The 72,089-nt window shown below is 42.3% G+C and overlaps 5 protein-coding genes across 6 annotated transcripts in view; 4 read left to right on the plus strand and 1 right to left on the minus strand.

The window, feature by feature from the left end:
- Nucleotides 1-9,835: 9,835 nt before the first annotated feature.
- LOC144521387 (uncharacterized) lies at nucleotides 9,836-19,318 on the minus strand. Its single transcript, XM_078255947.1, has 3 exons — nucleotides 19,147-19,318; nucleotides 13,229-13,507; nucleotides 9,836-12,765 (listed from the first exon to the last, which is right to left on the minus strand). The coding sequence occupies exons 1-3, from the start codon at nucleotides 19,193-19,195 to the stop codon at nucleotides 11,588-11,590; spliced, it is 1,506 nt and encodes a 501-aa protein (XP_078112073.1). The 5' UTR covers nucleotides 19,196-19,318; the 3' UTR covers nucleotides 9,836-11,587.
- A 3,710-nt stretch (nucleotides 19,319-23,028) lies between these two features.
- Nucleotides 23,029-32,312, plus strand: LOC144521392 (uncharacterized). The gene is made up of 3 exons (XM_078255951.1): nucleotides 23,029-23,200; nucleotides 31,100-31,378; nucleotides 31,802-32,312. Exons 1-3 carry the CDS (start codon nucleotides 23,152-23,154, stop codon nucleotides 32,224-32,226), a joined length of 753 nt encoding a protein of 250 aa, XP_078112077.1. The 5' UTR covers nucleotides 23,029-23,151; the 3' UTR covers nucleotides 32,227-32,312.
- A 3,823-nt stretch (nucleotides 32,313-36,135) lies between these two features.
- LOC144521385 (uncharacterized) lies at nucleotides 36,136-43,547 on the plus strand. The gene is made up of 2 exons (XM_078255945.1): nucleotides 36,136-36,401; nucleotides 40,725-43,547. Exons 1-2 carry the CDS (start codon nucleotides 36,209-36,211, stop codon nucleotides 42,137-42,139), a joined length of 1,608 nt encoding a protein of 535 aa, XP_078112071.1. The 5' UTR covers nucleotides 36,136-36,208; the 3' UTR covers nucleotides 42,140-43,547.
- A 2,243-nt stretch (nucleotides 43,548-45,790) lies between these two features.
- Nucleotides 45,791-59,345, plus strand: LOC144521389 (uncharacterized). The gene is made up of 2 exons (XM_078255949.1): nucleotides 45,791-46,049; nucleotides 55,815-59,345. Exons 1-2 carry the CDS (start codon nucleotides 45,857-45,859, stop codon nucleotides 57,029-57,031), a joined length of 1,410 nt encoding a protein of 469 aa, XP_078112075.1. The 5' UTR covers nucleotides 45,791-45,856; the 3' UTR covers nucleotides 57,032-59,345.
- Nucleotides 59,346-69,707: 10,362 nt separating this feature from the next.
- LOC144521384 (uncharacterized) overlaps nucleotides 69,708-72,089 on the plus strand; it is a 15,441-nt gene continuing 13,059 nt past the window's right edge. For both annotated transcript variants that reach the window (XM_078255942.1, XM_078255944.1), the window contains exon 1: nucleotides 69,708-69,961. In XM_078255942.1, coding sequence (XP_078112068.1) covers nucleotides 69,769-69,961 — 193 coding nt within the window. In that variant the 5' untranslated portion in view covers nucleotides 69,708-69,768. The remainder of the gene's footprint in view (nucleotides 69,962-72,089) is intronic.

Here is a 72,089-nt window from a genome sequence, read left to right on the forward strand (position 1 = left end):
GCGGATTCTGATGGTTTGGGTTTTTCCAATACCGGTGCTAAAGCGATACTTTTAAAATGGTGCCGGTGCCTAAAAGGCCGAGCATAACGCGCGTGTTCATCGCATTAATCGCATGCCGCCATTTATTAATTTATTTTCACTTCACTCATCTTCGCGTCGTGCCTAACAGGCTACTATTTTGACCCTTTGCCGCACTCTGCCATACTGTCTTGCAACACATCCTGCTGCTGCAGGAATAGCAATGCGGATTTCGGTGCCTCATTCTGGTGCCACTGATATGCCTGCGCTTCTCTCTGAAACAGACGTTACAGGCAACAGAAACATTGCTGCATGTGATGCTAGTGAACACTATACTCAACAGCAGCAAACGTTAGCCTACCGCTAGCTAGTTAACACTATACTCGACAGCAGCTAACGTTAGCCTACCGCTAGCTAGGAGCTGGATTAAACACGGTTAAAATGCTGACAGCTAACACTAAACAGTGTAAAGTGTGACTGTGTTTTACTGTAGAGGATTCAACACCGGGATGTAACAATCTGCAGCTGCCGTCGTCAGATAAACACAGACAGTGCGTTCAATGAAACTGGTAAACTACAGCCTCGTGGTGCATTCAAAGTTAGTATTAAATTCCTTTTTCCCATCTGGTGGTTGTTTTCGTCGTTATGACATTATTATTAAAATCATTTAATTTTGACCATATGGCCTAGCAATAAACAAGCTGTTATTTAATGTCGCCAACTGTTGTTTAGTACCCTTCTTTTTTTTTTTTTTATCGGTTCAGGTACCGTTTTAAAAGTACCACTTTAGCACCGGTATCCAAACCAAACAATACCCAACCCTAATATTTACTCTAAATTTAAATGTGTGACTAGATTCACACATTTTTCTTTTGTTTACAGTAAATAAATAATAACCAAATACAAATCTTAAAATAAAGTTCATAAAGTAACTTTCTTTGCATTCATTTGATTCCCAATCAAGATACACTGGTAAGAATTGCTTTCCATTGTTAATATGTACTTAAACTGTTCTGAAATGCTAAATAATTTTAATCATGTGATAAAACATGCGATTGAGCACAATTAACTATGGAAATTCAGCGATTAAAAAAATTAATCATTTTACAGCCCTAATAATAATGTAATAACTATAACTTATAACAATAACTTATTTCACTAGTAAATTGCTGTTGAATGACAAAAACAACCACCAACCAAACTTTGAATGCACCATGAGGCTACCAGTTTCAAGTGAACGCACCATCTGTTGTTTTTCCGACAACGGCAGCTGCCTGCAGACTGTTACATCCCGCTGTTGGAATCCTCTACAGTGAAATACAGTCACACTACACCGTTTAACCTTAGCTATCAGCATTTAACCGTGTTTAATTCAGCTACTAGCTAGCAGTAGGCTAACATTACCTGCTGTCGAGTGTAGTGTTAACTAGTGTCACGTGCAGCGATGCTTCTGTCGTCCGTTTCGGAGCATCAGAGAGAAACACAGGCATATCAGTGGCACCGAAATGAGGGAGCGAAATCCCCGTTGCTATTCGGTCCGGAAGATACCGGTCGTTAAGGCACCGGTGCCATATTAGCACCGGGTCTTGGTACCCAACCCTATTCACAAGGCTACCATTCTGAGAAAAAGTTTTCCCACATTGTTCACACCAGTACGGCTTCTCTCCAGCGTGAACACGTCGGTGTTTTTCAAGGTGACTACTCAGAGAAAAAGTTTTCCCACATTGTTCACAGCTGTACGGTTTCTCTCCAGTGTGAATGCGTCGATGGATCTTTAGGATACTCTGTAGTGTGAAAGCTGCCCCACATTGATCACAGGTGTGTAGATTCTGTCCAGTGTGAACTCTCTGATGAATCTTTAAATATCCAGATGTTGTGAAGGATTTGTCACAGTGTTGACAGTGGTGACGTTTGGGTCCCTCTCCTCCTCTCCGTTTTTATAGCAACAGACAAACAGAGAGAGAGAGTTAGAGCCATTGTTGTGCGCCTAGTCCCAAAACCCTTAAAATACGTACATTTTCACCAGAATTGATGCGACCGCCAACTTTGGTGAGTTTTTGAATATGTTAAGCCCCTCAAAAAGGCAATTAATTTGCCGAATAAAGAATAATAATCCCTTCAGTTCCAATAGGGCCTTCGCCGCTGTCAGTGCTCGGGCCCTAATAAATCATCTAAAAAGATGTATTGGTCTCCGACCAGTCTGCCATTGTTAGAACCATTACAGAAACACGTGTATAAGACTTTATATATTACCCTTCATCACTAACTTCATTATAGAAACACGTGTATAAGACTTTATATATTACCCTTCATCACTGACTTCATTATAGAAACACGTGTATAAGACTTTATATATTACCCTTCATCACTAACTTCATTATAGAAACACGTGTATAGGACTTTATATATTACCCTTCATCACTGACTTCATTTAAAACACATTTAAAACTTCATCAGCCTTTTCTAATTATCTAATTAACTGTTATACTATATTCACCAAACTTATAACAACAATATGAGCAGCAGTTTATTAGTCTTCATAAAGGCAATATAAAAGCAACGATGACACATAAATATTTTATATTCTATATCCCATACTACACCCTAGTGGTCAGAATGCACAGTATATTACAGACATTTATTGAACAAAAATAATAACTCACTTGGCTCCTACAACTTCCTTTCTCCACATTTGATCTCTATCAACAGAATGAACGGATGATCCACAGAGCCTCGACTCTCTTCCTGGTTTCTTTAGAGAGGTTGTTGTGTCCTGAACACTGACCTGAACATGGCTGCTATCAGAGTCCCAGTCTGCTGCTTGTCTTCTGGGGACCTGGTTGCTCCGCTGCTCCGGGTTCTGGTTGTCCTCCTCCATTCTTTTCCTGAAATCCAGCAGATCTCCACTGGGGCTGCTGGACTCACTCTGGATTCTGTTCAGTACAAATCAAAGCAGCAGAGATATTCAGGAGCTGCTGTCTGCTCTCCTTTTCCTCACATCCACACACAACTAAAACAGTCTGAAACTCAAAGCAGCGGCTGTAAAACCATTCCATTTCCTTCCTAACTACAAAATGAACTCAGAGTAGTTTGGAGAAAACAGCATTATATTAAACCGTGAATAAATCTAAAAGGTAAAAACAAACACTACCATAACGCTGGCTTTTCGGTGTCTGCCCTTCACAATAAAAGCCCAGCTTAAATTCACTCAGCATTTCACTAACAGGAAACTCAATAAAAAGTTATTTTGCCAACACTAGATATCAAACAAAAGCTACACACTATATCTTGTCAAACTGCTGCGAGCTGTAAGTTCACCACTTCTACAGAAGGCAAAAGATAACGTCATCTCGGAGACAGCTGTCTTCCTGTCTCACCCAGACTCGGTTGTTTAGGTGTGCTAACTTACAATAATAACTTTACTGTTGTCAAAATACCTCCGCTATAAATAGTCAGGTTTGTTTGGAATGGTGTGAAAGCTCATCTGAACTCAGGTGCAGACAGGCGCGGATTAATGCACAGGCTTGCATAGGCTGCAGCCTACGGGCTCCACGTGTGCAGGAGCCCCGGATTGGTCCGACTGTTTTTTATTATTTTAAATGTACTATAGCGCGAACAAAATTAAAGACCCTAATTGGCCCATAAGAAACAAACACAAAATAAGCAGGTGATTGGGTAGATGTGACTTTGGGTCACATCTACCCAATCAGCTGCTGCTGGTCAAATCATGTCAATCATTTTCATTTACGTCACTGCTATTGCTAGACGGCATAGTGGCAGAATGACTGAAAGAAAGTATGAAAGTGGAGCACAAAAACGCAAAATACAAAGGTTAAAAGAACAACGTGATCAGGATATCCTGAAAAAAAATCCTTAAATTGACTGGATACTTCAAGGCTGCTGAATCTTCATCCAGTCGAAGACGAGATCCACAGCAGGAGGACTGCCAGCTAGCACCGGCTAACATCGGAGCTGGGGTTGAAACACCTGCAGCGGGATCCTTAGCTGTTACAGCAGACAGCTCATCATGTCATTGGTAATATTTCAGGGAATTTGGGGGAGTTATTCCACAATGACACGCATATTACACAGGTCGGTTTTTAAGGCTGGTTCTATTTTTTTTCATGTTATCACTGATAGATGTAAAGACACTAGTCAAGATGACCTCCGCGACCAGGCCGCAGCCACACAACCATCTCACTCCGTTAGGAGGGATTCTGAGACAGAGGGACCGGGTCAGAGACTTCAGCCACCCGAAGCGCCATGCTGCAGACACAGGTCACCTGCTCGTGGGTCAGCCACGCCCCCCGGCAGAGATGAAGGGAATCCCCACCCCCCTCCACCTGTTGCTGCGGAGGAGACAACACAAAAAGAGGCCGCAAATCCTGCTACCTATAGCTCAGATCCTGCATGCTGGGATAAAACTGATGAAGACATGAGGGCAGAGTGGATTAAAATGGGAGCTGAAAGTTGCCAGAACAAAGACGCAGATGTTGCTGCCTCAGAAAGACAACATAAACACCAAAATAGGTACTTTTTCCAAAACCCTGTTTAAAAGGAAACTGGCAAATGGTGAAACTCAGCCAAGAGAATGGCTGCTTTATTCCCCCTCAACAGGCACCATGTTTTGTTTCGCATGCAAATTATTTGGGGACATTGATATTCAGTCTGCATTGAGAGCAGGCTATAGTGACTGGGAAAAATGCAGCTGTGCGCCTAGCTGAACATGAAGGATCAGAGAGCCACAGAAAGGCAATGCTCGTGTATGTTACGCGCTGTGCAGATGGTGGGCGGACTGATTCAGAACTAAAAAAACTATTTGACAATGAATGTGAATATTGGACCGAGGTTTATATTAAATATGGCAATGCTGGAAAGGGAACGCCATCATACCTATCATCAACCACATGGCTAGACTTTAATGAACAGATGGGGGAAACAGGTCCTCGCAGAGATAATCAGTCAAATTAAAATGGCAAAGTACTTTTCGATCAGTGTTGATTCCACTCCTGACACCAACCAGCTCACATTTATCATGCGATGTTTGGCACGTGATGGCTGCATCACAGAGCATTTTATCAAGTTTCTGCCTATCCAAAGTCATACAAGAGAGTCGCTTTGCTAGTCTGTGATTGGTGACATGGGCATTGATATCAGTAACTGCAGAGGCCAATGTTATGACAATGCAGCCAACATGTCTGTTGTTTACAGTGGCCTACAAGTGCGTGGGTACCGTGCTAAATTTAGTGGGTGTTAATAGTGTTAAAGGTCCCATGACAGGGTGCTCTTTGGATGCTTTTATATAGGCCTTAGTGGTCCCCTAATACTGTATCTGAAGTCTCTTTTATATAGACCTCAGTGGTCCCCTAATACTGTATCTGAAGTCTCTTTTATATAGGCCTTAGTGGTCCCCTAATACTGTATCTGAAGTCTCTTTTATATAGGCCTTAGTGGTTCCCTAATACTGTATCTGAAGTCTCTTTTATATAGACCTTAGTGGTCTCCTAATACTGTATCTGAAGTCTCTTTTATATAGGCCTCAGTGGTCCCCTAATACTGTATCTGAAGTCTCTTTTATATAGACCTCAGTGGTCCCCTAATACTGTATCTGAAGTCTCTTTTATATAGGCCTCAGTGGTCCCCTAATACTGTATCTGAAGTCTCTTTTATATAGACCTCAGTGGTCTCCTAATACTGTATCTGAAGTCTCTTTTATATAGACCTTAGTGGTCCCCTAATACTGTATCTGAAGTCTCTTTCCTTTAATTCAGCCTTGGTCCAGAATTACAGCCACTAGAGCCAGTCCCACAATGAGCTTTCTTTAGGATGTGCCATTTCTGTGTCTGTAGCTATTGAGGAGGAGAGAGGAGGGGGGGGGGCAAGGTGGAGGGTGGGGGTGTGGCCTTGACCAACTGCCACTTTGCTAGTTTGAAAGCCATGATGTCTCTCTTTCTCATGGGCGGAAAAAATATGCAGGTGATCTAGAGGAGGATTTTGTGGATGAAATTGGACAATTCAGACAATTTGTCAAAGAAAATGAGGACACCTCAGGAAGGTCACTACTGCAATTTATAAGAGCAAGGAAACTACAATCAGTGTTTCCAAATGTTGATATAGCACTTCGGCTATTTATGACTTTGCCTATAACCAACGCCAAAACCGACTCAATCACCTGTCTCTGATGTCCACTGAAAATTACGTTCTGCGCAAATTGGATTTTTTGGGGGATTTTACCGGCCTCATTAAGGACTTCTCTGCCAGAAAATCAAGAAAGAAAAAATTCAAAAGGTAGATTATGCAATATGTACATATTTATTATTGTGCTGCTGTTTCATTATTGCTGTTATAATAACAGTGTTATTATGTGCAGATGTGCTGCTGTTTTTATGGCTTTGTTTTATATACAGTTTAGTGTATTGCGTGGTTTGTTTCTCTATAATGATCAGTGGAGGAATGTAACTAAGTACATTTACTCCAGTACTGTACTAATGTTGAGGTACTTGTACTTTACTTGAGTCTTTTCTTGTCATGCCTCTTTCTATTATCGGCCGCGATAATTTCCATTTGCAAGCTTGTTTGTTTTCCTCGTCTCTCTCTCTCTCTCCCTCTCTCCCTCTCTCTGTCTCTCTCTTCTCTCTCTGTCTCTCTCTCTCCGTCTCTCTCTCTCCCTCTCTCTCTCTCTCTCTCTCTCTCTCTCTCTCTCTCTCTACCAAAGAGACTGGATGACCACTCTGGTGCATCGGTGACTGCTCTCGGTTCCTTAGCGTAACGAGGAGTGAACCCTTGTGTCAGTCACTCGTCAGCAGCATGGTCTCTGTGTTGGGAGGCGGGACTCCTGGCGTAGCCCACCACAGAGTGCAGCAAAAGCTAGCTGAGAGTTGGAGGCAGGGATGGACTGGGGCTAAAACACAGCCCTGGACTTTCTCCCAAATAAGAAAGAAAAAGATGGTGAAGAACCACTTAACCTGAGTCTCTCTCTCTCTCTACAAAAGGTCCTAACTGGCAGTTTTGCCTGTTAAGGAATGTGAAATTTTGTTTACATCCATTTTATTTATTGTTTTTGGTTGTTTTTCTCATTTATTGTGGATATTTAAAATGTCTTCCAGTTCCAGTGTTAAATATTCTTTAGAAATAAAAGTGTATTGATCTTTGAAAAGGTGTACCTGCATTATTATTGATTGGTCAACTGGTCCTGTGTGTTGATAGTGGGTGTTTCAAGGACTGTGATTGGTCAACTGGTCCTGTGTGTTGATAGTCGGTGTTTCAAGGACTGTGATTGGTCAACTGGTCCTGTGTGTTGATAGTCGGTGTTTCAAGGACTGTGATTGGTCAACTGGTCCTGTGTGTTGATAGTCGGTGTTTCAAGGACTGTGATTGGTCAACTGGTCCTGTGTGTTGATAGTCGGGTGTTTCAAGGACTGTGATTGGTCAACTGGTCCTGTGTGTTGATAGTGGGTGTTTCGAAGGACTGTGATTGGTCAACTGGTCCTGTGTGTTGATAGTGGGTGTTTCGAAGGACTGTGATTGGTCAACTGGTCCTGTGTGTTGATAGTGGGTGTTTTCAAGGACTGTGATTGGTCAACTGGTCCTGTGTGTTGATAGTGGGTGTTTTCAAGGACTGTGATTGGTCAACTGGTCCTGTGTGTTGATAGTGGGTGTTTTCGAAGGACTGTGATTGGTCAACTGGTCCTGTGTGTTGATAGTGGGTGTTTTCGAAGGACTGTGATTGGTCAACTGGTCCTGTGTGTTGATAGTGGGTGTTTTCGAAGGACTGTGATTGGTCAACTGGTCCTGTGTGTTGATAGTCGGTGTTTCAAGGACTGTGATTGGTCAACTGGTCCTGTGTGTTGATAGTGGGTGTTTCAAGGACTGTGATTGGTCAACTGGTCCTGTGTGTTGATAGTGGGTGTTTCAAGGACTGTGATTGGTCAACTGGTCCTGTGTGTTGATAGTGGGTGTTTCCAGCAGCCTACTGTGGGGAGTAGCAACATGCTAGTTCACTGACATCAGCTTTGCAAATGAACTCAGACATATTTTGGTTACAATGACGTGGGTTATCTGTTTGTAAAGTGTCTATATGTCAGTAACGTTTGGAAATTAGCACTTCGCTAGCAAGCAGTACTTTGTGGGCAGTTATGTTAGCAAGCAAACTTTAGCACAACATAAACTGGCTGGCAGACACCTCGCAAAAGCCACACACCCCCTAGCTTTATGGCGGTGAAATGGACAGTGATGCAAAGCAACCCGACGCAGAACTCCAAAAGGGTCGCGACTACGTAGGACAGACGGCGTGGAGTTGACGCAGAAGCATCAAACAGCCATTACTGAGATGAACGTGAGACGCTAGATGCAAAACATGTCCGTCAAGCTTAAATTGTTCACTTTCTTGTTTGAAAAACTGCAACATATTGAACAGTAAATGTTCACAGTAAAAGACAAGCGTTTTTGGTCTTCCGAGACAAACACAGACACATGCACGCACACACACACAGACAAAGACACACACAGACAAAGACACACACAGACACACACACAGAGACACAAGCACGCACACAGACAGACACACACACACGCACAAAGAGACATGCACACAGAGACAGACACACACACACACACACCCCTCTAAGCCTCAATGGTTACAATACTGCGCTGTTGTGTTCCACGGTGAACATCACTACTATGTAACCATCACCTATACAGTCCTAAGGGAATACCTATTAAATAAGAACCTTTGTTTATCTAAAAAACAGCCCCGAAATCACCATCACCAAACCCACCAGACTCCATGTAAATAATCAGGACTTTTAGCGTGTATAGAGCCAGCATATTTCCGCATGTAAATGTGTGAATTAAGAGTTTATTTCAACCAAACCAGAGTGGTGATTGTTGGAACAGTGGAAAGATGAACCAAGACGGCTTTTGGTAGTTTTATTGTGTTTCTGTCCACTTTGAATGCAGTGTGTTTTACGATGATAAAAGTACTGATTATTTACATGGAGTCTGGTGGGTTTGGCGAAGGCCTTCTAAAGAGCTTAGATTCAAATAGAGCTTATGAACAACTGCTTATTTACATACGTCCTATCGTCGTATCGTTGCTGAGAGAACAGATGACAGGAAGGAGAGAAAGATCAACTGAAGGTTTAATGAACAAACCTGCTCTGTGGAACCGAAGCTGAGGGTTGAAAACAGCGTCCAGCAGCTCCCGTTGTCGCTCGTTCTCCTCTTTTGAACGACAAAGTTCCTCCTCGTACTCTGCTATCGTTCTTTCAAACAGCCCAAATATCTCTTCAGCAGCCGCAGTTAGTCGCTGCTCCACCAACGCTCTCAGCATCTGGACTTTACACATTTTACCTCTTTCTCAACACAACAGAGAGACTCTGCTGACACACCTTTCTGCTAGACGTTTTCTTGTTCAAAGTGTGAAGTTAGTAAAGACTATAGCTTCCGGTGCAGATTAGTTGCTGAGCTTCAAAATAAAAGTCCGGAAGTGTTTTAGGCTAATTTGAAGAAGAAAAAAACAGGAAGATATGATTAAAATACACGTTTCAAGATAGACAAATATTTAAATGCATTTTCAGAGCTCTGAGAAAATAAAGAACCAAATTAAAGTTGATGGTAGTTTGTTTCCCTTTTTCTTTTAAAGTGTCAAACAGAAGACAGAAGGTTTAATCTTGGAGTGTAAATGTAAGATGTCATCTGTTTTTGTTGTTTGTCTACAGGTGAAGTTAATGTTTATGTTTATATTTGACCGATTATTATCATAAAAATCAGACCACTTTTCTATCTATCTATCTCACAAACATACAAAACACACATCTTCTCTCTCAAGTTATTCATTTATTCATTTGATTTGCGTCATGTGCACAAAAACACAAAGAAGCAGTCGCTGACAGTTCAAAACTCAGGCTCGCTCCAACATTATTAAATGTGTAGAAAACAAATCATAGTAAAAATGAGAATCTCTGAAATAGTGCATAAGTTGAAATAAAACATACATAACATTAAATTAAATATATTAGTGGTAGTGAAAGTGACTTCTGTGAATACACAAACAAAACAGAGGTTTTCTTTCCAGGTGTGGTCCTTCGCACCCCGGGGCTGAGTCAGCTAATAGAACTAGCTAATGTCGGCTAACCACAGCTGATATCAATAAAATCCAGAGAAATTGATCTTTCAATATTTGAATTTTCAACATGGACGTAGAAGTAAAAAGTGCTTTAAAACAAACTTTTGGGGGACCAGTTCTTAATGTAAACATGAACTTGGTGAAATATAAAACATATCTGAGAGTGCAATAACAGAAAGCCCAGTGTCGCTGTCAGCTGGTGGAGTCTCCAGAGGCTGGTTTTAGAACGTAAGAGACGTCTCCTGTTTCAACAGCCAATAGAGAAGACAGCTGGTAAAGTCAGCTACAAACTATTAAAAAAAAGATCCAGAATCCATTTTGTTTCTATGTTACAAACTGTCAGCTGGTGGAAATGACCGAGTATGTACAGGGCGCCATCAGGGACATTATTCCCAATTACCTTACACACGCACAAGTGAAATGCTCTCACACACACTACTGAGCTGCTCACTTATCTATCCTGTGCAAACAGAAAAGAAAAGCAAACTAGGTCGTTTATATAAATAAGAGGGCCTATGATTGACCCCAGTGGGACCCCACACAAAATGTTTGCTTTGTGAAAAGAGAACTTTTGATTGTGTTTACGATTACTTAAGTACTCACGTAACCATTGAATAACTGAACCTTGAAAGCCACAGGAAGTTAGTTAAGTGAGTTCATGATTAACTTTATCAATGCTGATTTAATCCTATCAATAAGTTGTAAAATAGACCCAAAAATAATATTGTTGCCAATATAACATGTTGTTTTCTCTGTTTAGTTCAACTGCTGACTGAAACTCCTTCCAATCAGCACTGTCATCAGTCTCAGGATCAGAAGAGTCTCCAGTCTGGTCTTCAGTTTTTGGTTGTAAAAGTGGATGTGAGTTCCTGACTGGTTCTGGTCCTCCACAGTCCTCTCCATCTGCTTCTGTTTCCATGTGTTCAGTTTGTACTAATACACCACATTAATTGTCCTTAGACTAAATTCAAATAACATTTAAGTAGAGATCAGTGTCCACAGTTTACAGATTACAGCGTTCAGAGCATAGACTAAAATGGATAGAAAGGCCATTGACCGTGGTCCCGTGGTCATTTGATTGGCACACAACAAAATGGCAATTGTTGTAAGTTGTCATGGTGACAATACGCGTCAGTGAGGCCGTAAACTGTGTTGCAGCTCGCTTGGAGGAGAGCCGCCCAACGCAGCTCGGGAGATGTTCTGAGTTGCAGAGATGAGGAGGGACAGTAAGACCCAGTGACAACGGGTCACAGTTCCTCCTGTTCCTCTTTAATGTGTGGGGGAGGCTCTGGCTCCTCCTGGTTCCTGGCTGGTTCTGGTCCTCCACAGTCCTCTCCATCAGCTTCTGTTTCCATGTGTTGAGTTTGTCTTTGATCAAGCGGTGAGGATTGATGACCTATACACTGATGGGTTTTGAGTCTGGGGCACTAGTTGAATATTTTGTCACAAACACTGCACTATGTGTTCTCCATCAGCGTCTGTTTCCATCTGACCAACACATTTATGTGTTTTCACATCAGAACGCCTGGCAAATCTTTTGTTACAAACACTGCAGCTGAATCTTTTCTCTCTTGTGTGGACTGCCATGTGTGACCGTAAATCTCCACTCTGTATAAAAGATTTCTTACAGACTGAGCAGCTGAAAGGTTTTTCTCCTGTGTGAGTTATCATGTGTCTCTTCAGGCTTCCACTATCAGAGAAAGCTTTACCACACTCAGAGCAGCTAAAAGGCTTCTCTCCTGTGTGGATTCTCATGTGTTTTTGTAAATTTCCATTCTGTGTAAAATATTTCTTACAGACTGAGCAGCAGAATAGTTTTTCTCCAGAATGAGTCATCATGTGGGTCTTCAGGGTTCCACGTTTAGTGAATGCTCTACCACACTCAGAGCAGCTAAAAGGTTTTTCTCCTGTGTGGATTCTCATGTGTCTCTGTAAACTTCCTCTCTGCGTAAAAGATTTATTACAAACACTGCAGCTGAAAGGTTTTTCTCCTGTGTGAGTTATCATGTGATCTACCAGATCTGACTTGCGGCCAAATCTTTTCTGACACTCAGAGCAGCTGAAAGGTTTTTCTCCTGTGTGGATTATCATGTGTTTCTTCAGATGTGACTTGAAGGCACATCTTTTTCCACACTCCGAGCAGCTGAATGTTTTCTTACTTCTTGAATCATGTTTCAGAGAGTTAAAAGCTGACTGAGGTTCTCTGGTCTCCTTCCAATCAGCACTGTCATCAGTCTCAGGTTCAGAAGAGTCTCCAGTCTGGTCTTCAGTCTCTGGTTGTAAAAGAGGATGTGGATGTGAGTTCCTGGCTGGTTCTGGTCCTCCACAGTCCTCTCCATCAGCTTCTGTTTCCATGTGTTTAGTTTGTCTTTGATGAAGCTGTGAGGACTGAGCTTCCTCTTCATCATCTTCACTCTTCACAGGGACAGGAGTGAATGGGAACTTGGTGATATCAGCCTCCTCCAGCCTTTGAAACTGCTCTCCCTCCTGACTGCTCCACAGTTCCTCCGGTTCCTCTTTAATATGTGGGGGGGGCTTTGGATCCTGCTGGTCCACACTGGAGCTACACTCCTGCTGCTCAGGGGGAATCTCTTCTTTAATCACTGACAGCTGCTGCACATCTGCAGGAAACAGGAAACACACAGAGAGAGACGTTAACACAGAGAGACAGAATCAACAGTACAGAGTGTCTTTTCAAATCTCTTTATGTGGTGAAGAAAACTGGTATTTCATGTTTCTGCATTCTAATTTTCAGCCCGAGTGCTGTAAAGACTGACAATTATACCTGAGGCTTATCTTATTCTTATTTAAATTTTCTGGTCTGGTTTGAATCCTACTTAAAGAACAGGGACTACTTTGTGTCTATAGATAAACATCTGAGCGGGACTAATATGAAATGCGGAGTCCCCAAGGCTCCATTCTCGGGCCTCTTCTGTTTAACATCTACATGCTTCCACTGGCTCAGATAACAGAAGGCAGTTGCACAGATTATTTGTCTCTAAGCGTGATCACATCAACACACAGTCACATGACTTCTCAAACCTGACGGAGGTTCTCCTCTCTCCTTCACAACGTCACAATTACCTTCTGTTTCCATGTGGTGAGTTTGTCTCTGAAGAAACTGTGAGGACTGAGCTTCCTCTTCATCATCTTCACTCTTCACAGTGACAGGAGTGAATGGGAACTTGGTGATCTCAGCCTCCTCCAGCCCTTGAAGCTGCTCTCCCTCCTGACTGCTCCACAGTTCCTCCTGTTCCTCTTGAATGTGTGGGGGGGGCTCTGGCTCTTGCTGGTCCACACTGGATCTACACCCCTGCTGCTCCTCTTCACCAACAATCACTTCCAGAACGTCTGGAGGTAAAGCTGAAACACAGACAGACAGGACGGCGCCCCATAATGAAATCATCCGATTTATATTTATTTATATATATATATATATATATTAGGGCTGTCAGCGTTAATGCGATTAAGGGCCGACGCGATGCGATTAATTTTTTTGCCGGCATTTATTAATTTATTTTACACTGCACTCGGCTTTGCGTCGTGCCTAACAGGCTACTATTTTGACCCTTTGCAGCACCGTTACTTATCATCAAGCTGCCACTTCCTCGTAACACATCCTGCTGCTGCAGGCTGCAGGCATGATGGAGAAAGACAGCAGCAATGAAATCCTGAATGGCGCTTTTTATTTTCAAAAAACTCCCAGACGGCTCGTAGACAGGTTGAAAGCCATATGCACGTTGTGTAAAGCTGAATTAATATATCACCGAAGCACGTCAAGCTTGAGCTACCACCTACGGAGCTAAGCATAGTAGTACAGTTAACGTAATGCTACCTGCTAGCATGCTACCCATTTTGGAGAGTACTGCTTGCTGACCTGTGGATGAAACCAAATCCCCAAAAATGACTACAGCTCTTGCGAAACGGGTGGCAACTAACTGCAGACCTGTCAGCATTGTAGAGGACTCGGGTCTTAAAGATGTACTACGGTTGGCATGTTCTGACCCGTCTCGTTGCCGTCGAGGGGGACAGTAGTTTTCACGGATACACAGCCTGTACAACACGGAGAAAGCAGCCACACTGGAACAGCTGCAAAGTGCTGCAAACGCTGTCTCATTAACCGCTGATCACTGGACGTCAGTGAGGAATCAACATTATTTAGGAGTTACTAAACACTAGATTGACTCTGGTAAGGATAGGGATCTTTAGTTTTTAGTTAGGTACTTGGAGGAATTGTGCAATAATGACAGATTCACACATTTTTCTTTTGTTTACAGTAAATAAATAATTACAAATCTTAAAGTCAAGTTCATAAAGTAACTTTCTTTGCATTCATTTGATTCCCAATCAAGATACACTGGTAACAATTGCTTTTGATTGTTAATATGTACTTAAAAACTGTTTAATTAAAAAGAATTAATCGTTTGACAGCCCCGCGATTATATATATATATATATATATATATATATATATATATATATATATATTAGTGACTAAACAGCCGAGGGTGTTGTATCAGCAACTTGGTCTTAGTTCTGATAAACATGACTACAGCACTAGGCATGCTACAGAGGGCAAATTCACATTACCTAAAATAAGAACAAATGGAAAAACACCGTAATATATAGAGCCATGATTAATTGGAATGCAATGCCTAGACATGTCATTCAAGAAAAAAGAAAACTTCAATTCAAAGTATTACTTAAAGAACATCTCCTAGCTGAGCAGAACTCTGTATTGGATGATATTTAATGAATGCTGTTAGTATCATTGAAGGTTCTCTGTGTGCATTTGCTTGGTCATATTATTAGTGAACAATGTTATAATCTCATCTCTACGATCTGTGAATAATTTAAACTAGGTCCTGTGTTGTCCTGTGTTGTGTTAAATGTTGTTATGTCTTGTTATTATTTTCGTTGTTTTTCTTTCAGTGATGTATTGAATGTTGTTTTTTGGTGGTTGTTTTTAATGTAATGATGCACGGCAATGTATAGCTGCACAAGTTGTGGGTGGACTCCAGGAAGAATAGCTGTGGCTACGGCCCCAGCAAATGGAGATCCCAATAAATCAAATCAAATCCCAGGTCCCCAAAGATCATCATACAAAACTGAGCTTCCAAAACCCTAAAAAGAACCTCATACCTCGACCGGCTCCGGCTGTAAAAGCTGTGCCTGTCTGTCTGAGAAAATCTCCGAACTGGAAGGTACGATAACGTTGCTGCACCGGATCAGACAGCAGGGCTGCAACCAAATGCTTGCATTATGCAACCAACAGCTGTCACACAACACACTACAGAGGTCTGTGGGTTAGATCGCCTTGAAAGTGAACAATCATAGGAGGGCCAGTGCCTCCTTGGTTTCCGCCGCCCAAATGTCAAAAGTCAGTTTCATTCACACACGCAGAAATCAACTTGGTGAGCAGAGTTTACCTGCGAGAACATGTATGCCTTCCAGTGCTCGCAAAGCGGACACTCTGTGGCGCATGGTGGCAGCTCTGTACACGTGCTGCTTAGTTTTATAAATGCGGGGGCCTTTCTTTCCTTCTCCCTATGTTTTGTTTTAAACGCTCGCAGCTGCCTGTTCAACTCTCGATCGTTGAATCGGTGCATGAAGGATAACATCTGACCGGGTGAAATGATAGAATTTGCTCATGAGCATATTTTGAGATATGACATAATCGTGACTCCATAGAAAACCTCCTTTTGTATGAAAACATGCAACTGATTAAGACACAGACGTTAAAAGAGTAGCTTCTTATTGAGTAAGTGGTGCAGGGGTGCACGGAGCAAATGTCTGTATTGCTTCTGCGCATGCTCTCTACTTATTTTACAATCCTCTTGTCAGAATGTTTTTCTGCCACAAACACAAACGTTCCTTCGGTTGAACTCGCCATATAACGCCGCAGCTTGCTGGTCTGATGTACGGGATTAGGTGACTGCCGGGGCGGAGGGATTATGCTCCAGATGTGGGCTGCGCAATGGATCACAGGTGTCCTCCTGTGTCAGGAGGTGGCACAATGGCCTGGGGGGGTTAAAGAACACAATAGGACGTCACACAGATGGGACAATTAATGACACTCCCTCTGACGCACAACCCTGCTGAGAATCACACAATCACTTTTTTCGTGTGAATGCACACTTTTTTTTTCAAAGATTATTTTTTGTGGCATTTTTAGGCCTTTAGTGTATTGACAGGACAGCTGAAGACATGAAAGAGGAGAGAGAGGGGGAATGACATGCAGCAAAGGGCCGCAGGTCGGAGTCAAACCCAAGCCCGCTGCGTCGAGGAGTAAACCTCTATAAATAGGCGCCCGCTCCACCAACTGAGCTAACCGGGCGCCCGTGTGAATGCACACTTAAGCAGCTATGAGACGCAGTTACTCAGGTGTTTAGGGGTGCGTTATCAGACAGTTAACTCTGTAATATTAAACGTGTAGCATAGCCTGTTATCAGACAGTTAACTCTGTAATATTAAACATGTAGCATAGCCTGTTATCAGACAGTAAACTCTGTAATATTAAACATGTAGCATAGCCTGTTATCAGACAGTTAACTCTGTAATATTAAACATGTAGCATAGCCTGTTATCAGACAGTTAACTCTGTAATATTAAACATGTAGCATAGCCTGTTATCAGACAGTTAACTCTGTAATATTAAACATGTAGCATAGCCTGTTATCAGACAGTTAACTCTGTAATATTAAACATGTAGCATAGCCTATTATCAGACAGTTAACAATGTAATATTAAACATGTAGCATAGCCTGTTATCAGACAGTAAACTCTGTAATATTAAACATGTAGCATAGCCTATTATCAGACAGTTAACTCTGTAATATTAAACGTGTAGCATAGCCTGTTATCAGACCTATAACTCTGTAATATTAAACATGTAGCATAGCCTGTTATCAGACAGTTAACTCTGTAATATTAAACATGTAGCATAGCCTGTTATCAGACAGTTAACTCTGTAATATTAAACATGTAGCATAGCCTGTTATCAGACAGTTAACTCTGTAATATTAAACATGTAGCATAGCCTGTTATCAGACAGTTAACTCTGTAATATTAAACATGTAGCATAGCCTGTTATCAGACAGTTAACTCTGTAATATTAAACATGTAGCATAGCCTGTTATCAGACAGTTAACTCTGTAATATTAAACATGTAGCATAGCCTGTTATCAGACAGTTAACTCTGTAATATTAAACATGTAGCATAGCCTGTTATCAGACAGTTAACTCTGTAATATTAAACATGTAGCATAGTCTGTTATCAGACAGTTAACTCGGTAATATTAAACATGTAGCATAGTCTGTTATCAGACAGTTAACTCTGTAATATTAACCATGTAGCATAGCCTGTTATCAGACAGTTAACTCTGTAATATTAACCATGTAGCATAGCCTGTTATCAAACAGTTAACGCTGTAATATTAAACATGTAGCATAGCCTATTATCAGACAGTTAACAATGTAATATTAAACATGTAGCATAGCCTGTTATCAGACAGTAAACTCTGTAATATTAAACATGTAGCATAGCCTATTATCAGACAGTTAACAATGTAATATTAAACATGTAGCATAGCCTGTTATCAGACCTATAACTCTGTAATATTAAACATGTAGCATAGCCTATTATCAGACAGTTAACAATGTAATATTAAACGTGTAGCATAGCCTGTTATCAGACCTATAACTCTGTAATATTGACCGCATGACGCATGTTAAAATCCAGCGCTAATACGGCACTGGTGCCAAACCGACCACTATCTACCGGACGGAATAGCTTAAATGCTCTCTGATGCTCCGAAAACAGACGTTAGAGGAAACAGAAGCATCGCTGCATGTGACGCTAGTTAACACTAATAACACGTAACACTTGGCAGCAGGTAACGTGTATGTTAGACTACCGTTAGCTAGCAGATGGATTAAACACGCTTTAAATGCTGACAGCTAAACGGTGTAAAAGTGTGACTGTATTTCACTGTAGAGGATTCCAACAGCAGGACGTACAACAGTCTGCTGCTAAAGCTATGAGCTAAAAGACACAAACTAGCTCTATGGTCACTGCTGTTGTTAGAAAAACAACACACACACACACACACACACACACACATACACACATACACATACACACACACACACATACACACACACACACACACACACACACACACACACACACACACACACACACACACACACACACACACACACACAATTCTCCAATTTCCTGTTCCCAAAAGTTACAGATCAACGTTTTGGGATAACTGATGGACTGATTTATATTTATTAATAAATGATATGTATGGATATATTTTAGATTATTAGAACATGTGACACCCTCCCCCCTTTGAAGTTGATTCATTTCTTCTTCCAGCTTTGACAGCATCACAGATTAAGCCTTCAACTTTTCAGAAATATATATTTCAGCTGGTAGCTTCTTATGTAGCCTGGCATAGTCAGACTCAGTCTGGAACCTCCCAGTCAACAACTTCCTTAGAAAACTGGCTGTTACTGGATGTACTGGCCCTTTAAAAAGGTATTTCAACAGGTAGAAAGTTCAGCGTGGGCTATAATCTGTCAGCTAAAAGCCTCAGGAATAAAATCTAGTCATTTTGAGGCACAAACAACCTTTTTAAACACAAGACAGAAGCTGCAATCACTTTTTGGCCAGTGGAAAAAAGACTGGATGGTTATAATGTAGGCAGCGCTGGAATGTAACTAAGTACATTTACTCCAGTACTTGTACAATGTTGAGGTACTTGTACTTTATTTGAGTCTTTTCTTTTCATGCCACTGATATTAGTACTTTAACTGCAGTAAAGGGTCTGAATACTTCTTCCAGAACTGAATCTAGGACAGCGGATGTTGTTCTTGCAGCTGAAGGACTGTGAGGATATAAAAACACGTTAGCTTCAGGAGCTAGCTGCATGCGGCTAACAGGCTAACGTTAGCTTAGCGTGATTATGAGAGCAGTTAGATTGTCAGACTAACCTTCTCCCCGCAGCTTGGTCTCCTCCGTGTGTTCCCGGTGTCGCTCCATCTCTGATCAACAAACTAAGAAACGCTGTTTGGGATTCCCTGATCTGGATTCAGCTAACGGCTTCTCTCCTCACTGCTCCCGCTGCTCAGCACGGGGAAACAACAACAAACACCACTTCCGGGGGGACCGCTGTCAAAATAAAAGCCCCGTTATTCTATTTTCACTTTTTTTGTTTTGATTTCTTTCATGAGGATGTATTTTGTTATATTTATGAACCCTGTTTTACTGGTTTACATATCTGTTTTTCTTATAATATATTCTGCTAATACACTGCAAACATCTGCATTATTCTTACTACTATTATAATGTTACTGCTACATTGCACATATCTGTACATGTTCATACATTGTTCATATTACATAGCCATATGTATTCTGCTCTTATAAGGTAACTGCTAATACACTGTACATATTTATATTTAATTTATATTACTCTAAACCCCCTTCTGTACTGTTGTAACTTTTTAAACAGTAAAGATGATTAGAAAAACTGATGGATTGATTCATATTTATTTAGATATGTTTATAGCCTTTAGTTTGATAACCTACATTTGATGTATTACTTGAGCTGAATATATTTTGCAACAATATCCAGATAGAAGACAAGATGGTTTTCATGTTACTGTGTGTCTCAAAAGCTAGACAGCGGATTAAGCCGGGATTTCCCATTTATCCTGGATGACTTAAGTCTTGACTCGGGTTCAGGAAAGTAGAGGAGCCTACGTGACCATGGAGATGTATTCTGCTCCTGACCAGGCTAACAGCCTTTTCTCTTCACTCAGCAGAGGTTTACCTTATTGTTGTTATTGTCATTAGCCTGCATTAAAACACAACAGGTACACATTTTATCTGCCAATCTTAGCACACAATGTGTGTTCTGTCCAGTGGTGCAATGTAACTAAGTACATTTACTCCAGTACTGTACTTCAGTCCAAATGTTGAGGTACTTGTACTTTACTTGAGTCTTTTCTTTTCATGCCACTTCCTACTTCTACTCCGCTACATTTCAGAGAGAAATGTTGTACTTTTTACTCCACTACATTCATCTGTTACAGCTTTAGTTACTAGTTACTTTAGTTACTCCACTACATTCATCTGTTACAGCTTTAGTTACTAGTTACTTTAGTTACTCCACTACATTCATCTGTTACAGCTTTAGTTACTAGTTACTTTAGTTACTCCACTACATTCATCTGTTACAGCTTTAGTTACTAGTTACTTTACACATTAAGATTCCTGCTCATTAAACACATGTAGTTTATAAATCTGATGTTTTATTCTAAAGTAAACTAGCCAACAATATAACGACTACAAGTCAGCTGAGATGATCAGACCATTAAACACACAACTGGTTGATCCTTTACTCTTTCTACAAGGTTTTAATACTTTAACTACATTTTCCTGATGATACTTACACACTTTAACTGAAGTAACGTTTTCACTGCAGGACTTTAACTTGTAACAGAGTATTTTGTTACAGTGTGGTATTAGTACTTTTACTGCTAGCAGCTAGGCGAGCATTATAACGTGTTCCAAAGTGACCACGTTTGTCTCTGAAGTAAAGGCTGGACTACAATAGAGCTGTTTGGAGCAGTTTGGTGAACAGTGTTTTCTGTTGGAGATGGTAAGTCCCTTTGGGGGGGACTTTGGGCTTTTTCACTTTGTAAACCTATAACATGCACAAAAAAATATATATAACACAATAAAGGAAAGGGAAAAAGCCAAAAAAAAAGCATAATATGAGCACTTTAAATGAAGATCTGTTGCTTTTGTTTGTCTTGAATGACTGTAGACTAAGTAAGGGATAATGTAGAGTGAGACGGTCATTATTTTTTGAATATTTGCTTTTATATTCTATCCTATTTATTTATTATGTCATGTATATTCTGCACGTGTGCTGTGTTTCTGATATTTTGCTGCTGTAGGACTGAAATTTCCCATTTTGGGATTAATACAAGTCCATCCATCCATCCATCATGCAACAACTACCGCCCACTAACACACAAACTACTACACACACACACACACACACACACACACACATTGTACTAGAGCTGGAACAGTTCAAAATGTTTCTGTACAGTTACTTGTCTTTGATATAATTGTGATTAACAATACAATTTGAAAACATTTATTTATTTAAACAAATTGAAGTTTGAGTGAGTTCCAGTAGAAGTCTTTTGGTTCTTTTGACCCAGATGATGTCATCACACAGGTACACAGCCTATGAAGTAAACAACGCCTCTTTATAATCATAAAAGATTTGATCTAACTGTATCTAATCTTTGTCATTTGTGTTGCTATGAACGTGTTTACAACAACCAGCAGAGCTTTAGTCCAACAATCACTTATCTAATTACAATCTGGCACATGTGACCAAAACCCACCATTCCCATCAGCAGTCCTACCCCTCAGGACCTCGGCTAATGTCTTTCTGGAGAGATGTGCAGAGCTCCAGACCAGCCAACAGAGACACCAGCTCTGACAGCCAGCACCACCAAGCTTGGTGTCTTTGTTGAAGATAAGAAGGTAGATTTTGTTCTCAACTATTTGGTACTATTAGGAAAACTTTTTACATGATATGACATAACAATAAGCTGACACTTTTATCCAAAGGGACCTCTAATTAAGTACTTTCAACCTTGAACCTAAGTACCAGTCCATTAGCTTCAAATAAGCCAAACTACAAAGAGTCAAATGAAAGTGAAGCTGTGTATATATATATATATATTTTTATTTTTATCATCATCAAGGTGCAGTCAGAAGACGTGTTTTTAGCCTGCGGAGGAAGATGTGTAGGCATTTGGCCGTCCTGATGTCAATAGGGATTTTTAGGGATTCATTTATGTCATTTATTTAACCTGTGCTGTATTAACGCCTCCCTCATCAGTGATGTAGCCTATTTCATCTTTTTATTACTGCTTGTTACTGTTCTTCATGGTTGAACGGTTCAAGAAGATGGCTCAGGTCTGTGTTGCTTGGCTGTGTTGTGATGCTTGCATGGCTTCTTATACTGTTGATGTGTAACTGCACTAATGTCCTGCTGCTTCCTGTAGCTCTGCATGGCTGTTGCTCTAGCTGTCTGTATGGTGTCTTGTTGACTTCTGTCTGTATATATAACCTGTACTAAATGAGTGTCTTGCTGTTTCCTGTAGCTCTGGTCTAAAATCATCTGGCCAAAGGACTACAGTTGAAAATGAACCAGCTGGCTAACACTGGCACATATACAGAAATGTTAGTTAATGTGTTTTGTCCTTTATAAAATAAAGAATAAGAATAAGAATGTAATGCTATACATAACTGTACATATTTTAAGACTGAACCCTCCCTGATCCATTGGAAGAATTCAATCTCTCATGTAAGTCATTGAAACAGGTTATAGACATGAAAGACAAAAAACCCGAAAATACAAATAAAAAAATCATTAAAGTCATGAACTTAAGTGTCATTATGAAACCAATCAACCAAACACAATGACTGGCGTTAACATCAGCAACATCCAATCACTCCTTCTCGTAGCTGCCTGCACTTAGCATCAATTTCAAAACTCTGCACCAAAATGATTATTTTTATTCAGGAACTCGACTGTCTGTCATGTAAACCCGAAAATAGAAATAAAAAAACATTCACTTCTCGTGGCTGCCTGCACGTGCACGTTCCCTGGCCTCATGGCTGCAACTTGCGCTCTCTTCATCTACTCTATAACATAAAAAGGGACAAAAAGGTTGTATTTATTTTATTTATTTATTGAGTGTAAAACTATGCTTCGGGCCTGTGTCTTCATGAAATAAATAAAAATGAAGAATAACGGGGCTTTTATTTTGACAGCGGTCCCCCCGGAAGTGGTGTTTGTTGTTGTTTCCCCGTGCTGAGCAGCGGGAGCAGTGAGGAGAGAAGCCGTTAGCTGAATCCAGATCAGGGAATCCCAAACAGCGTTTCTTAGTTTGTTGATCAGAGATGGAGCGACACCGGGAACACACGGAGGAGACCAAGCTGCGGGGAGAAGGTTAGTCTGACAATCTAACTGCTCTCATAATCACGCTAAGCTAACGTTAGCCTGTTAGCCGCATGCAGCTAGCTCCTGAAGCTAACGTGTTTCCATCCGAAGACTCATTAGGCTCGTTGGAGATGAACTGCGCCTCGTCTGTAAAGTGGACGAGAGCAGGCGGCAGCAGCCGGGGGCGGTGACAAGTTCGCGGTCAAGTCGGACAGGTTCCAGCTGATTCCAGCAGCCTTCAGGCTGAACAGGAAGTCACAGAAACACTGTGGTCCGATTCCGATTTAATAAAATGTTATCAGACCTATATATCAGCTCCTACACAGTCTCCAGTTTTAATTATGACAGAGTAGCTGTTAAAATGCTCTACATGCGATCTGTTGCTGATTTTAATAAACAACACACTTTAGATGATCCGTAATCTGAGCAGATTTAGTCTCTCTGACTTCTAAACTAAAGAATAAGCCTTTACATCAGACAAATAGCAGTTAAAATCCCTCCAATTCAAAAATAAAAGAAAGTTTATATAAAACTTCATCATGTTGAGTCAATTCTGAACCAATCAGCTGTTAGATCAGCTGAGAGGCCAGCATTTCCCAGCATGCCCTGGGTCCGCCTGGGTCTTGCAGTCTGTGAAAAGCAACTGTGCTGCCTGCGTCTCAAACCTGCGGCCGCCTTGATCTGGTGAGGTTATCGTTGCCCACGTGTGCGTGACGTCAGAGCAAGTTGGAATCAAGTCGGACACAAGTCTAACCAGCATGCATTGGGCGGCGATCGCCGGTGGTAGATTCTGCGCAGACCTGGCTCATCTCCAACGAGCCTATTGAGTCATTTCTGTCGTTGAGATTATTCCTGAAAGCAGCTGTGAACGGTTTCCGGGTTCAACCCTCCTGTTGTCCTCGGGTCAACAAGTTTCCATATCAGAAGTTATTGTTTCTTTTAACCAAATTGTCAGAAAAAGTAACGTGGATGGTTCCATACAGCGCTCTTCTCAAGTTAAATAAATGGTCGGTTCACTACTTTTACTGAATTTGGGTGTTTTATTCAACTTTATAGCATTTTTATAGCAACGTTGAAAAAGCAACAACTTGCAAAAAAAGTTACAAAAAACGTTGGGAAAAGTGACAAAAACAAGGTGATAAGCCACAAAAGTTTCGAAACAAACCAACGTTGGAAAAAAAAAAGTTTGGATTTAAAAAAATTTGACCCAGAAAAAGAAAAAGTTGCATGGTCAACGGGAAGACAACAGAAGGGTTTAAAACAGAATACGTTTCCCTGGCAACGTGTGCTCAGCAGCTTCTACACACCTATATTACTCTTGTTGTTGGAGGATCTCGGCTAGTATGTAGTATTACTGCCCTCCACACGTCAAAGTTTAACCCTTGTGTTGTCCTCCCGGGTCAAAATAAACACTCTTTTAGACACTGTTTTTCTCACGTTTTGCTTGCTTCTTTCAACGTTTTTTGGCTGTTTTTTCAACTTCTTTTTGGCACTTATTTCAACCTTTTTGACACTTTATTCCCCCCATTACAACCAGTATATTCACCACTATAACACACTTATTAACACTAGTTTTAAACTTATTTTTGAATTCATGGTCAATAAACCTCATTTATATGAAATTATCTAATTTTTGTGTTAGAAAAAAGCAGAAACTATGAATGATTTGGACTAACAGTTAAGATCAGAGGAATGAAGGCAATGGATAGTCACAGATATGTCAAAGTTTAGTCAGGATAATGCTATAAAACTAAATAAAACACCCAACATTCAATGAGAAGAGATGTCATCCTTAATTTCACTTGTGAGGAGCGTTTCATGGAACCATCCATGTTATTTTGGGCAAATTTGGGTGAAAGAAACCCAAATGTTTCATCTAGAAACTTTGAAAAAACGTTGATAAATTTGAATTGAAGTGAATTGAAAACTGGTCAAATTTGACACCAGCACAACAGGAGGATTAAACTAGAGTCTTCCATACAGTCCTGCAGATGTTTCTGACTGTGTCCAAACAAAGATAAAACAGAAAAGACCTCAACTCCAAGCCTGTCAGTCTAACAAACAGTACTTTTCTTTTACACTATACTCTTTACAGTCTCTACAATCTAACCCCCAGGGCCCCAACCTCAATCTACACCATTTAACTGATGAGTCCTTACGGGACAGAGATGTACAGAAACATGTTGCAGGTTGTATAGAAAAGTCCCATATAAATCAAAAGAAGAATAATGAATGAATGATGACGTGTGTGACTTGAACATCTCACATTTACCAACAAAACGTACAGCGAAAGACCAGCCAACCTGTACACATTTTAACATCAATGTATGCTGTAACGTTTTTTCACTCTAAAACTGCTGCTTAATACATCCATATTATCCATCATACAGTTTATGATGGAATATTTCATCATAAACTGTAAGCCTTTTTATTCACCCCGTGAGTTCCACTCATTCATTCTGGTCAGTGTTTACATCTCACCGCAGGCCAACATGCAGGATGCACAGCGCATGCTCGCCGACCAGATACTGTGTGTGGAGCGGACCAACCCGGACTCCCTAGTTATTGTCCTTGGAGACTTTAATAAAGGGAAGCTCACTCATGAACTCCCTAAATATAGACAGCATATTAAATGCCCGACCAGAGAGGAGAACATTCTGGATCACTGTTAAACCACAGTCAGGGATGCTTATCACGCAGTCCCCCGTGCTGCACTGGGTTTCTCTGACCACGTCATGGTTCACCTGATCCCCGCCTACAGGCAGAAACTAAAGCTCTGCAAACCTGTAGTGAGGACATCAAGGAAGTGGACCAGTAAGGCTGTGGAGGATCTCCAGTCGTGTTTGGATTCTACTAACTGGGATGTGTTCACAGAGGCTGTGACGTCATACATCAGCTTCTGTGAGGACTGCTGTGTTCCATCAAGCACCAGGGTGAGTTACAACAATGACAAACCCTGGTTCACAGCCAAACTCAGAAGGTTAAGGCTGACTAAGGAAGAGGCGTTCAGGAGTGGGGACAAAGACAGATTTAAAGAGTCGAAGTACAAGTTTAGCAAGGCAGTGAAGGAGGCTAAACCACGGTACTCTGAGAAGCTCCAACGCCAGTTCTCAGCAAACGACTCTGCGACTGTCTGGAAAGGACTTAGGCAGATCACCACCTATAAGCCTAAAACCCCCCACTCCTTCAATGACCGACACCTAGCCAACGACCTGATCCTCATCCCAGCCGCTTCACACTCTGCTGCGAACCGATCCAGTGAGTGCTGAAGGTCACAGGCCGATGATGCCATCAGGACCACATCATTTGCAAAAAGCAGCGATGAGATCCCCAGCCCACCGAACTGCAACCCCTCTCCACCCTGACTACGCCTTGATATCCTGTCCATAAATACTACAAACAGGATTGGTGACAAAGCGCAGTCCTGGCGGAGGCCAACTCTCACCTGAAACGAGTCCGACTTACTGCAGAGAACCCGGACACAGCTCTCGCTTTGGTCGTACAGAGATTGGATGGCCCTGAGAAGGGACCCCCTCACCACGTACTCCCGCAGCATCTCCCACAGTATCTCCCGGGGCACCCGGTTATACGCCTTCTCCAGATCCACAAAACACATGTAGACCGGTTGTGCATACTCCCAGGCTCCCTCCAGGATCCTTGCGAGAGTAAAGATCTGGTCCGTTGTTCCACGACCAGGACGGAATCGGCATTGTTCCTCTTCAACCTGAGGTTCGACTATCGACCAAACCCTCCTTTCCAGCACCTTGGAGTAGACTTTACCGGGGAGGCTGAGAAGTGTGATACCCCCTGTAATTGGCACACACCCTCTGGTCCCCCTTTTTAAAAAGGGGAACCACCACCCCGGTCTGCCACTCCTTAGGCACCGTCCCAGACTTCCACGCAATGTTGAAGAGGCGTGTCAACCAAGACAACCCCTTCACACCCAGAGCTTTAAGCATTTCTGGACGGATCTCATCAATTCCTGGGGCTTTGCCACTGTGGAGTTGTTTAACTACCTCAGCAACCTCCACCAGGGAAATTGACGACAATCCCCCATCATCCTCCAGCTCTGCCTCTACCATAGAGGGCGTATTAGTCGGATTTAGGAGTTCCTCAAAGTGCTCCTTTCACCGCCCTATTACCTCCTCAGTTGAGGTCAACAGCGTCCTATCCTTACTGTACACAGCTTGGATGGTTCTCCGCTTCCCCCTCCTGAGGTGGCGAACGGTTTTCTAGAAGCACCTTGGTGCCAACCGAAAGTCCTTCTCCATGTCTTCTCCGAACTTGTCCCACACCCACTGCTTTGCCTCTTTCACAGCAGAGGCTGCAGCCCTTCGGGCCCTTCGGTACCTTGCAACTGCCTCCGTAGTCCTCTGGGATAACATATCCCGGAAAGACTCCTTCTTCAGTCGGACGGCTTCCCTGACCACCGGTGTCCACCACGGTGTTCGTGGGTTACCGCCCCTTGAGGCACCTAAGACCACAGCTCCTCACCGCAGCTTCAGCAATGGAAACTTTGAACATTGTCCACTCGGGTTCAATGCCCCCAGCCTCCACAGGGATGCACGAAAAGCTCCGCTGGAGGTGTGAGTTGAAAGTCTGTCGGACAGGGGCCTCCTCTACCCGCACTACCCGTTTGGGCTTACCAGGTCTGTCCAGAGTCTTCCCCCACCCCCTGACCCAACTCACCACCAGATGGTGATCGGTTGACAGCTCCGCCTCTCTCTTCACCCGAGTGTCCAAAACATACGGCCTCAGATCAGATGAAATGATTATAAAATCGATCATTGACCTTTGGCCTAGGGTGCTCTGGTACCAAGTACACTTATGAGCATCCCTATGTCCGAACATGGTGTTCGTTATAGACAATCCATGACTAGCACAGAAGTCCAACAACAAACAACCACTCTGGTTTAGATCAGGGAGGCCGTTCCTCCCAATCACGCCTCTCCATGTGTCTCCATCATTGCCCACGTGCGTGTTGAAGTCCCCCAGCAGAACTATGGAGTCCCCCACTGGAGCCCCATGCAGGACTCCACTCAAGGTCTCCAAGAAGGCCGAATACTCCGAACTCTTGTTTGGTGCATATGCACAAACAACAGTCAGAGTTTTCCCCCCCGCAACCCGCAGGCGTAGGGAGGCGATCCTCTTGTCCACCGGGTTAAACTCCAACATAGCAGCGCTCAGCCGGGGGCTTGTGAGTATCCCCACACCCGCCCGGCGCCTCACACCCTGGGCAACTCCGGAGAAGAAAAGAGTCCAACCCCTATCCAGGAGTATGGTTCCAGAACCGAGACTGTGCGTAGAGGTAAGCCCCACCAGATCTAACCGGTAGCGCTCCACCTCCCGCACAAGTTCCGGCTCCTTCCCCCACAGAGAGGTGACATTCCACGTCCCCAGAGCCAGCGTCTGCTGCCCGGGTCTGGTCCGTCGAGGCCCCTGACCTTCACTGCCACCCATGTAGCAGCACCCCCGACCCCAGCGGTTCCTCCCACAGGTGGTGGGCCCATGGGATGGAGAGATGTCTGCCACGTAGCTTTTTCGGGCTGTGCCCGGCCGGGCTCTGTGGCAAACCTGGCCACCAGACGCTCGCTGACGAGCTCTCCATCTGGGCCTGGCTCCAGACGGGGGCCCCAGGCCTCCTCCGGGCAGGGTCACTCCATCTCTTCCTCGATTTCTCATAGGGTTTTTGAATCCTCCCCACCAATGCCCTCCATAAAGGTCCCTCCCTCCACCCCCCCACCCACCTCAGTGACAACTCTCTCCATCCATGAGAGGGACGTCAACAGACTCTTTAGGAGACAGAACCCCAGGAAAGCTGCTGGACCAGATGCTGTCTCCCCATCCAGCTTGAAGCACTGCGTTGATCAGCTGTCTCCAGTGTTCACAGACATTTTTAACACCTCACTGGAGACATGCCACGTGCCAGCCTGCTTCAAGACCTCAACCATAATCCCTGTCCCCAAGAAGCCAAGGACCACAGGACTTAATGACTTCAGACCCATCGCCCTGACCTCTGTGGTTATGAAGTCCTTTGAGCGCCTTGTGCTTTCACACCTCAAAGCCATCACTGACCCCCTCCTGGACCCCCTGCAGTTTGCCTACAGAGCCAATAGGTCTGTAGACAATGCTGTCAACCTGGCCCTCCACTACATCCTCCAGCACCTGGACTCTGCAGGAACCTACGCCAGGATCCTGTTTGTGGACTTCAGCAGCTGCCTTTAACACCATCATCCCAGCTCTGCTCCAGGAAAAACTCTTCCAGCTAAGCGTGCCATGCTCCACCTACAGGTGGATCAATTACTTCCTGTCTGATAGGAAGCAACATGTGAAGCTGGGGAAACACGTCTCCGACTCACAGTCTATCAGCACCGGATCGCCCCAGGGATGTGTTCTTTCCCCCCTGCTCTTCTCCCTGTACACCAGCTGCACCTCTAGTCACCAGTCTGTCAAGCTTCTGAAGTTTGCGGACGACACCTCCCTCATTGGACTCATCTCTGATGGCGACGAGTCCGCCTACAGGTTGGAGGCTGACGACCTGGTGCAAGCAAAACAATCTAGAGCTCAACGCTCTAAAGACAGTGGAGATGGTTGTGGACTTCAGGAAAAACCCAGCCCCACCTGCCCCCATCATCCTCTGTGGCTCCACAATTGACACTGTGGAGTCTTTCCGCTTCCTGGGAACTACCATCTCCCAGGACCTCAAGTGGGAGCTGAACATCAGCTCCCTCGTGAAGAAAGCACAACAGAGGATGTACTTTCTGCGGCAGCTGAAGAAATTCAACCTGCCAAAGACAATGATGGTGCACTTCTACACAGCCATCATTGAGTCCATCCTCACATCCTCCATCACCATCTGGTACGCTGCTAGCACAGCCAAGGACAAGGGCAGACTGCAGCGTGTCATTCGGTCAGCAGAGAAGGTGATTGGTTGCAATTTGCCGCCGCTCCAGGACCTTTACGCCACCAGGACTCTGAAGCGTGCTGGAAAGATTGTGGCCGACCCCTCCCGCCCCGGACACAAACTCTTTGAGACACTCCCCTCTGGCAGGAGGCTGAGGTCCATCAGGACCAAAACCTCACGTCACATGAACAGCTTTTTCCCCTCCGCCACTAGCCTTATTAACAAGGCCCGGAAACTACCCTGACTATCCACCTTCATGCCACTGTTCTCTCTCTGCTGTAATGCTCTTTGCTCTTTATTTTTTATTTATATCTTTATTCTTTATTTTTAACTTAATACGTACTGGGTAAATATACTTATACTTATATTGTTTATACCTATACTTACATTGTTTAATATTCCATCTAAAGAATGTGTGACGTGCACCAACAACACCAAAACAAATTCCTTGTATGTGTTAAAAAACGTACTTGGCAATAAAACCCATTCTGATTCTGATTTCAATCCTGTCGGCTCTCTGCAGTGGGCAGGGCTGCTGCTCAGTTCCCCCCTTGACTAATTCGCGCACACACACAAACACACACGGTGGATGCAGGAAAAACCGGCGATGAGGCGTACACAATGAGCTAAATTGAGGACAGCTACGCTCGTTATTGTAAGTGCAATGATAAGTTAAAGTCCAATAAGTGCTTTATCAAACAGTATGAATTTGTCCCAGGCCAGGATAGGAACTTAACTAACAACGTTAAAGATCAACAAACCACTGACACATATGTTCAAATTTGATTCATTCAATAAATTATTATTTTCTGTCTTAAGTCCACCAGCCATTTTCATATTATACCAACATTTGCAGCATCCTGAGCCTTTTTGGTTTCTGGGAAAACTTACAAAAACCCAGATATATTTATAAAAGTGTTGCTGAATAATTTTCAGTGTTTTGCCACGTTTAATGGAATTTTAGATGTTAAATTGTACAAATATTCACATTGTCTGTGTTTCAGTTTTACCTCAAGATGTTCTGGAAGTGATTGTTGGTGAAGAGGAGCAGCAGGAGTGTAGCTCCAGTGTGGACCAGCAGGAGCCAGAGCCCCCCCCACATATTAAAGAGGAACAGGAGGAACTGTGGAGCAGTCAGGAGGGAGAGCAGCTTCCAGGGCTGGAGGAGGATGATATCACCAAGTTCCCATTCACTCCTGTCCCTGTGAAGAGTGAAGATGATGAAGAAGAAGTTCAGTCATCACAGTTTCATCAGAGACAAACTCAACACATGGAAACAGAAGGTAATTGTGACGTTTTGAAGGAGAGTGGAGAACCTCCGTCAGGTTTGAGAAGCCATGTGACTGTGTGTTGATGTGATCACACAGCAAACGTTAATGCTTATAGACAAATAATTAGTGCAACTCCTTCTGTTATCTGAGCCAGTGGAAGCATGTAGATCAGATGTTTATCTATAGACACAAAGTAGTCCTTGTTCTTTAAGTAGGATTCAAACCAGACCAGAAAATGAAATAAGAATAAGATAAGCCTCAGGTATAATTGTCAGTCTTTACAGCACTCAGGCTGAAAATTAGAATGCAGAAACATGAAATACCAGGGGTTTTTTTTACCACGTAAAGAGATTTGAATAGAGACTCTGTACTGTTGATGCTGTCTCTCTGTGTCTGTGTTAACATCTCTCTCTCTGTGTTTCCTGTTTCCTGCAGATGTGCAGCAGCTGTTGGTGATTAAAGAAGAAGTTCCCCCTGAGCAGCAGGAGTGTAGCTCCACTGTGGACCAGGAGGAGCCAGAGCCCCCCCCACACATTAAAGAGGAACTGTGGAGCAGTCAGGAGGGAGAGCAGCTTCCAGGGCTGGAGGAGGATGATATCACCAAGTTCCCATTCACTCCCATCATTGTGAAGAGTGAAGATGATGAAGAGGAAGCTCAGTCCTCACAGCTTCATCAAAGACTCAACACATGGAAACAGAAGCTGATGGAGAGGACTGTGGAGGACCAGAACCAGCCAGGAACTCACATCCACATCCTCTTTTACAACCAGAGACTGAAGACCAGACTGGAGACTCTTCTGAACCTGAGACTGATGACAGTGCTGATTGGAAGGAGACCAGAGAACCTCAGTCAGCTTTAAACTCTCTGAAACATGATTCAAGACGTAAGAAAACATTCAGCTGCTCTGAGTGTGGGAGAAGATTTGATCGCAAGTCAAATCTGAATAGACACATGAGAACTCACACAGGAGAGAAAACTTTCAGCTGTTTAGTTTGTAAGAAAACGTTTTTAATGTCTAGAAATGTACGGTTACACATGAGAATCCACACAGGAGAAAAGCCTTTCAGCTGCAGTGTTTGTAATACATCTTTTACACAGAGAGGAAGTTTACAGAAACACATTAGAATCCATACAGGAGAGAAGCCTTTTAGCTGCTCTGAGTGTGGTAAAGCTTTCACTTATAGTCAACACCTAAAGAAACACGTGATAACTCATACAGGAGAGAAGCCTTTTAGCTGCTCAGTTTGTAATAAATCGTTTACACAGAGTGAAAATTTACAGAAACACATGAGAATCCACACAGGAGAAAAATCTTTCAGCTGCTCAATTTGTCATAAAAGATTTGGCTACAAGTCAGATCTGAAGACACACATGAGAACTCACACAGGTGAAAAACCTTTCAGCTGCTCAGTCTGTAAGAAATCTTTTACACAGAGTGGAGATTTACGGTCACACATGAGAACTCACACAGGTGAAAAACCTTTCAGCTGCTCAGTCTGTAAGAAATCTTTTACACAGAGAGGAAGTTTACGGCCACACATGGCAGTCCACACTGGAGAGAAAAGATTCAGCTGCAGTGTTTGTAAGAAAAGATTTGCCTGGCGTTCTGATGTCAAAACACATAAATGTGTTGGTCAGATGGAAACAGAAGCTGATGGAGAGGACTGTGGAGGACCAGAACCAGCCAGGAACTCACATCCACTTTTACAACCAGAGACTGAAGACCAGACTGGAGACTCTTCTGAACCTGTTTGTTGTGCCTTTTTAAGTCCAAGCAAAACTTCTCAAGTATCAAACTAAAATCTGTATGTATCAACATCTAGATAGAAGACATTATATTGTGTGGTATGAAAAAGTACACTCTTATTTTAAATATGTTATTAGATATTGTTTTGTCTTGTAATGTCTGTCATATAATCAAATGTAACCACACAATATTTTATAGGTATGGTCCGGCCACAGTTTTATAATGAACCAAAAATATTTTTACATCTCTTGTGTGTTCTGTGCTAATGCTTCCTACGCCACCCCAAATAAACACCAACAAAGAAACCCAGACCCCGCTGTACGAGCACACGCTCACACACAGACATGCTAGGAGACATGTACTATAGAGTATAGTATAATAATGTTAGCTAAGTTAACGTAATTTACGTGTTAGCTAACACTGTTGCTGCTGACAGTCTCCTCTCTAGCTTGTCATGACAACATCAGCTTACGTTAAAGGGGAGCTATGCCGTTTTTCCACCAGTGTTTGTGTCTTTGCAGTGTGGGGTGAACGGTGTTTGGCTCCCCCCCCCCCCAAACGTTAACTAACTTACATGACAAACTACATAACGTTAATCTTCTTATCGAAAAATATGAGTACTGACAGTGTGCCCCAAATGCACCTTGCGCCTTAACAGGCTGCAGGGTCTCCATCAATGGGTCGAGACTAGAGGGCATTAGAGCTGTTCTCAAAGCCCAGGAACATCAAATGTCCAAAATCAGGGTGCAAAGTTTGTCAAAAGGGAGGTAGGGAGAGTTAGAAAATAATATAGTATATTATTGTCCACCATGACAAGTTGTCTGTTTAACTTCAGACAGTGAGCTGGATTACCTTTACTCTTTTGCCCAGGTTAAGTATATTTGTAATTTATTTTCACCATATGAACTGTCAGGTATAATCCAGTAGAAACTATTTTAATTCAATAGCTGTTCATTTATTTGATCTGCTGCACTTTGGATCAATAGACTGAGATTAAAAATGATGTCTAATGGATGTTTGTTAGGTTTAAGTGATGCTGTTGACTTAAGCTGCAGATCATCTTGTCTTTGCTGTCTCACAGAACGGTCTCATAACCTGAGAATGAAATGCTTTCCTTTGGAATGAGATTTTCATCCTTAGACACCTGTTGTGTACTTTTCAACGAACGAGTGCTTACGGTTCTTGTTTCACAAAATTAATATTAAATTTACAGATTATAAGCTCGATGATCGCTAAATCGCTTACAAGAACACAGATTCTACATAGATCTAACCTCTTAAAATGTACAACATTTTCTTCTGGAGGAGCATACCCCCAGACCCCCTAGATGGTCAGGGGTCCGCCGTATCCTTCTCACCTTTCATACCCATGACCTGTTTGCATGCCTGAGTGGCTCAGCGGACCGCTAACGTTAGACCCAGCCCGCTGTTCAGCTCATTCTCTGTAACTGATGCAGCATAAAAGCACGGCAGGACCAGCCAACCAGCCGGTGTTGTTGGCTAACATTAGCTTGCTAACTCTGCCTTAACGTTACCCCCTCGACACATCGTTCACAGAAAACAAGCCGAATGAAGCTGTCACTCAGGGCGATAGCAAAGTGCTTTCTATGGATGAAGCATGAAGTTAATTTGACTCATTCAGCAGGTGGCTCTCTGCTAGTAACGTTACGATTCCACGGCTCTTTTGTCCGTTGCTACAAAACCTCAGCTCCACGACTCGCCGGAAGTCGGCTTATTATCGGAAGTTTATACATTTCCATGGCAATGGTACACATATAAATGGCTGCTGCTCTGACCCTTCTGCTGTGTTGATTTGAATGGAAATGGCCTTTCTAATCATTTCGTCTGACAATTTCTTCTGTACCTAGGCCGCTGTGTCAGCAAATAAAGAACTTTACTTCTAATTTTATATATAGGCCCTAGTAGTTTAAATAACTTGTAAAGAGTGAAATGGCAACAAGAAAAAACCACCATAATTGACAGTGTCTACATTGTACAACTTAACCAATACCCTAGCTTTGTGTATCAGATCACCACAACAATTTATAGTTAGCTGGATCATCATTTTCCATAATGGACCATATACTGACCTACCTGGGACAGCATCGTAGCTCTGTTCGGGTCCTGCAGGTTACACAATATGTACAGTAACGTACAGTAGGCTAACGTTACCTGGCTTGGCTAGCGATTGTTAAAGACATGTTCAAAATCAGCATTCTGTCTCTAAGGCAGTCAGTTGAGAAAATAACTAAGAATAAACAAAACAAGACTAAAGATGGACAACAAGGCCACATCAACAATAACTGTAACAGTGTACAGCACAAATACAAGATTAATCCATGAAGAATTCATGAAGGGAACACATTACACATTATTTACTAGTTGTCAGGGAGCTCAGAGGACTCAAAAGCGCGACTCAGTGGCAAAGGTAAAGAGGTAATGAAGTTTATTGTACAAAGTACAATCTCAGGCGAAGGTATCAAAAACAGGAGGGAAAAGACGTGGTCGTAAAACAGGCTATAGGTCTAGAAAACACTGGGATGTGGACCCCGGTAGTACCGGCCTAATCTGGTTGGTACCCTAAAAAGTACAGAGTTTCGGTACCCAACCCCACCCTAAACCCAACAAGGGTTGAAGGCGTTTCAGAAGTACTGCAGTGACTCTGGGAGGGTTTTATCTCCTGGTATTGGCTGGACAAACCCTGTGAGGAATTACAAATTGTGAAATCTTGAGTCCCTCTTTGTTTTTGTAATGTCATGTGTAAGGCTTAGATAACATAATAAAACGTACATTTATTATATTCAAACTTTTTTCAGAGCTCTGAAAATGTAATAAAGTATTTGTCTTTCTTCCAAAGTGTATTTTAATCATTAATCTTCTTTGTGTGTATTCTGAGGAAGTCTTGAACACTTCAAGACTTTTATTTTGAAGCTCAGCAACGGAAACACTTCCGGACCTTTATTTTGAAGCTCAGCAACTAATTTGCACCGGAAGCTATAGTATTCACTGCTGCTGACTTCACACTTTGAACAAGATGGCGTCTAGCAGAAAGGTGTGTTAGCAGAGTCTCTCTGTTGTGTTGAGAAAGAGGTAAAATGTGTAAAGTCCAGATGCTGAGAGCGTTGGTGGAGCAGCGACTAACTGCGGCTGCTGAAGAGATATTTGGGCTGTTTGAAAGAACGATAGCAGAGTACGAGGAGGAACTTTGTCGTTCAAAAGAGGAGAACGAGCGACAACGGGAGCTACTGGACGCTGTTTTCAACCCTCAGCTTCGGTTCCACAGAGCAGGTTTGGTCCCTTTACTTCTATAAAGTCAGGATGTTTGTATTTGAATTTATTGGTTCGTTGATTAAACATAGTAAAGAACTGACAGGTGGATTTTGTATTATTAATATTAATGTGTGTCCTCCAGTCTGTTGGTTACCATCATGACTAATTTCAAAACCTGAAGTTGATCTCTGCATGCTGAACATCTTTTTATTACTGCTTGTTACTGTTCTTCATGGTTGAACGGTTCAAGAAGATGGCTCAGGTCTGTGTTGCTTGGCTGTGTTGTGATGCTTGCATGGCTTCTTATACTGTTGATGTGTAACTGCACTAATGTCCTGCTGCTTCCTGTAGCTCTGCATGGCTGTTGCTCTAGCTGTCTGTATGGTGTCTTGTTGACTTCTGTCTGTATATATAACCTGTACTAATGTCCTGCTGCTTCCTGTAGCTCTGCATGGCTGTTGCTCTAGCTGTCTGTATGGTGTCTTGTTGACTTCTGTCTGTATATATAACCTGTACTAATGTCCTGCTGCTTCCTGTAGCTCTGCATGGCTGTTGCTCTAGCTGTCTGTATGGTGTCTTGTTGACTTCTGTCTGTATATATAACCTGTACTAAATGAGTGTCTTGCTGTTTCCTGTAGCTCTGGTCTAAAATCATCTGGCCAAAGGACTACAGTTGAAAATGAACCAGCTGGCTAACACTGGCACATACAGAAATGTTGATTAAAGGAGAATTGTGGTCGATTTCAACACGTAGCTCTGTTGTGTGTAAATGTGGAGTGCTGTCAGTAGCAAAAAAAATGAAACCAATCAGTGCTGCCTACACCGTGTTATTCACCTGCTAGAGTTAGCACCCAAAAGGCTTAAACAGGGCACGTTTTAAACATGCCTCTAAACATGTTTGAAATGTACAAACAATTACAAGTGCCTACCCATGTGCAGTTCCTTCCTTCCGAGGGAACACAGTGAATCTGACTGCAGTAGCTGTGACATTCCAACAAGTTCATCTGCTGAAAAGAACAGTAGTGTGATCCATTGCCCTATGCAACGTGTGTGTGTGTGTGTGTGTGTGTGTGTGTGTGTGCGCAAGTTCATGTGCTGAAAAGCACAATAGTGTGATCTTTTGCAGGTCTCAGCTACTGTGTGTGTGTGTGTGTGTGTACTGTGTGAATGCATGTGCACGCACACACACACGTGTGCATGTTTGTTGTGCGTGTGTTTGGCTGCATTTCCATGTGCTTGAAAGCACAATAATGTGATCCATTACATGACGTAGTTCTCAGCTGCTGTTTGTATGAATGTCTGTGTTTGTGGGGGGGGGGGGGGGGGGTGTATGTGTGTCTTGGCATGTGCATTCATGTGTGTGTGTTCATCTGCTGTAAAGCGCAATAGTGCCCCATTGCACCACCGGGTCAAAATTGATCCGGGGAGACCACAAATGCTATAAAATTAAATAAAACACCCAAAATTCAATTAAAGTAGTGATCATTAATTTTACTTGAGAAGAACGTCATTGGGAACCACCCATTTTATTTTTGGTTAATTTAGATGAAATAAACCCATATTTCTGATGATGAAACTTTGAAAACGGTTCAAATTTGACCCGAAGACAAGAAGACTTAAATCAGTGTAAATGACTTCATATCAGACACAGACTGCTGCTGTAGATTAGTGTTACGTTTCCAGCATCGCAGCTCCGAACCGTAACGTTAGTTAGGACGGGCGCCTTGTTTCTTTAGGCTAACTATGTTAGCTTTAGCCTGGCTGGTAGCAGCTTTCTGCGGTGAAAAATGGCCGGGAGATGTCGTGATTACGTTGCATTAATCAGGTGATTTAGTTTGTCTTTGCAGCGAACATGGAAACACTGACTACTGGAGCTTCACTACCCATGGAAAAGCACGTTCATCACTGTGTCACTTACGGTACTTTTCTACACACGGAGAGCCTCATTTCCCATAACAAACCCAGTCTGAGTAACGTTACGTCGCATACGCACGCTGCCCACATGACCACCTGTCTTAAAGGGGAAGGCTCGGCCCCTAACAATCATGTAAAAGGAGAAGGGTCAAAGTTTACTTTTCTATCAAGCAGCAAAAATGCTTTAGCATCAACATCGCAACGTCCTGCGATGTGACTATCGCGCATGCGCACATCGCTGATGGTGAGGCATTATAACACTTCTCCAGTAAAGTGTTCTTCAGGACAAAAAGTGGTTGGATGGGGGTTTGTCCACACTGTCTCTGAAGTCTTTGTGTGACGCATGATGTGGTGTATTTGGGAATGGTTGACCTACATACAGTTAACTCTGTATTGCTGTTCTGCCTTGTGGTGTCTGAAGTTAATCTGACTCAGACGTTTAGGCTCAAGGTTCTTGTAGTATTTGTGGAGGAATAATAACACAGACACGGAGCCAAGGTGAGTGCCGTTTACTTCGTAGTTCAGTTCTGCTACAGATAAGCTCAAGGCGAGAGTGGCACATACCATTACCGTATTTACTCTAATACACTCTCAATACCATTACCGTATACTCTAGTACTGATACTATCATTACCGTACTGTATAAACTACTACACTCCTCCCCCCTAGATTTTAACCTATGACAAGAAGACTAAATAACTGTACTGTTATCACTATTCTTGTAAACATAATATGCAGTGCTAAAATTATACCACATATACAAACTTCATTAACATAACAGTAAGCACTCTGAACATGAATAATGTATCCACAACTCATCTCTACATGAACACTGAGAGATTCAGTCTAGTTGGTGCTGTCCGCTGCCTTTCTGGATAGCGGCACTATCTTCCTGGGATGGACCAGCAGCAACATTTTCTGGCTCTGTGCTTTCTGCTGGATCCTCACAGCCTGCTGAGTACCCCAAGAAATCATCATCATCCCTTCTGCTTGGTGAATATGAAGCTTTAGATGCACGCAGGTGATCCACATGCACCTTGACTTGACGATGACCAACTTTTACCTCATAGGTCAGAGGTCCTCTTCATTGCAGAATCGTCCCTGGAATCCACAGCTTCTTTGGCTGTCTGAAATCCCGAACTAACACCCACTCTCCCAGTTTAAATGTCCGCAGTGGCTTTGCTCGCTTGTCGTGAGCCTTTTTCTACTGTAGCTAATGCTTGAGCACTACTTCCGACATGTCCGGCTTCAAAAATGACAGGCGAGTGCGTGGTTGTCTCTTTAGAAACATTTCAGCCGGGGTGCCCTCGGTGACTGTGTGAGAAGTGTTTCTGTATGTGAACAGGAACCGAGCAAGCCATTGCTGGGGTGACACAGCCTGTGCTTCCTGTCGAGTCCAGGCTTTCTTGAATGTCTGCCAAGCTCGCTCAAATGCAGCACACTGACCTACAAAGTTCTCTATCTCCTGATCTAGTCCAGGCCACCACAGGAAACCTCGGGCTAATGCCTTCATTCGTGTTATTCCAGGATGTCCATCATGTACGTCAGACAACAGTCTCCGTCTGAACTTTGGTGGTATAACTAGCCTTGACCCCCAGAGAATACATCCCTGGTCTTTAGACAACTGGTCCTTTCTCATATAGAATGGTTTAAGATCTGGATTTGGCACAAACTTTGGCCATCATGACAATGTCAGATCAAGAACTTTGGAAAGGATTGGATCATGTCTTGTCTCTTCTGCAATGTCTTTTGCTGAAACAGGCAGCTCATCAACATGTGAGACAGAGTATGCCACCTTCATCTGTAACGTCATCAGTGTCGTGCTCGCATGGGAGACGTGACAATGCATCTGCAAATTAATCATTAGATTAATCAATGACAAAAATAATTGTCATGGACAGCCCTAAATGGTTCCATTTTGTAGCTGGTTTTAGGACCAGAACCTGTCAGGAACTCACATCCACTTTTACAACCAGAGACTGAAGACCAGATTGAAGACTCTTCTGAAATTGAGACTGATGACAGTGCTGATTGGAAGGAGACCAGAGAACCTCAGTCAGCTTTAAACTCACTGACACATGATTCAACATGTACTGAATAATGGCTAGCAGTTGAAATAGTTAGCTAAAAGTACTGACTAAACAGTTAAAATACTTAGTTACTGACTAAACAGTTGTCTGTACTTCATTCTGTTTCATGTGTTTCCACTTTGCTTTTCTATGAAGCAGAAAAAAGGTTGTTGCATGACGTGTTTGAGCTAATTTGCCTGACTAACAACGCACATCCTGAGATGTTGCTTTTGCACATATGCACATCGCAATGTCGATGCTGAAGCAATTTATCAGCCCTAGAACACACACACACTGTCACACCCCTAGTTAGCATGAAGTCCCATTTTTTTCTCAATGTGTTTCCTGTTTCCTGCAGATGTTCAACAGCTGCCAGTGGTTAAAGAAGAGGTTCCCCCTGAGCAGCAGGAGTGTAGCTCCAGCGTATACCAGCAGGAGCCAGAGGCCCCCCCACACATTAAAGAGGAACAGAAGGAACTGTGGAGCAGTCAGGAGGGAGAGCAGCTTCAAGGGCTGGAGGAGGCTGATATCACCAAGTTCCCATTCACTCCTGTCTCTGTGAGGAGTCAAGATGATGAAGAGGAAGCTCAGTCCTCACAGCTTCATCAGAGACAAACTCAACACATGGAAACAGAAGCTGATGGAGAGGACTGTGGAAGACCAGAACCAGCCAGGAACTCACATCCACATCCACTTTTACAACCAGAGACTGAAGACCAGAATGGAGACTCTTCTGATCCTGAGACTGATGACAGTGCTGATTGGAAGGAGACCAGAGAACCTCAGTCAGCTTTAAACTCACTGAAACATGATTTAAGACATAAGAAAATATTCAGCTGCTCAGAGTGTGGTAGAAGATTTGGCACCAGGGGGCATCTGTATGATCACATGAGAATCCACCCAGAAGAGAAAAAATACAGCTGCAGTGTTTGTAACAAGAGATTTATCTGGCGTCAACAGGTCAGAACACATAAATGCGTCAACCTTCAGTCGTCACAGCTTCATCAGAGTCAAACGGAGGAGAACAGAGAGGCAGAGCCTCCAGCCAGCAGAGAAACTCAACACATGGAAACAGAAGCTGATGGAGAGGACTGTGGAGGACCAGAACCAGCCAGGAACTCACATCCACATCCACTTTTACAACCAGAGACTGAAGACCAGACTGGAGACTCTTCTGAACCTGAGACTGGTGACAGTGCTGATTGGAAGGAGACCAGAGAACCTCAGTCAGCTTTAAACTCTCTGAAACATGATTTAAGACGTAAGAAAACTTACTTAAAATTCAGTTGCTCAGAGTGTGGGAGAAGATTTAACCGTGAGTCACATCTGAAGAGACACATGAGAACTCACACAGGAGAAAAACCTTTCAGCTGCTCTGAGTGTGGAAAAAGATTTCGCTTCAAGTCAGATCTCAAGAAACATATGAGAACTCATACAGGAGAAAAACCTTTTAGCTGCTCAGTCTGTAAGAAATCTTTTAAACAAGGTGGACATTTAAAAAAACACATGAGAATCCACACAGAAGAAAAATCTTTTACACAGAGTGAAAATGTACGGTCACACATGAGAACTCACACAGGGGAGAAGCCTTTTATCTGCTCTGAGAGTGATGAAGCTTTTACTGAAGGGGGACACCCGAAGAGACACATGAGAACTCGCTCAATGGTGTTTTTTGCCTCCAACGTCGCCTTCCAGGCAGTTAACCCTAACCCTAAACATAGCCATTGCCGTGCTGCCTGGAAGCCACACTGGAGAGAAGCCGTACTGGTGTGAAGAATGTGGGAAAATGTTTTCTGAGGGGGGTAGCCTTAAATCTCACCACCAGCGCATTCACACTGCCTCGTAGTGAAGATGTTTGAGAGCCGAGCTGTTTCCTCCTGCCTCCTCCTCATGCCCCGATAGCTGTGTTGTTATATTCTGATCTTCTCTCCACATTGAAGGCTGACCAGCAGTAACTTCATCTTCTGAACAGCATGGATGTTATCCTGGATCAGCTGGACAGTTTTCTGTCTTTCCTCAGAACACTCGACTTTACACTTTTTTCGACGTTCATTTGACGCTTTTTTGACATTTATTTTTACGTATTTTTCTATGCTAGTGTTGAAGCTGTTTTACCCCAATGTACCCACAGTGTGAGGGGGAAGGCCCAAAGGCGACCATTTAGTATTTCTCTGATGAAAGATGACATAGGCTGCTCTGCCTAAACGTTAAGAGGTTTAAAGATGTTGCACGTTTGAAATTTGGTAAAAACTTTGTTCTCGTCTTTAGTAACATATTACATTTTTTTTTTTATATATATATATATAGGAAGTCAGTCTAATTTTCATTTTAGGAATACATGTTTAAGGACTTTAGGATGCACAGAAACTCTCAAAATGTTCAAGCAATGTTCAAAATAGTAATTTCTCCGGGCTGCTTTCACATCTGGGCCTAGACGTGTCATGGCTGCTCTATAGGGCCCTCTTATTTGCAGAGACATTTTTGACGCCCTTATATACTCCAAAACTCCCAAAAGTTGGCCAAAAACCATAACGAGACTATACAGCGATTTGGTCCATGCCAGTTTAATAAGCACACCCTAATGCATGGAAGGCCATGCAAACATTCCTCTCATCATTACCAACATACTGGAAGTTGGCCATTTTTAATTGTATGCTCTCCAGTTATTGTTGTTTTGTAGTTTACCATCATATTATCTTCCTTTGTGGACTTTCATTTAATAATCTTTGTCTGACATTTCATATTCACTGTTTGTATTTCCTGTGACTGAATGTGGTTTTAAATCTGTTGAGGTCTGTTCAGACTGAAAGTAAAGACACTGATGATGTCATACAAAGTCAGACAATAGAAAGCTAACAGCTGATTTATTTATCTGACTTGTAGAATAACATCAATGATTCAATTGTTTTAAATGTTTTGGAATGTGGAACAATTAAATGCAAATAAATGAAATAAAACAAGGCCACATGCTGATTATTAGTGACTTGATTTGATGGATGTATTCTTCCTGTTGTGTCTGTGTTTAAACTCCTAATTAAAAGGTAAAGTTTCCATCCACTAAAAGTTCTGTTGTTGCCGCTGACAGACTCAGATTATTATTCTAAGAGTCTGACAACATTACCTACAGAGATAGAGCTTTTAGTTAAAGAGTGAGATCCTTTTAGTTTAACATGAAATCACCATCACCAAACCCACCAGACTCCATGTCAATAATCACTACTTTTAACGTGTATAGAGCCAGCATATTTCCACATTTGCCGGGGCTTCAGCCCCGATTGTTTTGAGTGTAGCCCTGAATGTATTTTGAAAAGTTGACTGACAAATATGAAACTGGACAATAGCCTATGTAGACCCCCCGAAATATATCCACTGTCGCTGTAAAAAGCTGTGCAGCTTCAGGTTTATAACGGACGCGCTCTGCTGTCCACATGCTGCAGCAGATGTGTCCCGTTTGAGCTCCGTGTATTTCTGCCGTAGTTTCAGTTTTCCACCTCCGATGTAGAGCAGCTTTCAGCCACTTCCCTAAACGTTGTCTCATTCAGAGACCAGAGACCCAAACGGGGCTCTGAGTCTGTCAGAAGGTCTGAGATCTACCGTATCAGCACAGCAATCACGTACTGCACAGCAGGCTATGGTGCAGGTAGATTATTTTCTGAAATATAGTGACTTTATTCTTGTAATGATCACTTTATTTTTCTCAAAATAGGCCTATCACGACTCCTCCAAATCTCAGAGAACACAGATTGGATGAGTTCTATTTTGAATGTGCACAGTTTTGGACATGAGCAGAAATCTTGCTCAAACATCTGAAATATTACAGTCCAGGGGTTTATTAATTAATTAAAATGAATTAATGTATCATTGAGGTGAATAATTGTCATATGCACATTTAAGGAGGTTACTTCCCCAACAAAAGATGAAAAAGAGGAGGGAAGAGTAAATGATGCCTATAGGCCACATTATGCTGACTCAGATATAATTAGGAAAGTCGATCCAAAGGAGAATAAATAGATGAAAGTAATACAGAATGCCTGAGAGTCTTGCTGCAATATATTCCATTATGTTTTTATATTTGGATTGTAATCTGTTTCCCTTTACATGAAGATATTTCCAGCATATTCATTCAGAAAAAGGTAGAAATAGGGGCATAGAAGTTCACCAGAATGCATGAAATGAAGTGTTTAATGCTCAAAATGTTTGGGGGGGGTGGACCCCCCCAGACCTCCCACATCATAAGTCACCCCACAGACCTGGAAACAAAACCCGGTCCTTTGGGTTACCAGACCAGTTCTGATTAGGCCAAATGTTGGTGGTTATTGAACCTAATCAAACACAGACGGGATGTTGGGGAAGGGGGGGGCTCGGCTGTCCTTACCTACTCTAAGGGGAGGCTCACATTCACCCACTTTGAAAACCCCTGCACTAAAGTATACTACTTTTTTACTTGGGATATTATGTTAGATAATATTGAAATAGAAAGAGTATATGAAAAGAGATTTGCTATGAAATATGAGATATGCTGGAAACCACATGTGAATCATATTAAAACTGAAATTCCCCTGAGGAAGGTCTGTGTGACCGAAACGTTGTGAAATGAAGTATTTGCGAGGCGTAATGGACAGTGTGTGGGACTTCTTTAACAAATATTGCTGGTAACCTTTGCCTTTTCCGACGCACCTGCCCCAGAAAAGAGGTGGCCAATCGAACATAATCATTTTTAAACTAAAATATCAAAGTCCATATCAATTCTGAACAAAACCAAAGATATTCTTAATACAAAGTAATTACATGTATTATATCAAGCTCTCATACTGCCATATGTAACTTATGGTGTGGAAGTTTGGGGGAAAACGTATAAAACAAAACCACGAATCCAATTTTCTTACTTCAAAAGAGAGCAATCAGAATCATAAATGGGGCAAATTATCATGAACCGACAAATCAGTTATTTATAAACTTACAGGTACTTCCATTTAGTGAACTTGTAGACCTTACAATAGCATCACTAATGTACAAAGTATATCATAGCGTGTTGCCAGACTGTATCCACAGGCCGTTTCAAATAAGAGAATGTCAATATGAACTGAGGGGAAGCTGTGTTTTCACTACACCAAATAGCAGAACAAATATAAAACAAAGATGTGTTTCTGTGTATGGAGTTAAACTGTGGAATGAATGACAAATTGTATCTTCTGTTTGACACATTAAAAGGAAAGAGAAACAAACTACAATTATCTTTAATTTGGTTTATTGTTTTCTCAGAGCTCTGAAAATGTAATAAAGTGTTTGTCTTTCTTTAATAATTTATATTCCTGCGTGTTTTTCAGAGGAAATCTGAAACACTTCCGGACCTTTATTTTGAAGCTTAGTAACTGCTCTACACCGGAAGCTATAGTATTTACTGCGGCTAACTTCACACTCTGAACAAGATGGCGTCTAGCAGAAAGGTGTGTTAGCAGAGTCTCTCTGTTGTGTTGAGAAAGAGGTAAAATGTGTAAAGTCCAGATGCTGAGAGCGTTGGTGGAGCAGCGACTAACTGCGGCTGCTGAAGAGATATTTGGGCTGTTTGAAAGAACGATAGCAGAGTACGAGGAGGAACTTTGTCGTTCAAAAGAGGAGAACGAGCGACAACGGGAGCTGCTGGACGCTGTTTTCAACCCTCAGCTTCGGTTCCACAGAGCAGGTTTGTTCATTAAACCTTCAGTTGATCTTTCTCTCCTTCCTGTCATCTGTTCTCTCAGCAACGATACGACGATAGGACGTACATAAGCTCTATTTGAATCTAAGCTCTTTAAAAGGCAGTCGCCAAACCCACCAGACTCCATGTAAATAATCAGTACTTTTATCACCGTAAAACACATTGCATTCAAAGTGGACAGAAACACAATCAAACTATCAAAAGCCGTCTTGGTTCATCTTTCCACTGTTCCAACAATCACCACTCTGGTTTGCTTGAAATAAACCCTTAATTCACACATTTATATGTGGAAATATGCTGGCTCTATACACGCTAAAAGTGCTGATTATTTGCATGGAGTCTGGTGGGTTTGGTGATGGTGATTTCGGGGATGTTATCTACATAAACAAACGAACGTCAACAGAAACTTTGTTTTTAGCAACAGTTTGCTGTATTTGCAAGCGGTTATCAAAAGCATCATATGTCTTCCATTACAAGCCAGGATCTACTGTTAGTGTCTCTTCTCTGTCCTCTCTCACAGAAAGAGTCTTTGGATCAGAATAGCGGTGAGACGGCAGTAAGACGAGTGCTTAGGGACCGTCTACAAACTACAACACCTTAGGGACCGTCTACAAACTACAACACCAAAAAGAGATTCAACAAAAATATTTATTAATTTAATGATTAAATAAAGTAGTGTCTCCAAACTTACCTCAATTATAACTTGTCTCCTGCTAGTTGTATTACAGCACTTGTTTAAAAAAAATAAAAAGCATAATCATAATTTCTGGGAATATTTTTGCCAAAAACATTTAATGTATGTCATAATTACAGAGAGTCATGTCTCCAAAACTACTCCACACATAGAAGCCCCCCCTCCCCCCCGCTGGTTGTACTACAACACAGTTTTCAAAAAAAATTGTATGCATCATTTTAGGGAATATTTTTTGCTAAAAACATTTAATACTTTAATAATTACAAAGATAAGATACAATATAACTTTATTGTCTGTTACACAAAGGTTACAGAAACATTTCTTTGACAAGGCTCCAGTCACAAAGAGACATTGACACAGACATATAAAAACAAGACCTGGGGTGTTGAGGTATCAGCTGACTGTGGTGTTCATGTTGTTCTGTTCAGTATGGCTATTGCAGAGGGGATGAAGGGTTTCTTGTAGATGTGTTTGCGGGCCAGTGGTACCTTAAAACGCCTGCCTGATGGTAGTAGCTGAAAGGAGTGATGGAGGGGGTGAGAGGGGTCCTCTGGGATCAGGTTGGCTTTCCTGATCACTGAGCGGCTGTACAGCTCAGATAGGGGGGAGCCAGTTATTTTGGCAGCGTGATTCACTATACATTGGTTGTACCAGGAAGAGATATTGAAAGTGAGAACTGTTATCAATGTTCACGGTGTTAAAAGCTGAGGAAAAGTTCATGAATAAAATCCTGGTGTGTGGGTGTGCTGAGTCCAGCTTTTTGGTGACAGTGTCTAAAGTGTGAGGCTCACATCCTCCACACCACGTCCTGCCCTGTAGTCAAACTGGAATGGGTCCAGCTTGTCTGACACCATGCCTGATAGGAGGTTATAGCCCCCCCGCCTCTCCATACATTTGCACAGCACAGATGTTAGTGCCACTGGTCTGTAGTCCTTAGGTCCTTAGCAGGTGCCTTTTTGGGGATTGGAATGATGGTGGTCAGGGACACAGCCAGAGTCCAGGAGGTGTTGGAACAGCCTGGTGAGAAGTGTTTCCATACTTACCTCACTATAACTGCTCACCTAATGGTTGAACCATAACGGTTACTTTTCAAAAACAAACGTGCATCATTTTTGGGTATATTTATCTCAAGAAATATGTTACAATTACATATATATAACAACACGTTTTCTAGCTTTCGTTTACTTTTTCCCTTATATGCAGGTTGTGTACAATTACCATCATGGCAGTAGTTGAAATTTTCTATCCTTTAGTTATCCAGACCTAAACCCCAAACTCACCTACAGCCTCTAGGGCTGTTCCACAACACACAATCCCAGGGGGGATTTTGGTTTGTTATTGGTGCTGCTGTCATTCCAAGGCACTGCGTGTGAAGCCATCTTTTGCAAGTTCCACACTGAATCCACACACGGATAAAAAATAAGAAAATGTAAAGATTAGAAGACCAGTGATGTATACAATTAGACATTATTTTATTACTTAAATGTTATCTCAGGAATTTTATCCAGTATTCAGATTACTTATTGATGTTTTATATCAAATAAACATTAAGTCTCACCCAAACATCATCTACAGCAGGTTTGGGCAGGTCCTTATTTCCACAGAAGGAACAGAACTCATCCTTTGAAACTAATAAAGAATAATAAGAATACAAGTATATAAAGTATATTACTGTTACATTTGTAGGACATGTTTAACATATTAAATATTCTGAAAGATACCTGATGCTCTGAGAATGTCTTCTGCCATGAGTCTTCTTCTTCTGTGGCATCTTTGGAAATGCTTCATTCTGAAAACTACGTGTTGTAGTACAACCAGCAGGGGGCTTCTAAGTGTGGAGTAGTTTTGGAGACATGACTCTTTGTAATTGTGACATGTATTCAATTTTTTTTGGCAAAACATATTCCCCAAAATTAGGCATATGCCTATTTTTGAAAAGTAAGTGCTCTAGTATAACCAGCAGAAGACTAATGGACCTTTTTCACAGCAGACATGTTGACTTGTCATAGTAGGAAAAGCACAGCTGAAACTGATAACCTTAATGATGGCTCAGTTCCATCAAGTGTCCCAGTAAGATATTTCAGTGAGCCAGCATCCACAATACCAGGGCCTCTCCTAAGTGGAATGCAGCCATCATTAATGGTTATTAATACACCTGTGCTGTGTCCTACTATGACATGTGAAAAGGTCTATTATGTGTGAGGTAAGCTGAGAGACACCACTCTTTTTTAATTATTAAAATATTAAAGGTTTTTGGCAAAAAATATTCCCCAACATTATGCATATGCCTGTTTTTAAAAAGTAAGAGATGTAGTACAACTAGCAGGAGACAAGTTGTAATTGAGGTAAGTTGGGCCTGGGTCTGTCTAAGCCTTCTGTCTGTTTTAAAGGAAGGTTTTCCTCGCCACTGTTGCACCAAATGCTTGCTCTTGGGGGAATTGTTGGCTCTTTGTAAATTATAGAGTGTGGTATTATACTTTATATTATTAAGATGACATAAATAGCTCTATTTAGAAATAACTCATTCTCAACTACTGGGGTGATTTTGTAAGGGAGTGCATCTACATAGAAAATACAAATGAAAAATGTGAACCATTCTTTACAAACACCAGAGCAAGAGAGCGCTGTGACTCCTCTTCTGAAGTGATTTTGGAGAGGGACATTAGGTAGTTAAATACTGTGGTTGACTGACATGACACCATTGTATTCATATAATACTATCAATCCAGACTTAATATGATATTAATAATGCATGCATGTTGCTTCCTCTAAATGTCCGGTTGTGGTCGACTAGCGGGGCCTGCTTTGGTTGTTTGATGAATTGATCACCATTGATTGTGATTGGTGGTTGGCTGTGCATGCAGAGCCTGCATGTCACACACTAGCAACAAAGTGTGTATCCAAGAAGACTTAAATCAGTGTAAATGACTTCATATCAGACACAGACTGCTGTTGTAGATTAGTGTTACGTTTCCAGCATCGCAGCTCCGAACCATAACGTTAGTTAGGACAGGCGCCTTGTTTCTTTAGGCTAACTATGTTAGCGTTAGCCTGGCTGGTAGCAGCTTTCTGTGGTGAAAAATGGCCGGGAGATGAGGCATTATAACACTTCTCCAGTAAAGTGTTCTTCAGGACAAAAAGTGGTTGGATGGGGGTTTGTCCACACTGTCTCTGAAGTCTTTGTGTGACACATGATGTGGTGTATTTGGGAATGGTTGACCTACATACAGTTAACTCTGTATTGCTGTTCTGCCTTGTGGTGTCTGAAGTTAATCTGACTCAGACGTTTAGGCTCAAGGTTCTTCGATGTCCCGGCATTGCACCTGCGCTGCTCATCTGTACATGCAAGCCCTGTCTTTCCACCAATCGCTGCATTCTGCACCTGCAGTAATGGCATCAATAGTGTCTTTGTCGTTTCTCCACTTACAGTACTATTAACATTACTATTAAGCAAGAACATAAATTCATCATATTATATTCAACCTAATCATTACACATATTGTACTGACAACAAAGTTTGTTTAGCATTTAACCAGAAGTGTAAAAGAAGCAGTTTACCTTCGGAGCGATTAGCGACTCTAGAGGCATAGTGGGAGAAACAAAGTGTCTCCCCTGTGCTATCTGACCACGATGGGAAATCTGTCGCAGGAAAAGTTAGCCACGGCCGAGCGAGGTGCGTCGCCGCGACGTCCAGTTGCATTTTTCGAGAGGTGCACGCACGTCGCTCGGCCACGGCTTGGTAGCGTTGCATTTCCCCCAACTCTTCTCCTCCATAAACAACATGAAATCAAGGAGAGGGTTAACTTTTCCTGCTCCAGATTTCCCACCGTGGTCAGAAAGAACAGGGGAGACATTTTGTTTCTCTCACTATGACTCTAGGGTCACTACTGACTCCGTAAATAATCACCATCTCACTCTCACTCTCTCTACCACACACCCATGCCGGCCCTGCTATTCTCCTGAAGAGATCGACGCACACACCAATGCACAAGTATAAACTTCAGGCCATTTACATAGGCTGGAGCCCTGCGTTTCAGTTATTTTCCTTGCCTCACACTGATGCAAAAATACATTTGCCAGTTATTATCGTAATTACTCCAGTGATGAATTAAATCTATGTCCTAGCCGTTTAAGTTTTATGTCAAGTACTTAAACGTACAATATGTAACTTTCTGCCGCTAGGGGTCTCTCTCAACCAAAACAACGGATTGTAAACACAGACGTTTTGATGACGTTGGGAAGTTGCATGGAATTATGGCAGTTTTTATTGCTAAACACTATCGTTGATTAGAATGCATCTGTTCACGGACGAGTTTACCCATTCAAGTTTATTCACGTTACGTTTAGGAACGTTTTTTCATGTCATGCTAATAAAATGGCTATAGTTTCCCCAACATAATTCCGTTTTTCTTGATTTAATCTGTATTGGTAGCTAGCTGACCAGTTAGCTAGTGAGCCAGCAAGCTGACATTTGCGGCTAACGTTAAATGGTTTTAGCTGCTGGATAATGATTAGCCAGCAGCTAAAACCACACTATCACAGTATATTTCACATGCAGATGTCTCCTTTTGGATTTTACTGGGCGGACAGGGTTTGTTGTAACGCTAGCTAGCTAGCTACTCAACAAGGCTGAGAGACAGGTGTGGGAGGGGATTGCAGGGGGAATCTCCAGGAAGGCGAGGATGTTCGATTGCTGTTGTCAGCAGCAGGAGAACATCTCCCAGCTGCCCGGAATGATCTCCCCCTTCACTTTTCTGTAATCTTAACTATTAGTTTTTGTGCTTAACCCACCTTTTGTCGGGTTAATTTAGCTAGCTAACTGTAAAGACAGCTAAACGCGAAGGGAGGAGAAATTCGGCAGGGAGGAGATTTTCGGTAAAAACGCCAACATTATGGATGGCCGATGTTGTGACTAGGATGCCTGGGTCTGCTAGTCTCTGTTTCCCGACGCTTCATTAAACTGCCGTTAGCATCGTAAGCTCCCGGCTAACGGTAACTAGCTATTGCTACATGTCCCGGTTGTGTTGTCAGCTATCATCCCGAATGAAGTTTCTTTGTGCCGGGGGAGTGAGGCAGAAAGAGCGGGGTGTGCTAGCTGGCTAAATTAGCATTAGATTAATCGTCTATACAGCTAACGTTACTAGTGAACTTATTCGTGGGTTAGCGCAGTGCTGCTTTTATCCATGGTCAAAACAATTATACTACTAATACCTTTATGAGCGTGTTGAGTGATGTTGTAACTAGGAGTGCACCGATCCGATATTAAGATCGGATATCGGCCCCGATATTGACAAAATAGCTGGATCGGGGATCGGAAAAATTAACAGATCCACGGGCCAATCCAGTTATTTATTTTTATTTTATTTTTTTTTCCCTCCGTCGCAGCACTGGGACCCCTGTTATCTGCGTACCCTTCTCACTCATGGTAGTAACTTTATAACACAACAATTAATAACCCACAACTAACTGTCTTTTAAAAGGATAAAACACCATAGCACATAACAATTTGTGACTTAAACAGTTTCTAACACTAATAATTTTACATTTACAAATGTAGCTACACCGCCGAACGGCATGTTGGGTAACATTATACAGTGGGGCAAAAAAGTATTTAGTCAGCCACCAATTGTGCAAGTTCTCCCACTTAAAAAGATGAGAGAGGCCTGTAATTTTCATCATAGGTACACTTCAACTATGAGAGACAAAATGAGAAGAAAAAAATCCAGAAAATCACATTGTAGGATTTTTAATGAATTTATTTGCAAATTATGGTGGAAAATAAGTATTTGGTCAATAACAAAAGTTCATCTCAATACTTTGTTATATACCCTTTGTTGGCAATGACAGAGGTCAAAAGTTTTCTGTAAGTCTTCACAAGGTTTTCACACACTGTTGCTGGTATTTTGGCCCATTCCTCCATGCAGATCTCCTCTAGAGCAGTGATGTTTTGGGGCTGTCGCTGGGCAACACGGACTTTCAGCTCCCTCCAAAGATTTTCTATGGGGTTGAGATCTGGAGACTGGCTAGGCCACTCCAGGACCTTGAAATGCTTCTTACGAAGCCACTCCTTTGTTGCCCGGGCGGGGTGTTTGGGATTATTGTCATGCTGAATGACCCAGCCACGTTTCATCTTCAATGACCTTGCTGATGGAAGGAGGTTTTCACTCAAAATCTCACAATATATGGCCCCATTCATTCTTTCCTTTACACGGATCAGTCGTCCTGGTCCCTTTGAAGAAAAACAGCCCCAAAGCATGATGTTTCCACCCCCGTGCTTCACAGTAGGTATGGTGTTCTTTGGATGCAACTCAGCATTCTTTCCCCTCCAAACACGACGAGTTGAGTTTTGACCAAAAAGTTATATTTTGGTTTCATCTGACCATATGACATTCTCCCAATCCTCTTCTGGATCATCCAAATGCTCTCTAGCAAACTCCAGACGGGCCTGGACATGTACTGGCTTAAGCAGGTGGACACGTCTGGCACTGCAGGATTTGAGTCCCTGGCGGCGTAGTGTGTTACTGATGGTAGCCTTTGTTACTTTGGTCCCAGCTCTCTGCAGGTCATTCATTAGGTCCCCCCGTGTGGTTCTGTGATTTTTGCTCACCGTTCTTGTGATCATTTTGACCCCACTGGGTGAGATCTTCCCTGGAGCCCCGGATCGAGGGAGATTATTAGTGGTCTTGTATGTCTTCCATTTTCTTATAATTTCCCCCACAGTTGATTTCTTCACACCAAGCTGCTTACCTATTGCAGATTCAGTCTTCCCAGCCTGGTGCAGGTCTACAATTTTGTTTCTGGTGTCCTTTGACAGCTCTTTGGTCTTGGCCATAGTGGAGTTTGGAGTGTGAGTGTTTGAGGTTGTGGACAGGTGTCTTTTATACTGATAACAAGTTCAAACAGGTGCCATTAATACAGGTAACGAGTGGAGGACAGAGGAGCCTCTTAAAGAAGAAGTTACAGGTCTGTGAGAGCCAGAAATCTTGCTTGTTTGTAGGTGACCAAATACTTATTTTCCAGAGGAATTTGCAAATAAATTCATTAAAAATCCTACAATGTGATTTTCTGGATTTTATTTTCTCATTTTGTCTCTCATAGTTGAAGTGTACCTATGATGAAAATTACAGGCCTCTCTCATCTTTTTAAGTGGGAGAACTTGCACAATTGGTGGCTGACTAAATACTTTTTTGCCCCACTGTAGCTGCTAGCTAGCCAGGTAGCATAACCTGCTAAGTTGGGAGAGGCTCCGGTCACATTCAAGAACAGAGAAGAAAGTTAGAGGATGAAGAAAGACCGGAGATACACCAGAACAACGTATGCTCAAGAGAGGAGCTGTCTGTTGTTGCAAGGTTTTTTGTTTCTAAAAAATCGGACATAATTTAGCCACTGTTGTTGCCCGTCGCTCTAACGTTACTCGGCCGTGCTAATGTTACCGTGCTAACGTTAAAGACATGTCACTTCAAGCATGCAGCAGAGCAACATTATGAACGCAATCCAACTACGGTCCCGCTACAGACCGTTGAGAAAGACGGGTTCAGAGCAATGATTAAAACACTGGATTTAAGATGCCTTGCCTCGCTGAAATACGTCCGCCAATCTACTAACATTATTCAAACAGTGAAGGAGGCTGACAGTGGAGCTATGTTCAGTCGCCAACTACAACCACACTACAACCTAACTTACCTGTGGCCAAGCTAGTGTTTATACAACTAGATTACAACTATTCTGTTTTGAAAGGGAAACAATGTTAAAGTTGTTTGTATGTGTATTCATTCGATTTAAGTTTATTTTACTACTTTGCAGTTTGCAGAAAAAAAATAGTTTAGATTCTGTAACTGTTTCATGGATTCTCCTTCATATAACGTTATTGTATAATGTTGTGGAGCCAAGCAAACCCTTTAGTATTCAAAGCTTTTAGTAAACATGACATTGACAACGTATGACATTAAAATGTTTTTGTGATATTCTATGTACTCCTGACAGTATAATAAGCCATTATAAACCTATATAAAGGTCCATTGTTATTTATTTAAATTAATTTTAAGAAGTTTGATTTACATTATATTTTCGATTTGAATGCACAATTGTTTTTTAAATAACAAATAAATTGTCTTAGTTAGGAAAGTCTGGTGCCTTTAGTCTCTTCCACATGGTGGAAGGAAGGTATTAGGTGCAAAAGGTATACAGTTTGTTATTAATTCAACAGTATCGGATATCGACAGATACACAAAGCCCTGGCATCGGTATCAGGACTGAAAAAGTCGGATCGGTGCATCCCTAGTTATAACCCTATGTTATCCACTAAGCATTAGCCAGCAATAATGTTAGCTACTTGTCAACCAGCACATACATTGTAGTAACATTAAGCTGGATTAATATTAATATGTATCAATAAATAACGTTTCTGCTGTATTACTGTGTTGCAAAGTGGCATGTAATTGATCACAAAATGATGCCTTTTGGCAGAAAAAGCAGTGTTACCAGTATTTTTTTTTCTGTGACATTGTATGATTTACAATTACTCTCGAACGTAGCATCTGGGTAACTAGATGGTGAAAGGTTATATGACGCCACTGACAGGCGACTAAATGAAACGTGACGTGTCTGAAAATAAAATAACAGATTTCTCTGGGTTTGCCATTTGGTGGAAACATTTGGGATAGTGTAACTACACAATTCAAAAACATATATAACATAGGTATGGTCGTTTTTAGACATTTTAATGCAGAAAACTTGCATATTGTACCTTTTTAAGTAAAAATACTGATTCTCCAAAGTTCAGTTTAAAAAAATCTTTAGAATAATAGGCAAATGAATCGTTACATTAATCAATGACAAAAATAATCGTTAGGGACAGCCCTAAATGGTTCCATTTTGTAGCTGGTTTTAGCAAGCTGACCTTAACAAGCTATGCTATGCTACTTTGTATCAGTTTGTTAGACTAAATTTGTAAGTTTTCATATATATGACGATACAAACTACCTCTCATTATTATTGGTTTGAGTTTAGTTTGAGTGGTGGTCAGTAATGTGTCTGTTTCATTCTGTTTCCTGCAGATGTTCAGCAGCTGTCGGTGGTTAAAGAAGAGGTTCCTCCTGAGCAGCAGGAACCAGAGCCCCCCCCACACATTAAAGAGGAACAGGAGAAACTGTGGAGCAGTCAGGAGGCAGAGCAGCTTCAAGGTCTAGAGGAGGCTGATATCACCAAGTTCCCATTCACTCCTGTCCCTGTGAAGAGTGAAGATGATGAAGAGGAAGCTCAGTCCTCACAGCTTCATCAAAGACATACTCAACACATGGAAACAGAAGCTGATGGAGAGGACTGTGGAGGACCAGAACCAGACAGGAACTCACATCCACATCCACTTTTACAACCAGAGACTGAAGACCAGACTGGAGACTCTTCTGATCCTGAGACTGATGACAGTGCTGATTGGAAGGAGACCAGAGAACCTCAGTCAGCTTTAAACTCACTGAAACATGATTCAACATGTAAGAAAACATTCAGCTGCTCTGAGTGTGGTCGAAGATTTGGCCGCAAGACACACCTAAAGACACACATGATAACTCATACAGGAGAGAAAAGATTCAGCTGCTCTGAATGTGGGAGAAGATTTGGCTGCAAGACACACCTGAAGAGACACATGATAACTCACACAGGAGAGAAAAGATTCAGCTGCTCTGAATGTGGGAGAAGATTTGGCCAAAAGGGAAATCTGAAGACACACATGAGATCTCATACAGGAGAAAAAGCTTTCAGCTGCTCATTCTGTAAGAAATCTTTTACAGAGAGAGGAAGTGTAAAGACACACATGAGAATCCACACAGGAGAGAAACCTTTTATTTGCTCTGAGTGTGGGAAAAGATTTAACGACAACTCAAGTCTGAGGAGACACAGGATTACTCATACAGGAGAAAAACCTTTCAGCTGCTCAGTCTGTAACAAGTCTTTTAGACTGAGTGGAAGTTTAAAGAAACACATGAGAACTCATACAGGAGAGAAAGCTTTTATTTGTTCTGAGTGTGGAAAAAGATTTAACGAAAACTCAAGTCTGAGAAGACACAGGATAACTCATACAGGAGAGAAACCTTTCAGCTGCTCAGTCTGTAAGAAATCTTTTACACAGAGTGGAAGTTTAAAATATCACATGAAACAACACACAGGAGAGGAAGCGTCTACTTCCTGTGTTAGTGACATCAGAAAGCAGCAGGAGTGGAGCTCCAGTGTGGACCAGCAGCAGCCAGAGAATCTCAGCCAGGTTGGAGCTCTCTGAACCATAGAAATAAAATGGATAGAAAGGCCATTTCCATTCAAATCAGCGTAGCATAATGGTCATAGTGGTAGCCATTATGTGTACCATTGCCATGGTAACGTATAAACTTCAGCATAAGCTGACTTCCGGCGAGTCGTGGAGCTGAGTCGAAATGAGTCAAATTAACTTCATGTTTCATCCACACAAAGCACACTGCTATCGCCACGAGGAACGGCTTTATTCGGCTCGTTTTCTGTGAACGATGTGGTGAGTTGGTGACGTTAAGGCGGAGCTAGCAAGCTAATGTTAGCCAAATAACAAGTTGTTCTCCAGCTGGCTGGTTCCACCGTGCTGTCATGCTGCATCGGTTACAGAGAATGAGCTGAACAGCGGGCTGGGTCCAGTGAGGGACTGGTATCAAAAAACAGCCCTGGCATTTGTAACACACCGGCCCAATTTTCAAACCACACCAACATCACCCAAACATTGAGATAAAATCCCCAAAATCACATACAGAGAATGCAAACATTTAGAACACACACTGAAAGCACACGCATTACTATCGCTACAGTCAATGACATATGCCAACAACAATTTAACATTAAGAGCGTCGGCAGATCTACGACATGATATGCTCCACTAAAGGCACATTCAGCACTAATACAACGGCTCGATGTTTAAGCACAGCAAATAATACAACAGCTCCTCAAAAACATGGATAGAGCAATGCTCAACCTCTGGGTAGTACATGCATAGAGTGTCAATAACATAGCTTTGAAATTACTCCCACGCAGCTCGCTGCACTACAATCTTGAATATTTTTGGCTGCATGCATAAAATAACTTATCACAATAAACCAAAGATTATTGTTATTTTTAGTAGTGGCCCATACTTCTGGCATTTGCCCAAATTCCAGATGGCCGGTCCGTAACTGGCTGGGTCTAACGTTAGCGGTCCGCTGACCCGTTGTCACTGGGTCTTACTGTCCCTCCTCATCCCTGCAACTCAGAACATCTCCCGAGCTGCGTTGGGCGGCTCTCCTCCAAGCGAGCTGCAACAGAGTTTACGGCCTCACTGACGCGTATTGTCACCATGACAACTTACAACAATTGCCATTTTGTTGTGTGCCAATCAAATGACCACGGGAAACAGTTCAATGGCCTTTCTATCCATTTTAGTCTATGCTCTGAACGCTGTAAACTGTGGACACTGATCTCTACTTAAATGTTATTTGAATTTAGTCTAAGGACAATTAATGTGGTGTATTAGTACAAACTGAAAACATGGAAACAGAAGCTGATGGAGAGGACTGTGGAGGACCAGAACCAGCCAGGAACTCTCATCCACTTTTACAACCAGAGACTGAAGACCAGACTGGAGACTCTTCTGATCCTGAGACTGATGACAGTGCTGATTGGAAGGAGTTTCAGTCAGCAGTTAAACTGAACAGAGAAAACAACATCTTAAACAGGCAACAACATTATTTTTGGGGCTATTTTACAACTTATTGATAGGATTTAATTTAGCATTGATAAAGTTAATTATGAACTTACTTAACTAAGTTCCTGTGGCTTTCAAGGTTCAGTTATTCAATGGTTACGTGAGTACTTAAGTAATCGTAAACACAATCAAAAGTTCTCTTTTCACAAAGCAAACATTTTGTGTGGGGTCCCACTGGGGTCAATCATAGGCCCTCTTATTTATATAAACGACCTAGTTTGCTTTTCTGTTTGCACAGGATAGATAAGTGAGCAGCTCAGTAGTGTGTGTGAGAGCATTTCACTTGTGCGTGTGTAAATATGATGTAAGTAGGATGGTGCCTCATACAAACTCATTTCCACCAGCTGACAGTTTGTAACATAGAAACAAAATGGATTCTGGATCTTTTTTTTAATAGTTTGTAGCTGACTTTACCAGCTGTCTTCTCTATTGGCTGTTGAAACAGGAGACGTCTCTTACGTTCTAAAACCAGCCTCTGGAGACTCCACCAGCTGACAGCGACACTGGGCTTTCTGTTATTGCACTCTGAGTTATTGTTTTTTTTCATAGCTGTTATTGCACGTGTGGGGTGCCAATGATGTTCTTAATCGATTCGATTTCAATTCACAAGGTCCAGATTTGATTCCAATCAGGTTAGGGAAATTTCAGTTCCAATACCAGTTTAGCTTGTATAGAGAAGAGATTTTCAGAGAACTTCTGCTGTAAATTATACAAGCAAGAAGCAACCCTCAGATATGTTTTATATTTCACCAGGTTCATGTTTACATTAAGAACTGAGCCCCCAAAAGTTTGTTTTAAAGCACTTTTTACTTCTACGTCCTTGGTGAAAATTCAAATATTATAAGAAAAGATTAATATCAGCTGTGGTTAGCCGACATTAGCTAGTTCTATTAGCTGACTCAGCCCCGGGGTGCGAAGGACCACACCTGGAAAGAAAACCTCTGTTTTGTTTGTGTATTCACAGAAGTCACTTTCACTACCACTAATATATTTAATTTAATGTTATGTATGTTTTATTTCAACTTATGCACTATTTCAGAGATTCTCATTTTTACTATGATTTGTTTTCTACACGTTTAATAATGTTGGAGCGAGCCTGAGTTTTGAACTGTCAGCGACTGCTTCTTTGTGTTTTTGTGCACATGACGCAAATCAAATGAATAAATGAATAACTTGAGAGAGAAGATGTGTGTTTTGTATGTTTGTGAGATAGATAGATAGAAAAGTGGTCTGATTTATATGATAATAATCGGTCTAATATAAATATAAACATTAACTTCACCTTTAGACAAACAACAAAAACAGATGACATCTTACATTTACACTCCAAGATTAAACCTTCTGTCTTCTGTTTGACACTTTAAAAGAAAAAGGGAAACAAACTACCATCATCTTTAATTTGGTTCTTTGTTTTCTCAGAGCTCTGAAAATGCATTTAAATATTTGTCTATCTTCAAACGTGTATTTTAATCATATCTTCCTGTTTTTTTCTTCTTCAAATTAGCCTAAAACACTTCCGGACTTTTATTTTGAAGCTCAGCAACTAATCTGCACCAGATTATTCTGCAGTTTTTTGCAGATTTGAAGCAAATTAGATTGTGTGTGGCTCTGATGATGAAGACGGAGCGGAGGAGGAGAAGTAGCAGCATATTCTCCTGTAAAAAAACAACAAACATAACGGAGCTTTTTAGAACGTTTAAGATGTTATATTTAATTACACAACCCAAAACAGAAAAAAGTTGGGGGGGGTGTTTAAAATATAAAAACAGCAAACAGAAAAACGGAATGTGATCATTTGCGAAAAGGACATAGTCAACATATCAAATATTGAAAATTACACATTTGACTACACTGTTAGACTCTGCTGTAATTTCTACAATTACCACAAAATGCCCATTAAAATACCATAATTTTCTTTTCCGGTTCATTACTGTAATATGCATTGCATTATGGGTATTAACATTTGATTTACTGTATGTTTTTTGTTTTTGTTTGAGACCTAAGCTAAAGATGGTGTAACTCAAAGAATATGGTGTTAGGAGTTGAGTTTATAGCTACCATGGTTTATGGAGGAAAAGTAAAATGTATTTATTTCCCTAGCCGCTTAACTTTAAATTTGACCGATCGTTAAACAAGTGATTAAAGGACTCTTTTATATGGCTTTAAGTTTTTCTTGACAACATAATCTATTATGTGATTAACTTGTAATACATCTGTGTTATTCTAACAATATAAGAGTTACGTACATCATACTGGTTCCCTGCATACTAATGCATGGCATTTTTTTTTTATCTTGTTATTGTGTTTTATAACCCCATGCATGCACTTAAAAATATTAATTTTAATTATTTCATATGTATAATTACAACCAGTGTAAAGAAAAAGGCTCTCCTGAGATGATTGACCAATCAGGGACGAGAGTCATCGCTTTGATCTCCTGCCAATCACTCGCGCTCAGACAGGAGAAAGGCACAGACTGCAGCAGCTGTAAAACGGACTTTTCTTCATCTTTTCTTTCCCGTTTTCGGACTTGTTGAAGTGATGTGTGTAGCCCAGAATGTAAGTTTAAACTATTCAGTAGTTTGCTAAACTGTAATGGGCTTTACTGCCTCGTTATCTGTGTAAATGTTAAAACTACGTTTATTTTGAATTTGATGCCAGCAAGACATTTTCAAAAAAAGTTTGGACATGTTGGGGTAGCACATTTTGTATACATCTTCATGCAGTGAAGATAAGGCTATGAAGATGAAATATACTTCTGTTTAATGGTGGGTTAGACAGAGGAAGAAAAAACAATCATTGGAAGACACTTCCATTCACTTTCACAGCTGCTGGAATCTGCATGAGGGGGAGGCATCTGCTTTTCTGTGTTAAAGAAAAAAATTATCATTATTTGCAAAGGTATTTGATCAGCCTTTAAAAAAAAAACATCACCATTACTTGGCCTTACTAAAGGCCTTGTGTACCTTTTTCTCTTTTTTTATTTCCTCCATTTCGGTCTCCACTATACTTCAGCCAGGTTTTCATTTTTTCCTCGGCTTCCACCACTTTTGCTCTTTGTTTTTTGGCTGCATCTGTCAGCATGAAATTAAAGAACATTAAACAGAGAAAGGGTTAGCCGACAGATCATCTGAGGCGTATTTTGCAGAGTTCTGTATTTTGCAACTTACCATACTCAGCCACCCATTCAGTTTCATATTCCATTCTTCATCAGGCGTTTCATTTTTTTCAACCGTTTTTCTACATCTTGTACCGTTATATGGGGGCCAAAAGGAAACTTTTTTTGTCGATGCTCAGCCAGTCACTTGATATCACCTCTGTCTCATTCTTTTCAGTAAAAACAACTATTGAATACATCTATAAAAAATATAAAATAAAAAAATCTAGTGTTACAAACTTTATACATTTATTGAAGCTCTATTAATTTCCCTCACAGTGGAAATCTATCTAAACTAAAACATTTACTAGTCTTATTATTACTATTCTTTATGATTGGTAAGTACTGTACATTTGTCAGATGCAGAAAGGGGGGGGGGAATCAAGCAGTATGCAGTAAAGGATATGCCACAAACCCATCCTTATACTGTAAAAGAAGCAGTCTGTGTAGGAACAATAGTCAATGACTTGATGAATCAATGGGATAGGTGAAAAAAGATGACTTGTTTTGGAATTTAAGACGAAGGCGATGCTTCCTTATCTTTTAAAATATTTTTCACTATATAAATATCTCCACTGAACAGAATATAGTTGTCTCCCTCTGATAAACTAATTAAAGTTCCACCATTTACATATTGCTTATACTGTGTAAACTGCTGAGATGTCACATTGTATGGAAAAGGCCCATTCTTATGTTCCTGGTAAAAACCATTCTTGCACACCCTTTTTTTAGTTCTGACACTTGCTTTTTCTGACAATCTCCTGATGAGCTGTTGAAGGGGCTGAGTAGGGGTCCTAATCATTTTTTTTTTAATGTGTAGAGGAAGTTCTCAAATGGGAAAGCTGAGAAATGATGCAGCACACAAAACTGCCTTGCATCATTGGCAAGATGTGTCAGCCCGTGTATGTTATACACAACGTAATTACCATAAACAGATTGAAAATGCTCGAGAAATATGATCAGTAAATTTTCAGCAAAATCACAGTACTGGAGGCACAGTGAGGGGCAGCATAACATTCTAATGGCTACATCCAGAAGCATAAAATTGTGGTATAGAACATTCGGCAGATGGTCTTTCAGTGCCACTGGACCATTGTACAGGAGAAAAGTTCTGAACTCTGTTGCTTTATACCTATCTACCTCAACAAGTGAGCTCCCTTTCCGTGCAAACTCTCTGGGGAGTGTCATGGCAAAGGACATAAGAGCTGCAGAAATTAGGCCTATCTGATGAACACCTAAATGAGTTGGAAGTGGTTGCCTCATCCAAAACCCTATTAACTTTCTCATAACCCCAAGAAAAACCAGGTGCATAACATCTAATGGAAATTGGGTGACCATACCAATTCCAACCCCTGTCAACACACTGGTCCCTTTATGGTGAAACTCATCGTCTTTATTAATAAAAGACGCATCTGTCCGTAAAGGTGAATCCATCCATCCATCCATCCATCTTCATCCGCTTATCCGGGGTCGGGTCGCGGGGGTAGCAGCTACAGCAGGGGACCCCAAACTTCCCTTTCCCGGGCCACATTAACGAGCTCTGACTGGGGGATCCCGAGGCGTTCCCAGGCCAGGTTAGAGATATAATCCCTCCACCTAGTCCTGGGTCTCCCCCGAGGCCTCCTCCCAGCTGGACGTGCCTGGAACACCTCCCTAGGGAGGCGCCCAGGGGGCATCCTTACCAGATGCCCGAACCACCTCAACTGGCTCCTTTCGACGCAAAGGAGCAGCGGCTCTACTCCGAGCTCCTCACAGATAACTGAGCTTCTCACCCTATCTCTAAGGGAGACGCCAGCTACCCTCCTGAGGAAACCCATTTCGGCCGCTTGTACCCTGGATCTTGTTCTTTCGGTCATGACCCAGCCTTCATGACCATAGGTGAGGGTAGGAACAAAAACTGACCGGTAGATTGAGAGTTTTGCCTTCTGGCTCAGCTCTCTTTTCGTCACAACGGTGCGATACATTGAATGTAATACCGCACCTGCTGTGCCGATTCTCCGACCAATCTCCCGCTCCATTGTCCCCTCACTCGCGAACAAGACCCCAAGGTACTTGAACTCCTTCACTTGGGGTAAGGACTCATTCCCTACCTGGAGAAGGCACTCCATCGGTTTCCTGCTGAGAACCATGGCCTCAGATTTAGAGGTGCTGATCCTCATCCCAGCCGCTTCACACTCGGCTGCGAACCGATCCAGTGAGTGCTGAAGGTCACAGGCCGATGATGCCATCAGGACCACATCATCTGCAAAAAGCAGCGATGAGATCCCCAGCCCACCGAACTGCAACCCCTCTCCACCCCGACTACGCCTCGATATCCTGTCCATAAATACTACAAACAGGATTGGTGACAAAGCGCAGCCCTGGCGGAGGCCAACTCTCACCTGAAACGAGTCCGACTTACTGCCGAGAACCCGGACACAGCTCTCGCTTTGGTCGTACAGAGATTGGATGGCCCTGAGAAGGGACCCCCTCACCCCGTACTCCTGCAGCACCTCCCACAGTATCTCCCGGGGCACCCGGTCATACGCCTTCTCCAGATCCACAAAACACATGTAGACTGGTTGGGCATACTCCCAGGCTCCCTCCAGGATCCTTGCGAGAGTAAAGATCTGGTCCGTTGTTCCACGACCAGGACGGAATCCGCATTGTTCCTCTTCAACCTGAGATTCGACTATCGACCGAACCCTCCTTTCCAGCACCTTGGAGTAGACTTTACCGGGGAGGCTGAGAAGTGTGATACCCCTGTAATTGGCACACACCCTCTGGTCCCCCTTTTTAAAAAGCGGAACCACCACCTCGGTCTGCCACTCCTTAGGCACTGTCCCAGACTTCCACGCAATGTTGAAGAGGCGTGTCAACCAAGACAACCCCTCCACACCCAGAGCTTTAAGCATTTCTGGACGGATCGCATCAATTCCTGGGGCTTTGCCACTGTAGAGTTGTTTAACTACCTCAGCAACCTCCACCAGGGAAATTGATGCCAATCCCCCCTCATCCTCCAGCTCTGCCTCTACCATAGAGGGCGTATTAGTCGGATTTAGGAGTTCCTCAAAGTGCTCCTTCCACCGCCCTATTACCTCCTCAGTTGAGGTCAACAGCGCCCCATCCTTACTGTACACAGCTTGGATGGTTCCCCGCTTCCCCCTCCTGAGGTGGCGAACGGTTTTCCAGAAATACCTTGGTGCCGACCGAAAGTCCTTCTCCATGTCTTCTCCGAACTTCTCCCACACACGCTGCTTTGCCTCTTTCACGGCAGAGGCTGCAGCCCTTCGGGCCCTTCGGTACCTTGCAACTGCCTCCGGAGTCCTCTGGGATAACATATCCCGGAAAGACTCCTTCTTCAGTCGGACGGCTTCCCTGACTTTCCGCCCATGTTCCCTCCTGTGTGTATTTTTCACAGCCGTCGTATGCATTGTGGGCTTTAATGTTTTTTACGAAAGCCCTCGCACTTGCGAGATCCAAGATATAAAGCGATGACGAATGGTTGCTTTGTTTTGTCTTCCTCTACCAGGCCTAGAATGGGCCAGAACTGCTGATTGCTGCTTTTGATGGATTGATTCATATTTATTTTGTTTAGTTTATAGCCTTTGTTTGATAACCTACATTTGATGTATTACTTGAGTTGAACACAGACACACACACACACACACACACACACACACACACACACACACACACGCACACACACATACACACGCACCACACATATACACACACGCACGCACGCACACACACACAAACACACACGCACACACACACACGCACACACACACACACACGCACACACATATACACACACACCACACATATACACACACGCACGCACACACACACACACACACACACACACACACACACGCACACACATATACACACACACCACACATATACACACGCACACACACACACACACACACACACTACACCAAGGGCGTAAATCCCAGGGGGGTCGGGGGGGTCAGGACCCCCCCCATCTAATGGCTGTCCCCCCCCTAGAAATATCATTAAAACAATGCTGTGTATTGTAAATAACATAATGATGTATACTTAAAACATCTGTGTAAGTAATAAAACAATACAAACCCCAAAAAGTGCTTTTTAAGTTTAGAAACATTTTGAGTCCCCCCTCCCTTGCCTCACAGTGGTTTGGTCCACTGCCTGCTGTACCTTAGGATCTGCACTAGACTCCCAGTCCCATCAGGTAGTGACAGGAGTGTAGTAAGTAGACGGTTCAAGGCTGTTTTATTCACATTAAACATCGGATGAAGTTCTTCTTTTCTCAAATAGAAATGATGCTGAGTAATTAATGAATTAGTCATGACAATAAGTTCGCTATGTTAGTGTAATATAATGTAGCCCAGCTTGTTTAATAGCTTGTTGGATAGAAATGCACCCACTACAACTAATGTTACCACGGCGATAAGCCTAACATTATGTATGTGAACTGATATTAGGGTTAATATTGAAGATCTACAGTTGTGTTTTACTCAACATGAAGTTAAGTGGCTGATCAGTTAAATATATATCCTCTGTCCCAGAAGAAACCTAATATTTATGTGGAGGACGCAAGATCATTTTATAATTATAATATGACCACGTGGTGAACCTATGAACCTAACTCATATTTAGACATCTGACGTCAAAGATTTGTGTTGTTGTTAAAAATGACAGAGAAAAGAAAAACAGACATAAGATCCTTTTTCAGTAGACTTACACCAAAACACGAAGTAAGTACAATAAGTCCTCATATCAAGACAATTTGGTAACATCTTTATAAGAATGGGTGCTTATGGAAATACTAACGTCACTATGTCACAGGCAAAGGAGACAGAAAGAACTGAGGGACAGGGAGACCAGGGACAGTCAGGTGTAGAGTCTCAGGGAGACCAGGGACAGACAGGTGTAGAGTCTCAGGGAGACCAGGGACAGTCAGGTGTAGAGTCTCAGGGAGACCAGGGACAGTCAGGTGGAGAGTCTCAGGGAGACCAGGGACAGACAGGTGTAGAGTCTCAGGGAGACCAGGGACAGTCAGGTGTAGAGTCTCAGGGAGACCAGGGACAGTCAGGTGTAGAGTCTCAGGTAAGTGTGTTGAGCTCAGTTCATATTTGTGGAGGTGCGTGTCTGTCAGGGTGAGCAGATGATCTTTACCAGTGACTCACTCATTTACATTATGATCAGCTAATGTAACACGTGTACAGTAAAGTATTGTATTTCTTTTATATGGGGACACTTTTTAAAAATAAGTCATTATGTTTTAAGGTATTTTTGTGGCTTGATTGTAAACAACTTAGAAATCAATAAATGGTTTTAAAGAAGAATATTTTGGTCAATATAGTCATCTTTTTTATTGAATCAAGAGACACTGAAAAGAAGGATAATGGTACAGTCTCCATGCTACACTAGTGATAGTATTAAGGCTTTCCTCTGTGGACACATGTCCTCTACCAGTATAATTGTGGCTGAATTATTTGTGTCCCCTTCAAAAATTGCTCTTCCGAAATTTTATGTTTATTGTCCCTCCCTACTGTTAGATCAGATTTATGCCCATGCACCACACGCACGCACACACACATATACACACACACACACACACACAACACACACACACACACACAGACACACACACACACACACACACACACACAAATACACACAAGTGTCAAAATAAAAGCATACCTTTTAGTTAGGAAATGTATCGGAGTAAAAGTGAAAGTTTCCAGAAATATAAATAATGAAGTAAAGTACAGATACGTGACAATTTGCCCTAAGTACAATAACTAAGTATTTGTACATGGTTACATTACAACACTGTTGGTTCCAAATGAAATCTTATGAACTTCCAGTTTGACTTAGTCCTTAGTGAACTTCTGGAGCTTCATTACAGATGTTTGAATTAAAGAGGTGCTATGCAGTTTTGGCCATTTCTTCGCTGTCCCCCCCCTACAGGTTTCTCTATAGAGCCCCCCCTACAGGTTTCTCTATAGAGCCCCCCCCCTACAGGTTTCTCTATAGAGCCCCCCCCCCTACAGGTTTCTCTATAGAGCTCCCCCCTACAGGTTTCTCTATAGAGCCCCCCCCCCTACAGCTCCTATGTTTACTTGTGTCTGACTCCTCTCTCTGTCAGTCTTCCGTTTCCTCTTTCCTGTTCCTCCGACAATGCTTTCCTAGCTTTCTGCTTCTTTTTTGCCGGCTCAGCCATGACAATAGTGTGAAAAACTCCATCTCTACCTTGTTAGCCGGTTCCTGGATGGGCGTATGTGTGCAGTGCCGTGAAGCAATTCAATATACAGGTTAGAACTGACAACTAATGAAAACCCCAAATTCAGTATCTCAGAAAATTAGAATATTGTGAAAAGGTTCAATATTGAAGACACCTGGTACCACTCTAATCAGCTAATTAACTCAAAACACCTGCAAAGGCCTTTAAATGGTCTCTCAGTCTAGTTCTGTAGGCTACACAATCATGGGGAAGACTGCTGACTGGACAGCTGTCCAAAAGACGACCAGTGACACCTTGGACAAGGAGGGCAAGACACAAAAGGTCATTGCTAAAGAGGCTGGCTGTTCACAGAGCTCTGTGTCCAAGCACATTAATAGAGAGGCGAAGGGAAGGAAAAGATGTGATAGAAAAAAGTGTACAAGCAATAGGGATAACCGCACCCTGGAGAGGATTGTGAAACAAAACCCATTCAGAAATGTGGGGGGGATTCACAAAGAGTGGACTGCAGCTGGAGTCAGTGCTTCAAGAACCACCATGCACAGACGTATGCAAGACATGGGTTTCAGCTGTCGCATTCCTTGTGTCAAGCCACTCCTGAACAAGACACAGCATCAGAAGCATCTCGCCTGGGCTAAAGACAAAAAGGACTGGACTGCTGCTGAGTGGTCCAAAGTTATGTTCTCTGATGAAAGTACATTTTGCATTTCCTTTGGAAATCAAGGTCCCAGAGTCTGGAGGAAGAGAGGAGAGGCACAGAATTCACGTTGCTTGAAGTCCAGTGTAAAGTTTCCAGTCAGTGATGGTTTGGGGTGCCATGTCATCTGCTGGTGTTGGTCCACTGTGTTTTCTGAGGTCCAGGGTCAACGCAGCCGTCTACCAGGAAGTTTTAGAGCACTTCATGCTTCCTGCTGCTGACCAACTTTATGGAGATGCAGATTTCATTTTCCAACAGGACTTGGCACCTGCACACAGTGCCAAAGCTACCAGTACCTGGTTTAAGGACCATGGTATCCCTGTTCTTAATTGGCCAGCAAACTCGCCTGACCTTAACCCCATAGAAAATCTATGGGGTATTGTGACGAGGATGATGCGATACGCCAGACCCAAGAATGCAGAAGAGCTGAAGGCCACTATCAGAGCAACCTGGGCTCTCCTAACACCTGAGCAGTGCCACAGACTGATCCACTCCATGCCACGCCGCATTGCTGCAGTCATTCAGGCAAAAGGAGCTCCAACTAAGTATTGAGTGCTGTACATGCTCATACTTTTCATGTTCATACTTTTCAGTTGGCCAACATTTCTAAAAATCCTTTTTTGTATTGGTCTTAAGTAATATTTTAATTTTCTGAGATACTGAATTTGGGATTTTCATTAGTTGTCAGTTCTAATCATCACAATTAAAAGAAATTAACATTTGAAATATATCACACTGTGTGTGATGAATGAATATAATATACAAATGTCACTTTTTGAATGGAATTACTGAACTAAATCAACTTTTTCATGATATTCTAATTATATGACCAGCACCTGTATTGCGAGACCTGATATCTACCTGATATTTTTCCTCTCACAGGCACTAGGGGGAGCTAGACGACCACCATTCAACCAAAATAAAAATCATATAACCATTCCAATGACTCTGAAGCTGTTCAGTTAAGGTAAATTAAGCTAAACAAGCTGCATAATTCCCCTTTAATCATTTATATTCCCGGGTGTTTTTCAGAAGAAATCTGGAACACTTTTATTTTGAAGCTCAGCAACTAATCTGCACCGGAAGCTATACTCTTTACTGCGGCTAACTTCACACTTTGAACAAGATGGCGTCTAGCAGAAACGTGTGTTAGCAGAGTCTCTCTGTTGTGTTGAGAAAGAGGTAAAATGTGTAAAGTCCAGATGCTGAGAGCGTTGGTGGAGCAGCGACTAACTGCGGCTGCTGAAGAGATATTTGGGCTGTTTGAAAGAACGATAGCAGAGTACGAGGAGGAACTTTGTCGTTCAAAAGAGGAGAACGAGCGACAACGGGAGCTGCTGGACGCTGTTTTCAACCCTCAGCTTCGGTTCCACAGAGCAGGTTTGTTCATTAAACCTTCAGTTGATCTTTCTCTCCTTCCTGTCATCTGTTCTCTCAGCAACGATATGACAGGAAGTATTTAAATAAGCATTTGTTCGTAAGATCTATTGTAATCTTCGCTCTTTAACAGGCCTTCGCCAAACCCACCAGACTCCATGTAAATAATCAGTACTTTTATCATCGTAAAACACACTGCATTCAAAGTGGACAGAAACACAATCAAACTATCAAAAGCCGTCTTGGTTCATCTTTCCACTGTTCCAACAATCACCACTCTGTTTTGGTTGAAATAAACTCTTAATTCACACATTTACATGTGGAAATATGCTGGCTCTATACACGCTAAAAGTACTGGCTATTTACATGGAGTCTGGTGGGTTTGGTGATGGTGATTTCGTGGCTATTTTCTACATAAACAAAGGTTCTTATTTAATAGGTATTCCCTTAGGACTGTATAGGTGATGGTTACATAATAGTGATGTTCACCGTGGAACACAACAGCACAGTATTGTAACCATTGAGGCTTAGAGGGGTGTGTGTGTGTGTGTGTGTGTGAGGGATAAAGAGAGTGAGTGTTTGTCTTTGTGTGTGTGTGTCTTTAACAAGAACAAATACAAGATACAAAAACATAATGAGAATTCAAGTAACCATATACTTAACTTAAATGGCTTATTTCTAGCAATAGTCAATTCATCATTATCTGGAAAGAAATGACACTGCTTTCTCCATTAAGTTGCAATAAAAATAGACATCCATGTCATTTACATAGGAGACTGTCAACATTGTCCAAATACAACAGTCTTACTAGAACTAGAGAGGAACAGCTAAACTAGCAAGATTCAACAGGTTTACTGTCAAATGTACAGTAAAGACAACTTACACCATGCAATGAAAAGTTAGCTTTGCTAGTCTTCCTTACACAAAGAATGAAATTAAGTTAAAAACAAACATCCATCCATCCATCTTCGTCCGCTTATCCGGGGTCAGGTCGCGGGGGTAGCAGCTCCAGCAGGGGACCCCAAACTTCCCTTTCCCGGGCCACATTAACCAGCTCCGACTGGGGGATCCCGAGGCGTTCCCAGGCCAGGTTAGAGATATAATCCCTCCACCTAGTCCTGGGTCTCCCCCGAGGCCACCTCCCTAGGGAGGCGCCCAGGGGGCATCCTTACCAGATGCCCGAGATGCTTCTCCGGGAACCATCACCTTATCGTGGTGGAGAGGTTTGTGTGTCCCTATGAACCTGTGGGCTGTGTTGTCTGGAGCTTTGTGCTCCTGGTAGGGTCTCCCAAGGCAAAGTGGTCTCAGGTGAGGGGCCAGACAAAGAATGGTTCAAAAACCCTATGAAAAATCGAGGAAGGGATGAAGTGACCCTGCCCGGAGGAAGCCCGGGGCCCCCGTCTGGAGCCAGGCCCAGATGGAGGGCTCGTCAGCGAGCGTCTGGTGGCCGGGTTTGCCACGGAGCCCGGCCGGGCACAGCCCGAAAAAGCTATGTGACGGACATCTCTCCATCCCATGGGCCCACCACCTGTGGGGTCGGGTGCGCTGCCACATGGGTGGCAGTGAAGGTCAGGGGCCTCGACGGACCAGACCCGGGCAGCAGAGGCTGGCTCTGGGGACTAAAAACAAACAATGAAAAAGTAATAAATAGTTTGAAAAATATATAAAAAATGGAGATAAGAATATGGATAAAGTGCACTGTGCCTAGACAGCTCTGTATGTGGTGTGAGTCCAGGAGTTTAGGAGGGGAGGATGGAGTGTGTGGGGGGATATTGCAGTGTTCAGGAGGGGAGGATGGAGAGTGTGTGGGGGATATTGCAGTGTTCAGGAGTTTAGGAGGGGAGGATGGAGTGTGTGTGGGGGATATTGCAGTGTTCAGGAGTTTAGAATGGGAAAATGGAGTGTGTGTATGGGGGGGGGGGGATATATACCTTTTTCACGGCAGACATGTTGATATATCATAGTAGGAAAAGCACAGGTGTATTCAAACCATTAATGATGGCTGCATTCCACTTAGGAGAGGCCCTGGTGTTGTGGATGCTGGCTCACTGAAATAGCTTACAGGGACACTAGATGGAACTGAGTAGGGGTGTCACGATTCCCCAAATCCTCGATTCGATTACAAAGTAAA

This window comes from Sander vitreus, chromosome 7, assembly GCF_031162955.1.
Source record: "Sander vitreus isolate 19-12246 chromosome 7, sanVit1, whole genome shotgun sequence".
NCBI classification, from domain to species: Eukaryota; Metazoa; Chordata; class Actinopteri; order Perciformes; family Percidae; genus Sander; species Sander vitreus.

Coding starts and splice junctions, on each gene's coding strand:
- LOC144521387 (XM_078255947.1), bottom strand. CDS start 19,195: ATGGAGCGACACCGGGAACACACGGAGGAGACCAAGCTGCGGGGAGAA. Junction 13,508..19,146: donor GACCAAGCTGCGGGGAGAAG/GTTAGTCTGACA, acceptor TCTGTGTTTCAG/CTTTACCTCCAGACGTTCTG. Junction 12,766..13,228: donor TCACCACATGGAAACAGAAG/GTAATTGTGACG, acceptor TGTTTCCTGCAG/ATGTGCAGCAGCTGTCAGTG.
- LOC144521392 (XM_078255951.1), top strand. CDS start 23,152: ATGGAGCGACACCGGGAACACACGGAGGAGACCAAGCTGCGGGGAGAA. Junction 23,201..31,099: donor GACCAAGCTGCGGGGAGAAG/GTTAGTCTGACA, acceptor TCTGTGTTTCAG/TTTTACCTCAAGATGTTCTG. Junction 31,379..31,801: donor TCAACACATGGAAACAGAAG/GTAATTGTGACG, acceptor TGTTTCCTGCAG/ATGTGCAGCAGCTGTTGGTG.
- LOC144521385 (XM_078255945.1), top strand. CDS start 36,209: ATGTGTAAAGTCCAGATGCTGAGAGCGTTGGTGGAGCAGCGACTAACT. Junction 36,402..40,724: donor GCTTCGGTTCCACAGAGCAG/GTTTGGTCCCTT, acceptor TGTTTCCTGCAG/ATGTTCAACAGCTGCCAGTG.
- LOC144521389 (XM_078255949.1), top strand. CDS start 45,857: ATGTGTAAAGTCCAGATGCTGAGAGCGTTGGTGGAGCAGCGACTAACT. Junction 46,050..55,814: donor GCTTCGGTTCCACAGAGCAG/GTTTGTTCATTA, acceptor TGTTTCCTGCAG/ATGTTCAGCAGCTGTCGGTG.